At 40.2% G+C, this 72,089-nt stretch overlaps 3 protein-coding genes across 4 annotated transcripts in view; 1 reads left to right on the top strand and 2 right to left on the bottom strand.

Moving 5' to 3' along the window:
* The first annotated feature begins 6,585 nt into the window (after positions 1-6,585).
* On the top strand, positions 6,586-39,261 carry drd2a (dopamine receptor D2a). The gene is made up of 8 exons (XM_072692131.1): positions 6,586-6,819; positions 16,144-16,454; positions 22,297-22,406; positions 24,283-24,419; positions 24,680-24,879; positions 29,029-29,112; positions 35,176-35,521; positions 37,150-39,261. The coding sequence occupies exons 2-8, from the start codon at positions 16,176-16,178 to the stop codon at positions 37,335-37,337; spliced, it is 1,344 nt and encodes a 447-aa protein (XP_072548232.1). The 5' UTR covers positions 6,586-6,819; positions 16,144-16,175; the 3' UTR covers positions 37,338-39,261.
* Positions 39,262-50,436: 11,175 nt separating this feature from the next.
* On the bottom strand, positions 50,437-55,517 carry ankk1 (ankyrin repeat and kinase domain containing 1). The gene is made up of 8 exons (XM_072692130.1): positions 55,318-55,517; positions 54,842-55,121; positions 53,767-53,912; positions 53,591-53,640; positions 52,926-53,081; positions 52,086-52,207; positions 51,802-51,832; positions 50,437-51,698 (listed from the first exon to the last, which is right to left on the bottom strand). The coding sequence occupies exons 1-8, from the start codon at positions 55,515-55,517 to the stop codon at positions 50,437-50,439; spliced, it is 2,247 nt and encodes a 748-aa protein (XP_072548231.1).
* Positions 55,518-70,339: 14,822 nt separating this feature from the next.
* Positions 70,340-72,089, bottom strand: part of ttc12 (tetratricopeptide repeat domain 12) — a 21,864-nt gene continuing 20,114 nt past the window's right edge. For both annotated transcript variants that reach the window (XM_072691185.1, XM_072691184.1), the window contains exon 21: positions 70,340-70,766. In XM_072691185.1, the coding sequence (XP_072547286.1) occupies positions 70,697-70,766 (70 nt within the window). In that variant the 3' untranslated portion in view covers positions 70,340-70,696. The remainder of the gene's footprint in view (positions 70,767-72,089) is intronic.

Consider the following 72,089-nt stretch of genomic DNA (forward strand, 5'->3'; position numbering starts at 1 on the left):
TAACAATGGTATAATCATATATGTTCACTCGGGTGTAAGTAGCAATGTGTGCTGTTTACACTCTTGTGAAAGTAACAAAACTACTTGCACTCCTGTGTAAGTAGCAGAAGCAGTTTCTTTTCCATATAAAGGGTGCAAATAGCCTCACGGTGTGGCCTATACTACTTGTACTTGGGTGCAAATAGGATGAAAATAGTAATAGTAATAGTAAAAATAATTAAAAAAAAAAAAAAAAAAGTTGAGCTGGAGTTGTTTACCACAATCAATAACACTCATGTGTGCCTGTTCAGACTGACCTGTGTGGATTGTTTACCTCCAAACTTGCTTTGGTACTGGGTCACTGAGGGATTTCACACTGAGCGACTCAAAATCCGCAGCATGGATAAAGTGGGCAGAAAGTTCGTCTGCAGGGATGCAGAAGCACCAACTGGCTTTTGCACCACTTGTTTTCATAGAGCACTTCAGATTTCTCCTGGAGAGGCCGGCCTTGGAAACTTGTCATGTTGTCTTTGCTACCAGTCTGCTCCAGTGTACTGGAGGTCCCTATTATCCTTTGCTCATCCTCCACTGGGTCTGAAAACACAGACCTCCCCCAAACAACTGTTCTCCTGAGAGATTCTTGACTTCTCAGCCTCGCTCCTCTCTTCCTTTAACAATTTTGCTATGTCAGTCTATCCTGTCCATTAGTAACTTTGATAGCGTTCTTGAGTTCTTGAGCACTAAAAACAATGAAATGCTAGTTCGGAAATCATGTTCAGTTATGGCTTTTATTAGGACTTCTGCAATTGGCTTTGCGTTCAATACAAGCTTGCTCATCAGTGGGACTTAACAGACACCATCATTGCAGGGGTTTGATATAGGAGTGTATCAATAGGTCTTTAATATGATTTATGCTGAGGCCTGGGGCCAGAGGGGAGTTAAACAGGGGGAATTTCACTGCTGTACGGAGCACCGAACCACATAGTGCTTTAAATTTACTTGATTCAGATCTGTATGGGTATGGTGTTCCCACATGAATTCATCACATACAGACCAGACATTTTAGCTATGTGGACTCACTACATTTAAATCAAGTGTAGACATAAAAAAAGAAGTGTTTGTGATTTTCTGGAATTCGGCCGCTGAGATGTTCTGTAGAACAGATCCTTTTTTTGTGTCTGAAGGACAGTAAATCTTAATAATAATATGTCATGATAATAATCTCTGGAGTTACAATACATCATAACACAACACTTCATTTCAAGGACACTACACAGTCCTACCAACATTCATATTGTACACACAACCAATGGTGAGGGCCCAATATGGGTTGCACATTGTCTCTGTTTTACATTCTATGACTGTACATTACCATAAAATGGCCTGGTGTGGTTTTTTTTGTATATTTCAGTACTCATACTGGAGTAGCCACAACCAGGTGACCTTTATATTTGACTCCTAAGGAAATAGTTTTAAAGGACTTTTAAAGGAAGACCAGAGGATCAGAAGTAGTGCTAGTCAAGAACGTAACTGTGGCTCTGTGAATTCCAGATGACTCTCAGAAACAGTGGACAGTAGAAGGATGTCCTCAAGGAACTTTCTTCCAGATTCCAAGTGACTGACAACTATGCTGGCCATCAGGAATGCATAGAATCCACAACTAGCATTATGTTTCATTCCCTCTGACTGCACAATGTGTTATAAAGCACAGTGTGTCATGAATAACATAATCACAACAAACGGAAGTAACCGAGAGTGAACCAGAGCAGAAGGCCACATTAATGTAAAAGTAAAGTAGCAGCAGTAATATACCCACCAGGTAACCTTTTTCAGCTCTGAACAGGTTATAAATATACTCAAGACAGAGTGACAAGTGACACGCAGTATTGGCTGTTGGATTGGCTTGTGGCCTTTAGAGATGGCTGTTGCCCTTGTTTCTGTTACTGAACTAGACATAAAAACAGCAGCTTATCCCTCAAAATGCCTCGAAACCTGGACTAGGCTTAACACAAGCAGGAACGTATTGTGCTCATCAGTAAAGAAGACAACACTGATTACCCAAGGAAAAAAAACTTAGTCTGTAACACCAGATTGGTGATAATACGCAGGTCAGATCCAATCCAGATTCCAAGACAAGTATAGACGCTCCCAGACTGTCAAATCTGAATGTAAAATGAGAGCATGTTAATTCCACCATTAATTTCATTCCTGGAGTATCTGTATGTGTACACTCAAGCTAATGTCCGATTGGAATGTAAAATAATCACAATTATTAACACATTTCTGTAGTTTGTACCACTGTATAATCAACATAGTCTAACTGCATCATGGTCAAAATTCAGTGACAGGTAAATTCAACAGGAAAAATATATCTCTTGTGAATCACAATGCATTCATTTTGTACAGCAACTTATAGCCAATTGCTGCCAGCAAGTTACTGTACAGTGTTCTTTTTACAGTGTAGGACTTTAACAAGGAGTGGCTCAGTCTAATGCACTACCACTATGTGAGTCTGAGAGAGCACAATTGGTCATGCTCTTCCCCCTCATCACTCTTAAGCAATGTTGAGTGGTACAGATTGCTGTTGTGGTAAGCAGTTTGGTTAGCAGTTTGACCAATGGTTGATGCAAGTGCAGGTACATGGAGACCAATAGTGGCATTGAGAAGACAGGACTTAAGCAGTTTGAGCAATGGCTGATGTAGATGCAAGTACTAAAGTGAAATCTCAGACCTTTTACAGAATTTAGAAATCCCAACCGGATGCATTTTTCACATCCTAAAAAGAACACATAGGAAATCTGGTCACCCTCAGGAAATATTTTTATGTATATATATTTTTAAACCAGTTTATTGGTATCTGAATCCATATCTGAATATTGGAGAGGATGTGTCCCTCCAAATATATGTTGTGACCTTGGAACACTGTGTACTAAAAAAACAAAGTGAAAAACAAGTGTCTATTACAATGTAAGTCACTGCTTTGGAACAGCTGCAGAAACCTGGTCCTGCATTACATTCATAAACCTTCAACGTTTTTCAGTACTTCATACTTTCTTGGTACCTTCCTTGGAGATGCCCCTGGCCTTGTCTGGGTCAGCATCTCAGTGCTGTGCTGCTTTGACTTTAGTACAAGTGTTGGGGCACCCGGGAACAGTGGATGTATTACAGCCGCAATGAGGCTGTTGCTGAGGCTAGGGAGAAAAGAATTGGCATGGATGCTGCTAAGTATTGGGCCCCTGATCAGCACTGGCTGTGTGAAGCCTGTCTTGTTCCATTCTAATGAATCTTTGTTCTGCAATGAACAGCAGCCCTGGCCCCCTGAGTAGCTACCTCAGAAAGGTTCCACAGGTCTTAGAGATGAAGGACTGAGCCAGCCAGACTTAGCATCAGCTACAAGCCACAGTCTTGGATAAAGTAGCCCAATGCCTCAAGATATGAGTTAAAGAGTTCCTAATCAGCTAACTCTCTGCTCGCGGATTTGAGCAAAATGCGCAATGGCACAATACAACTACAGAAAGTGAGATAGTGAGTTCCCTCTGCACTAGTGACTCATTTGTATGTCCTTACTCCATTCTTGAGCAGTGTATGTTGGAGCATGGTCCCCAGGCCATAACAACCTATTGTGCCAACCTGATTCGCATTCACAAAAAGAAAGCCTCATGTAATACTAGGTTCCTTGATATAACCTTTGCATGCTGGAATTGCATCCATGAAATTGTTGTCCTTTTGTTTCAGCAAAGACTGTATTTATTTATTTTTTAATCAAATTACAATTACACCTTTAGAGAACATTTTGTTGAAAAAAAAATATTTTATTAACACAGTTATTGTGTCGTTCCTTGACTTTTTTTTTTTTTACTTTTGTTGAATGCTGTTGACAGATCAGTCCCACTGAGCACAAAGACATTTAAAATGTGCTACTTGGGCAGAGTGAATGTTTTTAAAGGTGCCTTATAATGGATAACTGTATGTATCTTGGCATAGTGAAATAATGAGGGTACATGGAAGAGACAATAACCTCAAAAACTGACAAATCTGGCATAACCGAAACCATACAGAGCCATAAAACGAGTCCCCAAACTCCCAAACTGTACAGTCTTAACTCATTGTATTTACACCCACAAAATGTGTATACACCCATCCCCAAGCTAGCAAAACCATTCAATGCTAAATGTAGTTGCTACCCCTGTTTCTTGGGAGGAAAGAAATTAAACCCAGTCAGAGCATGGCTGTGGTGTGCCATGCAGTGTAGCGAACACAGCTAAAAGCTAATACTTTGGCAAATAGAGAAAAAAGAAGTGTCGACTGGAGAAAGTGCAAGTATTTGTGCAAGGACGCTGCAATTTTCTTGGAAGCATGGGGACTGCAAACAGGTGCTAGGCTGAAAGCTAACCCAGCCAACCAGCTACAATCTCTTCAGCTAGCTAACAGCACTTTATATTGCGAGGACAGCAACTTTATCTGGTAACAGTTACAAAAATAATATGAATGTTTTAGTACAAAGATAGGCTAGGCTAAGTAAGATAGGCTGTGATGTTAATCAGGAAATGAAAACAAAGCTTAGCATTTTCTTTTAGTGAGCCCTCAAACAAATCACTCACCTTTATTTTCTTTTTATTTATAGCATAGCAATTTCACTCCAGATGAAGTCAGTTTGAAACAACTGTGAAATGGTCAAACATGGACCTTAGCTTCAGAGCCAAATCATGGTCAGTCTCTTTTTATAGTCAGGTCAGGTTGCCCCCAAACAGTTTGCACCATTTTTCTTCACAGCATGATAAGTAGTTGATTCACTGTGCAGTTTGCATGATTAGCTAAAGCCTTAATAAATTGAACATTAATTTCAGAAACTGTGCCAGCACGTGTTGCGGCTGTACAAGTGATGTTTGAACTGCACCTCACGTATGTACATTTGCCCCTGAGACTATGGGGGAAGGGATATACAGTTCTAAAGGAGTCAAGGTCAGTTTAACAGCCCCCAGTGTGGTAGCCCCCTATCAAGCTATAAAAGAAGCCAGATAGGTGATAGCATCCACCACAAGCATGAAGCCATACAGCACAGGGTGGGTCAGAGGCAGGTAGTTTCTACAGGGCTGTAGCACCTGTAGATAGGACATCAGTGTCAGGAATGAAAATGCACTATACTGGGTTAGTCTGATAGGACGATAAGATCTCATTCCTGTCATAGTGGCCTGTGCATCACTGACCAAGAAGCATGTCTTGGTTCAAGGCTTATGTAATATGATCTGTCTGACCTCACTTCTAAGCCACCAAAATGTTCCTGCCCCTGGAGATGGACAAGATTACAATCCAAGCACGGGTCAGCCATGGCCTGAACTGAACATGGCATGATCTCTACCAGACTAAACCAGATATAACAGCTTGCTTCTTTTGGCTAGAAGCCACATTTAGCTTCCAAGTAGGCTCCTAAAGCTTGAGGGGAAACCACCAATAGCTCCACAGGTTAAAGCTAGATGTCGCAAACACCACAACCAGGAAGGTAAGATTAGCTTAGTTTCTACTAAGGTGTTAGTCAAGGGTTTGGAGAGAGTGGCTTGCAGCTTATAGCCTCAACAGGGCCGAGTTCTTAATACTTGCCTCAATTGGTTGGCATCAGCTAAATAAACCCTAAAACCAAACCCTGTGGGATGCCACAAAATCTGAGAAACTGTGAGAAAATTGTTACCCAGTCATTCATATTGGTTTCTGCATTGGGGCTGAGAACTGAACTGAATAACACAATCTGGGGTTCAGTGTTCTTCATTGCTTTAAAGGTTCTTCACACTCACATCACATCTCCATTACAAACATATTCTCAAAGGTTCAAAGTCCCATTTGTAGCATCTTTATTTTAAAGGTTATATGCTGGGTAAGGGTGGCGGAGTGGTACTTAACTGGTCCACAGTTTGGTCCTCAAATGTTCGCTTATGTGTTGTGAGTTGGGTTGGAGCCAGTGGAGCACTTGGCAAGATCTTAAAGCTCAGGCCGTGTTACTTGACTGTATATGCAAACAACTTAAATCTTGTGAGAAGATTTAAGATGAAGAAGGAGGTTTTGCATGTGAGCTAGGATTTTACATTACGGTCTCCATCAACACACAGAGGACGGGGAGCATCCACCTCTGTTTCCCAGGAGGAATAAAAAGGAAACCCAGTCAGAGTGTGGCTCTGGTGCGCCATGCGGCGTGTTTGTAGAAATCCAGTAACATGACACTAATGTCAGCTGGCAAAATCTGGTAACACGATACAGCATTTATCTAATAATAGAACTTCAGTTTGTTGGGATGCTGATGCTGATGGATGAGTAATGGTGATGATAGGTGTTTATCATTTTTACATTACCCAAGACGCATGAGTCTTTCTCTTACATCCACAGTCATGTTTATTCAGTAGCCCCGCCTTGTCTCCCCCCACCTCTTCAATCTCCTGGGTAGCCTGTGAAGGTTACCGGGTGCGTAAACGCGCACTCAACGGCTCCGGCGCGGGACGTGGCTACTGGCGCACGTTGCGCAGATGTAGGCTTCGCTCCGGAGCGACCATGAGTGCTTCAGCAGTCAGCGATGCGAACCCGCGGCTGCCACGGGAAGAGCTCGTTTACGCACGGGTTATCTGTGGACCAGAATGATTTGCCTTTTTTGGAAGGGGTCGTTTTCGTTGGAGTGCAGCCTCGCCGCTAGTGGATCAGCGCGGCACGCAGCGAGGAGCGAGTGAGAGAAGGAGCGAGAAGCGAGAGTTCCAGCTGTTCCAGACACATGGACAGGCGCAACGACGGAAGAGCGCTGGATGTAAACGGCTCACCACTGACTGCTTCTTCTCCTTTAATGAAACTTAAGCGGTAAAGGTGCGTAAACGCGCTGCTCGGTCCTCTGATGATCAGAAATGATATGGATCTGAATGTAAACTTACTGAAAATGTTTACTCGGTCGCCCCAGTGTTTGCTTTATGTGTGTTTGTGCGCACAGGGACAGTGTTTGTGGGGTTATTGCTGTGCGTTCTGGTCATTGGGCAAAGTTACAAGAAAGCAGTTGGTCACTTTCCTGTTTCACGAAAGATGAAAGATGTGTGTGTGTGCATATGATGAGAATGCGTGCGCGCGTGATGTCTGTGTGTGCATATGTGAGGGTGTTTTGAGAGAGAGAGAGAGAGAGAGAGAGAGAGAGAGAGAGAGAGAGAGAGAGAGAGCGCAGGGGAAGGACAGTGCTGGTGTCCTGTATCCTGTTTCATTTGTAGTTTGTCCTCAGCACTGGCTATTTTCAGGCAGCATGAATGAGCTATTATAATGCAATAACCAAACCAATTTTAACTTCCAGACCCCGTCTCCTGTTCTCCCGAAGAAGCACTGCTGTTTCCTAAAGAGCTTGTTTTTAAGACTCCTTCTAAATAGGACAGATGAGCATCATATTCCGTACTGCATGTAGGGCTCTGGATGGGCTTTCTTCCAAGCAGCTACTTCTCACACATCTATGCAGTTACTAAGAGTGTTGCACACAGTGCTCCATTTAGAAACCGTGAGGCGAATCATCTACATGAAAAGATATGAGAGCAATGGTCAAGGATGTTTAATGTCCAGAACACATAGCATCCGTTCTGTGGGATACAGGAGTCAACTTTCCTGCTGACTATAAAAATGATGTACTGGTAAAATAGGGCTGTTATGGTGCTGGTGCTATATATATATATATATATATATATATATATATATATATATATATATATATATATATATATATATACACACACACACACACACACACACACACACACACACATATACAGAGATACATTAGCAGTATATATAATAGTTGTACTATTACAGCTATATAGGGCATTTTTAAGTTATATAAATACACATGCATTCATACATGCATGCATATAAGAAAGCAGCTGAGAATATTAATACACAATATATATGTATATTTGTGTATTCATGTATTGATATTGATATTCTCAGCTGCTTAAAGATATGCATATATAAATTATATATATACACACACATTATATAGTCATTATATATTACATTAATATCTTATTGATACAACTATTATATATACACACTACCTTTTTTCTTCATTTTTTATGTTTTACACTTTTTGACATAATTTGAATATGGCAGTTGTGTCAAAATATCATGTAGATTTGCCATTGATCATGAAATATTTACAGAAGTCACACAAAAATCCCAGAGAAAAATACAAATAGAATACACTGCTCACACTGATAAGTTATTATTTCTACATAATGTTTAGATTGGATTTTAACTAGTGTTTTTTGTTAAAAAGATCCTTGATAGATTCTATTTTAGCACATCAATAGTGGCATAAATCAATAACTTAAAACTGGTAAATGTGTGAATTGTGTTAAAAAGAAATATGCCTACATGTATGTATATATGTATTGCCATCAATTCATGTGAGAGTATTTTATTAACTAAATAATGGATAATATTCTACAGACACAGTATTTAGCCTGATTATTATCTTGGGCTCCACTGGAGTGGGTTCCCATAATTAATTCATAAGTTTACAGCGTTGAAGCAACACTACAGCCTGCCCTCCTTAACCCCAGGTCGATTCAGTGACAAGCTCGTTTGGCCACTGAACATGCCCTGCTGCTGTTCAGCAAACACACAGGGCTTGTATCTCATCTTGGCAATCTCGATTTTGCTTCCTCCCTCGCAGTAAGAAGCTAATGCAAGTACACATTACCAACTAGTCTGTAAAGCATGGTGTCAAGGTCACCTGCTGCATTGAGGAAAAAGGCTTTAAATGACACTGGCCTGTTTTATCACTGCCGCCCCCCTCTCTGTTTCTCTATCTTCTGGAAAAAGCATCTACATTTACTCCTACCTAACAGAAAAAGAGAATCTACTGATGTGTTTCCATTTAAGTAGAGGTGAGATAGACTGACAAGACTTCGATCTGTAAGATTGTCTGTATGATTTTCATGCTCATGAGTACAGTGATTCATTTCAGTGTCCCCAAAATAATGAAGTGTGAAATATGTAAATCAATGCAGCTAAAGGTTTCTTTTTTTTATTTGACTCTTTGTCATCTATTTTGAACAGACAGTCACAGTGTGTTCCATCTAGTGTTGTATAGTCCCCCTAAGGTAACTGCTACAGCTTGTAGTGTGATAAGCAATCACTCATATTTTTCTATACAACTGATACAAAAAAACAACAACAAAAAAAAAACATTGCTAGCCTTCCGATCATAATTGGCTAGAAAACTGTCTAAAATAAATACAATAATAACAAATAAAAAGCATGAATTAGGGAGAATGTTTCAATTTGTCCCACTTGGGCTATATTATATACACTCAAAGTTGAAGCCCAACCCAAGACAGAGGAAAACACTTTAGCTCTTTCTTCCAGGTTTTCTAACTCCTGTGTGTGATGACCACTCGCCATAGTCAGACGCCAATCAGCTTGAGTTAAGCTCAGGGGTGGTTCTGGGTGAGGCCAGAGACAGTTCTAGGGGAGGGGGAGCCCAGTGCCCCTGTGACAACAAGCCTGCTGCCATGGAGCCCCCAAATAAGGTGTGAGTCACCAGTGTAAAGACACATTTTCCAGTGTGACCAGGGTCCGACTTTTCCTCATTGTGATTTGTTGAGCTGTTTAAATGAAAGATGAGAATCTATAGAAGTGTTCAATTCTGTTTGAACACTGGTGTTCGTCTCTTATTGTCTATAATGCATGATAAAATAAAACGTAATTGGCCTCAGCCTGGTCCCCCAGTTTAAATGGTCTGGAACCTCCAATGAACATGGCAACAGTTTAAAGTTTCTGCGTGGACACTTGCACTTGTGAAATTTGGAGCTGCATTACATTCATTATCTTTGTAAAAGTGCTAACTAGAGTATGCTAGCAGATAGCAAGTGCTTTAAAAAAAGTAGAATCAGACAAATGTCTACAGTTGACTGATATTTCACATTGATTTTAATGAGATATTCACAGCACTAATGCAGCAGTTCATTTAGCTGCATTCATAACTCTACAGAAGGCCTCAAATTCAGGTTAAATTATCATGCTAATGCTAACTTGGTCATATTGGTGTGTTTTACACATTGGTGTTTTTCATAAGGCCCATCTCATTCTTATAAATGTAAAAAGACTTTCACAATGTCTGCAGAAATGCTATGAGAGGTACTGGAGGATGACATTGTTCTTGGGCTTACAAAACACATCTCAAAGCCTAACATTGGTTTAGTTTTCTTTGATAATGATATTCTTTCTGAAGATGACCCCAGAACTACTGGAAGTGATAAGGAGGGAAAGTCGCCTCTTCATGAATTGCTAAAGGGGTTTATCTAGATGGCGTCTGCAAAGCTGTCAGTGGGCTAAACTCAGTAAGAGGAGTTGGAAACACCACACAGATCATTGTCTGCAAGTTTAAATGCATTGAAGACATATAGATAGCATTGCCCAGGGACTAGACTTTTCACATTAACATGAAAAGATCATCTTAGCAAGAGCATCTTAGTCTTCCATTTGCATCTTTGTGGCAATCATTGTGGTTCAGTCATTGCCCAGGGTGCTGTATGGGTGAAAAGCATCCATAAACTGACAAATCAATTTATTATGTGAATGGATGCATGTGGCCCATTCACATAATTGTGTCTACCGAGCGTAAAGATGTCTTTCACGTAAGACAGAGAGTGAAGATAAGTGCTTTTTGCCTGCAGGCCGAGCCTTTGGATCTTTTTTTTCGGTCTGGTTGAAAAAACTTGACTCTAATGTGGGACTGCGTTTCTTACCTTGGGCTAAATGTCCAGAGTGGATTACACGAGTCAGTTGCTTCCCTGTTGGAGGTCTTGTTTTACCTAAACAAATGCACTGTTCTGTGTGTGTATCCTAGAACACAGATGGGGAAAGCCAAGTGTTTCCATGCATAAAATTGGACAATATGTCTTTCGATAGAAGCCAACTGGAAAATACTACAGTATACAGCCTAATGTGGCATAACAAATCTTGTGCAGCCTCATGATCTTTGGTATTCTTTAGTAATCATTCTGATCTACAGTTAGTTACAGTAAAATCTGTAGAGCCTGTAAAATTGCTTTGGTTTTATTACTAAAGCAAAGGAAATGCGTGAAAGTTTCTCTAATGTCCAGAAAGATTGCATCAGTTTAAGCATTTGGGCATGATTTCTGATGACAGACTTAAGTGTGATAAGAAGGCACTATGAGGCAGTTCTTTTTAAGGAAGCTAAACTCTTTGGGGGTAAAGAAGGACATTCTCTATACCTTCTATTGTGCTCTTGTTGAGAGTGCCCATTAATTTTCTTGAAGATAAAACAGCTGCAGCAAATTGTAACTCCTTACTCAAAGATTGTTGGGGTTCAGTGCCGTTTCTTGTCCATTGTTCTGTGATCAATGGACTCTACAAAATAGGAAAAAGGAATATTTAGCATGAGGCCTTTTAGTGGCTTCTTTTCTGGCTAAGGACTTTAAAGCTGTTGGAGCTCATTTTCCCCCAAATTCCCACTTGAAGAGGTGGAGTCGGGCCCAGTACGCGTCTAAGTCAAATAGCGAATAATTTAATCACTGATTCTCGTGCTAACTGGGAACGGTTCAGGGCGTAAGATACTTTCAATCAAAAGCTTAAATAAGTGTCTCACATGTCTCCTCTTTAATTCTAGTACATATTATAATTATATTATTTTATTAGATATTTATTGTTGATATAAAAAACATAAGGAAAAAATGTCTCCATTGTTCATTAGCAATTGCACAAAACAACCTCAAGCTAAATCCAAGTTATTTAGTAATGCAGCAATTCATAATAATTTAATAATCAACTATTAGACCATCAAGATAGCCGTTAGTTGCAGCACTTAGGTTGAATATAATGTCAGTGATGCGACTGTTCCATTAAACAAACATGGTGTTATGGTGGCAAATGGTTCACTATAGTCTGTGGCAGAGGTCAAGTGTTTGCAGTGCAGTTGTACTGTGTGAGAGCGCTTTTCTTAAACACGTAAAAAAGTCACATTGTGATTACACAAGTGTGCTAAGTCCCAACATTTTTGAGTGCAATGGGAGTGCAGACCAAGATAGGGGGTGGGGTACAAAACAATCAGGCATAGTGTACACCTGGTGCTCACATAATGCCGTGCACCTCTGGAAATTAGCATCAGCAGACTCCATATTGGGTGACAACAGCTGTATGGCATCATGTTGATGGTGTGTTTTTTGAATATACTTTTAATATTCATGTATGAATGTTTGACAGCGAGCAGTTGCTTTTCAGGGATAATTAAAGTTTTATTGGAGTGTTCAATAATGAGCAGTAATAGTAGAAACTAGCTCTGTTGGTTATTATATTACCATGAGAAAAAATTAAGGCTTTAGTGAGGTGCTTCATAACTGAATTTGGATCAAGAGAATATTGTTTTTTCCCCAGACAGTTATCATTGTTCTAAATACTGTCCAGGCTCATCTTAGAAATAGTACAATGAAATAAATGCAGTTATTTAAGACTGAAACTGGCATGGATTTGGCCTGTTGTGGGCCACCCTTCATTTTCCACCCTCCTGTGATTTTCCACCTTCCATTTCTTAATTATGAAGATAATACTTGCTGAGCTAACACATGTAGCAATTTTGCTTGACTGCACATGATCCATAAGTGTGTACTGTATATTAATTATCCCCCGCTATTTAATAAAACTGTCTTCAGACACACTGTGCAATGTACTTGCTTTGTTGAGACAGTTATGAAACAGCCAGGCTCTCATTGCACAGTCCTATTATTTAGCATATGGCGCATATGGGGGAGCCTTGTTTTTGCCTGCGTTTCTTGGACATGGTACAGGGAGTGCAGTAGGCAGGGAGGAGACTTCTGTCCCAGTTAGTCAAGGTACATGCACAGCTCAAACAAGCTTTAAAAGAACAATGAGAACAACATGTGAGAGCCAGTCTTCCATAAACAGAGAAGCGAACCGAAACAGAACAAAGACTGGGAGCAAAGGCTGTAGATATTTAAGCCAAATGGAGATTGAATGCTTGGTCAGAGTGCTCCATCCTACACACTTTAAAAAAAGCCACCAAGAGGGTTTTTTATATAGAAGAAAGACTTTTCATTCCTTGAAGAACTTTTCAATAGATCATTCTTTAAAGAAGCTCTTTCCCAAATCAGATATCTGAAGAATGAATTTATATTTAACGTTTTTTTCCCTCACTTTATTTGGACAGCACACTTTATCCCCCCATAGATTTCCAGCAAACTATCTAGTGAAACTCAGTTGATTCTCAAACGGTATTTGAAATAGGATAAGAAATAGGTTTAGAACCAGGGCAAGGGTTAGGTTTTGAATTAAGGTTAAAGTTAAGGATTGGGTTAGGACCAGTTTAGGGTTAGGGGGAATTAAAGTGAATTTAACAGTTTACATTTTAGTTGAATAAAAAATACAAACATAAGTCAAGTATCTGCGAAGCATCTTAAGTGTACTAGTTAAATATTTTTTTCCTACCCTTACAGACAAATCTTTTCACATGATGTATTTTTTATTTTTCATTTATGATTTTCTCACATCATTATTTATTCATTGACTTTGTTCACATTTTTAATGTCAATTTCATCTCACCCAGAATTACATTGTCGACTATAACATAATCCAAATAATTACTATATTAAAGTAACATAACACAACATGTTAATATAAATGTTACATAACATAATGTAACATACGTAACATAATCTAAAATACAGTAATGTAACATACTGTAATAAAACATAATGTAACATACCATAACAGTGTAACATACCATAATGTAACATAACATACCATATTATAAGGTAATATACCATACCATAATGTAAAAATGTAATGTAACGTCATAACACAATGTAACATAACATACCTTAATGTATGGTAAGGTAACATACAACACCATAACATACTGTTACATAATGTAACATAACAACCTAACATAACACACCATAACACATTGTAAGATACTGTGATGTAACTTAACATAATTTCACATATTAGTAGGGAGTTCCCTTCTCACGAAAGGGGGTAAGATTGCGGTATTAGGGTTAGGTGTAGGGTTAGATTTAAGGGGAAAGGTTAGGGTTAGGGTTAGGTGTAGGGTTACATTCAATAGGCAATCATTTACATTCAACTTTCTTCAGTTGAATGTTAGACAAATAGCAGGTTACCATCTACGAGACATCTGTAATAGACCATCCAAGTGAAGTGTTGCCAAATCGTGGAAACCAGGTTTATGCTGGTCTGGGGCTGGTCTGGTTCACTGGTGTATGCTGATTTTTGCAGCAGGGCAGTGTAACGGGCAGCTTAGATTATGTAAGGAACTAAAAATGTATTTTAGGGTTGTTTTTTTTTTGTGTCTGTGAGGATATATGTGATTAATGCGACTAGTCCAAAAATATTACACAGAATCACATGTACATTTGTTTAGGAACAAAGAGAAAGGTTTAGGTAACACAACAAGTCAGCTAATCATACAGCAGTGCTAGCTCATCTACATGGATCCAAAGGTGATTTTCTTACCTTCTTACCTTCTTACCTTCTTTCTTTCTTTAAATTCGAGTGGAGCCTTTGTAAGCTGAGATAATATTTACTGCTTAAAGGCATCATTTGCATTAGACAGTGATATTCTTTTCCAAGTTAGCTTTTCCAAGTTATTTTGACATTTTTAATTCAGTGATTGGATTTTAAACCTGTTACTGGTTACAGATTGCTATCTCTGACATGGTCTCAAGCTTTAAAAAATTGTTATATAATAATAAATGGTGATACATGTATTTGTTCCGAACTGTGATGATATGGACATTACCATTCGGGGAATGAAATAGTGTGGAGAATATATGGTAGACTATGTGTCCTACATAAAAATAAGACCTATGTGAGAGTGTGTGTTCACTGTTTACATGTTGCTGCCTAATACGCTACAGATTGCATCAAATACCTAAGTGACATAAAAAAAAGTGGAAAAAACTACCTTAGATTTATGGCTCTTTTGGTGATTCCACCCTGTGTGTCTGATTTGTAAAATAGGTAAAAAGGTATCTTGGTCATAGTTATAGTTTGTAAATAACAAAAGGGGAACTAAATCGGTAAAGTGGCACCCTGAGGCGTATCAGCGCTGCAACTAGTTTTTAAAGTTTATATTGAATTGTCTATTTCTCCATAATGGACACTAAAATGTCTTTATATCGTTGCTGTCCAGTGAAAAACATGTATCTCCAAAATGGTGACTTTACAGGAGGAAAAACGTGATCAAACTTTGAATGGACATCAATGTAAAATAATAGTTTAAGTAATTTAGAGCATTTCTATTGGTCTGTTCATCCAGAATAAAGAGCAGCTACAGGGTTCAGACTATGGAGAAAATGTTCTGCCAGAATTGAAAAGCATGTGCTTTTTCTGAGTCACATGAAGTCACCCACCCCATCTTTTTGTTGGAGTCTTGCCCAAGGATTCTTATTGGAGTAGCATGTTATGTTGGCCATTGCACTAGCAGGTTTGTTGGCCTGACTGAACCCCAGTCTGCCACACCAAGTGATAGAGGCATGATAATGGCAGAGGGAAGGCTGTTCTATCAACCCTGAGAAAGCAAGGCCAGTTGTGCTGTTTGGGACACCTGGTCACAGATGGTTGAGGCATCACCGGGGATCAAACCTGAGAATTTTGATTAGTAGGTCTCAATAGGTTAATTAGAAGGTCTCAGAACTCCTCGGGACCCCCTGTACTTTGAACCTTGAATATCATTCACACTGTGTCCCCATTTGATCACATATTATTCACAATATGTCACGTGACCACATATGAACTGAAACCACCATAGATAAGAACCAATTAGGAACCTTTCTTTTTGAGGAAAAAATAAATAAAAATTATTTAAAAAATAGACATTGAACCTTTACAGTATGTGGAGATCTGTAACATTTATCTGTTACACCTGTTACTATAAACATCTTGTTTACAAATTATTTAGGAATTATCCAATGATCAATTCTGATTAAAGCTTTTAGTTTTTCTTTTGACATTGCAAAAAAGGCCAGGACTATTGGTGCCATTAGTTTGAGAGTATAGTATTTTCCTAGTTCACATTTAGCAAACCCAGTAGCACCAAACACTAAGAAACATGAACATACTTTTAGTGGTCCCACTATAAACACCTTCTTTCTGTGCTTTTAGGGCCTCTTTTGGGCCTTGGTCCCTCACAGCTGATGGAAACCTTCAGAGAAAATGCCTATAACGAGAGCTTCTTGGAAGATGGCTTGCACGGCTTCAATGCTACAGATGGTGGCAGGAGGCACCAGTACAATTACTACGCCATGCTCCTCACCCTGCTCATCTTCGTCATCGTCTTTGGCAACGTGCTTGTCTGCATGGCTGTGTCCAGAGAGAAAGCCCTGCAGACCACCACTAACTACCTGATCGTCAGCTTGGCTGTGGCTGACCTGTTAGTGGCTACGCTGGTTATGCCATGGGTGGTATACCTTGAGGTAGGTTTTAATGCAGACACTGAGCACACAAATGAAAACAGGTGGCAATTCCAGGTATGTTTGTCAAGTAATGTACAATAGTAAGTATTCAATAAACTATAATTTTTTTTAAAAAAAGGGAAAAATTAGGTTGCATCAACTTGGGATTTTTTTGTTGGTTTCTATATAGTCACAATTACAAATTAGTTTTTTCAACTTTTTAGTGCTTGATAAAAAAAGCTTTATACAAAAGTCCCACTGATTCTCTTTGACATATCTACCAGAGGCAGATCATATCTGCCGAATATCATTTATTTTACTCCAAACTTGGATACACAGGGTGCATTATTTACATCATGCCATCTTAAACCACTGATTTCTGGTAATATCTGAAGAAAATCCCTGTATTTTTTAATATCACAAAAAATTATAAAAAAATATTGCAGTATCAGTTTTTTTTCCTATACTATGCAGCCATGGTCTTTACAGATCAATTACTGATGCTCACACACTCAAATCTATTACATTTAACACATGCAATTTAAAGAGTTCAACTGCATTTATTAGATATTTGAATTTTAAGTAATTTGCGATGTTGATCATCATCTACAAAGCATCTACCATCAAAAAAATATCCTGTTATACATTTTCTATGTAAATATCTAATACATAAACATTTGTAAAATATGTGAGCAGCAGCATCAGTACTCATTGTCGTTCATTAAAATCAATTGTAATGGATTGTTTTTTAATAAATAAATTATTATTCTGATCACGCATTCCCAAAAGAATATTGTAAAAAGTCCATGATGTATTCCCTAAAGAAACGCAATCAAATGGAACTGCTGCATAAGCAGAGATTACACTCACATACTCAATGCACAACAATACATACCTTAATGCTCAAAAACATACATTTTACTGACGTCTTTTGTAGCTGTATGAAAGGCCAGACACATCGACAGCCCCGAGACACGGACGGTTCTCACAGGTAGACAATTAGGGCTTTTCAAATAGTTCCTTTTTTTATGAGATGAGACATTTCTTCATTTTGTGTGGTGCTGTTTTGTAAATGACAGCAGATTGTCAACAAAGCCTCCGTCAATATTCCATTAAAAGCAAGCAGAACCTTGCTGCACAACATTCTCAGTCACATGTCTGGTAGCAGAGCTTGTCCAACCATCAGAATAGAAGGAAAACAAATAAAAACGTGATGACACCGAACACTGAATACACTGTCCTGCATGTATACTGGATTGCTATTCAGTAGTATTTTTTAAAAACAATTTCTTTTCATTTTTATCCCCAATTTCTACCCAATTTGAAATGCCAATTGCCCATTCCCCGTTCATAAGAAGACTAGCGCGTCTTCTCCTACACATGTTGAGCCAGCCACCGTCTCGGTTTTTTTTATAATGCCACTAATGCAGCATTGCTAGGCAGCCAGCATGCTCAAAAGAAAGATCACTAGAAGTGATGTGTTGAGGAAGTGCCCTCAACCAATTGCCAATTGTGCTCCCTTAGACTCTGGTTGCTGATGGCACAAGCAGCATGACCTAGGATTCGAACCAGCTGGGATATCCGATATCCCAGAAATTTTCCAGACCCGGAGGAACTGTATTTTGGCACATAATTGTCCAATATTACGAATTGTGCCAGATATTACCTGGATTTGTCCTGTCTGCCCCCTAGTACAAAATCCGGCTAATCTCTGAGCGAGCCCATGTGGGAATAGAGCAGGTAATTTGGCAGAGAATTCAGCTCCTCTACCATTTTCGATGTGCTGTAAACAAATACAACAGTTTTGTCATCATCTTTAATTTTATAATTTAGTACTATTGTTCTACTAATGTCCAAAAATGAAATAAATAACTGTATAAAGTGTAACTTGGTCTAAATACAGGTATTTCATCTGCTCTCGGATTCTATATTTCCAATGCTTGTATTTCGTTACATCCCAATCCTGATTATACTGAGACTTGATGTCAGTCTGCCATGCTCTATATGGACTTCCAGTAACAAACCTTGCAACGTTTCATTGTTACTTATTATGTCCAAAACCTGAATAGCTTTCAGTGGGCAGTAGAGTAGCTGTGTGGTTGAGAGGGCTTCTGTGAGATATCCATTCTTAGCCATTCTGCGGTTCACAATGTTTTTTTGGACCACAAACTGCAGAAGAGAAGCCTCTCTTGCGTGTGACACTGAGCCATTCTGATTTGTGATCAAATTACCCACCAAATCCATAAGCTAGGTGCCGTCACGTTAGGGTCTCTGCCACGAATGCTGCAGTGACTGAAATCCCCAGACAGCGAAATGCACAGTGGGAAATGCTCTAGAAAAATGATGTGTTGCGTGAAATTTAAGATAAAGTCTCTATAAAGCCTTCTGCATGCAGAGGCTACAGTAAAGAGTTTCCTGGTACATACTAAGTGATTTTATTTTCAGTAAGCAGTTCATAGTCATAATACAAATTAGATTTTCTGCTTCGTTCTGCTCACCAATAGGCACAATAGAGACACTGCGGAGAAAGGCTGAAAAACGGCTCAGATTAAATTGTGCTCTTCCACGTTTATTAGTGCAGCAGGAAGATATGGCTTTCCATAGTGATGATGGCAGTGACCCGTGGGTGACTTGTAGTGGCTGTACATTTATCACATAATACACAGTTCAGTTCAAAAGAGGCCTCCTTTGCCAATGTATGTCCAGTTTTCATTTTCTGTGCTTTATCGGCAATGCATAGGCAGCAAAATGCAATGAAAACTGTTTTTCATTTCATGTGTGTGTGTGTGTGTGTGTGGAAGCAGAGCTAAGGAGAAAAGAAGCACTTAAGCACATTCTGCTTGATGGTCGTGAAATGGTTTTAAATACTCCTCAAGTGCGGTTCGGACATGTCCTAGCAACACATGGCTTTTTAATTCAGTTCTGTGCAAATGTATTTCAGCAGTTATACCAGGAATTTTGGAAAATAACCCTATTACACTGGACTGAGGACGATTACTGAAATTGCTCAAATCGGTCATCATATTTCAGATTTCCCATTTTTTCCCCTTGTATAGTGCTTCTACATTACCCCAGAGAAAAGATGTTTAAAAGAAGTGAATAAGACAACTTTGCAAGACCTTCAAGGGATGTTTCGATGTAGGCATACGTCTTAATCCGTCAATCAGGGTGCAGAGAGGGGACTCATTTGGTGAAAGTCTTTCTTTTGAAGCCTGAAATGTGACAAAGAATGCATTTACTGAGTATTTTCGGTCATTTTGGATGCATGTATGTGCTTTTGCTTGAGTTAACTTTTTTTCAAGCCTGTTTACAACTACGGGTGTCCCGAACAGATCCAGTAGATTGAGATCAGGGCCAATTCACCCATATTTTAAAGGATCAGGGATCAGTATTTTAATCACAATCACAAACCGAGGTGTTCAGAACAGCATCTGGTGTCCTCTTGTAGCACCATTAATGAACATTACCTGAAGTGATGTTCTCAGAGGGTAAATAAAAGAGATAAGAGTGTGTGGTGTTGAGATATTTTACAGTGGAACATACAAAAATAAAAAAATATTTATATATATATATATATATAGAACCACACACACACACACACCTTTCGTTTGTTTTTTTAATCAGCTGAAGAGCCCATTAAGAATGGAGCAGAGGCTAACACTTATGCTAAAACACACACATGCTACAGAAACCCAAATCATAGCACAATTACCCAAGATAAACCAGTTAACCAACAACAACAGAAATCAGTCCAGACTGTATATAACTACACACACACAGACAAGTGATTTGACAGCAGTGTTTTAAAGGAACTGGGAGGGCTGAATAGTACTTAGGACTTGCTAGCTTCGTCGGGTTCATCGCTACATACGTCTTGCTCTGAACAGCTAGCCCTAGAGCTTCTCAGGCAGCTGTGGAGAGCGAGCTGTGTGTTGCTTTTAAGCTGATGAAGCTAGCTGGGTGCTATGGTCAGGCAGATACCCACAGTGGCACTAGCTCCAGTCTGCCCTTTATCCGGTCGGCTAGCATTCGCTTTTAGCCTTTTTAGGGTATATGTAGCCACTTTACAACTTTGTTGCACCCACCTGAATAATCTACATTTTGGTCAGGCTGGCCCAAAACTGAATGTCCTTGTACATGTCACATTAGTCCATTTTTTCAGGCCTCTTAGTTGGCTCTGTTGTGAAAGGCTCACCGCAATAATTACACAATAATTACACAATCTCAATCCGATCTTTTTACTAATTGGCAAAAGGACATTTTTTCTTAGATTCAACCTTTTAGCATGGTGCTCTTTTAGCTGAGGCTCATTACAGCTGAGTTAAAAAAAAAAAAACTGTTGATGAACTGATCCAGACAACCCACAGCCGCTTTCATTAGAGGTGTCAAATAATTCTTTAATCAATGGAAGAGATGCAAACTCCAGAGGCGAGAACGCAGGCCCATCAAGCAGGGATCTGAGCCCCTCAGCCTGCCTGAGGACACACATTAATCAGAAGCTGCTGCCGACAGCACTGGCAGGCCGCTCAGGAGACGGGAAGTGAGGATGAGATTGACCTGAGCTAGATTAGTTCCCTGCCAAGTTTATGGCACATAACAGCATTGAAGCCAAACAGTCTCAGAGTTATTGGGTCCAAATACGACTGCGTTCAGTGCCTCGGCAGAAACCGTTCGCATTAGATTCAGCAGTTCCTGTGGGGAGAAATAACATAACTGGCAGTTTTCATTCACATGGTAATGGGAGTATAATTTGCACAATATGTACACTGTGCAGTTTAACAGACAGGCTGATATTTACCTGCTCAAAGCAGTGTGACTTAGCAAAGGTGAGGTTTTAGAATATTAAAAGCTGTAGCTCCCGCATGTAGACACACATACACTTTTAAAAACAAAGGTCCTGAAACTCTGAGCATTGTTGTAGAAGAAGATTTTGTGGTTCCCTAAAGAACCTTTCAAAGGATAGTTCTTTGAACAATCACTGTTGAGTTTTTGAGGTGTGTGTGTGTGAAAAATCATATTTACATACTTTAAGAACCTCAGTATAAAAGTCAATATTCTACAGCAGTTTTGGTCTTCTTTATTTAGATGCTACAGATTGTTAACAAATGGGTGGAACTCAACAGTGTTAAATGTGAAGGAACAGGTTTAGGATCAGAGTGGTGGTGAAGTTTAGGTTTTTGGTTGCTGTTAAGATTAGAGTTATTCTTAGGGCCAGAATGGTGATATGGTTTAGATTTGGGATTGGGGTCCAGGTTATGTTTAGGACCACATTTAGATTAAGGACCAGGATGATAGGTTTAGATTTTGGATTGAGATTAGAGTTAGGTTTAGGGCCAGGATGGTGGTTCGATTAGGATTTTGGGTTGAGGTTAAGTTTATTGGCAGGACCAGGGTGATGGTTAGAGTTTGGACATAGAGTGGGGTTAGGTATAGGTTCAGGAACAGGGTGATGGTTAGATTTAGATTGTAAGTTGAGGTAAAAGTTAGAGTTCGATTTAGGTCAGAGTGGTTTGTTTTGGATTAAAGTTACAATTAGGACTAGGTTTAGGACCAGGGTTATGGTCAGGTTTAGGTTTTGGGTTAAGGTTTGGTATATGTTTCAGTCCAGGGCGATGGGTAGGTTTATGTTTTAGGGAAGAGGTTAGGTTTTGGGTTAAAGTTTGGTATATGTTTCAGTCCAGGGTGATACGTAGGTTTATGTTTTAGGGTCGAGGTTAGGTTAAAGGTCGGGTTTAGGACAAAGTAAACAATTCATTTACAATATGAATTAATGTAAAAGTAGAATCTCAGTGCACTACCTAAGGAAACTAAGGTCCTTATTGGTAATTATATATGTGTATGTTGTCTTTCTGTTTCCCCACAGGTGGTGGGAGAATGGAGGTTCAGCACAATCCACTGTGACATCTTTGTCACCCTTGATGTGATGATGTGCACAGCCAGCATCCTTAATCTTTGTGCCATTAGTATTGATAGGTAAGTATCTATGATAATCACCCTCATTATCACTAGTGGCTCTGCATTAATGCAGGGTAACGAGCAGCAGGTCCTAGTGCTTTGGAGAGAGCTTCATAAATACGCTTCAGGAGAAATGTGTCTTTTGCATTTCTTTTAAGTGGATTAGATTAAGGCACAAAATGTCACATGCAGTCAATTTCAAAGTATATTGCTTTTCTGGCTGCCGCACATTAGGCTTTAACCTCTATTGAGTTCCTGAATGGCCTCCAAAGTTCCATAAAGACTTTAACATTAAACATAATTGAGTAAACAATATAAATGCTAATCGAGGTAAACTCCATGTGAAAAGCTTAGTGAATCAAATTTACAGTACATCCACCTAATCATCCTGCCAATAACAGAGAGCTGTAGGAGGCATGTACCATTTGCGTTGGGGTCAGGACTGTTGATAAGAATGAACAAAAATGCCATACATTATCTTTCATATTTAGTGTTGCAGTCAAAAGGATTATTATGCAAAATCGACTGCCATAGAAAGTCCAGAACAGAACAGTCTAGAACAGTGAACAGCATTCCTGTAGACATTTTCATGTAAGATCGAGGATCAATATACATATACAATACCAAAGCTTATACAATTAAAACAATCAATAAAAATGAAACTGATAAACCATATACAAAGACAAACAGCAATTAGGAAGCACTTGGCTTCATTTATGACTTTAAAGCGTTGGCCACTGACCGTACTGCCAATGTTTTGGGGTGAAAGGACTGGGCATATCCCACCGCTAAGGACATACTAATGAGATTCAACTAGTAATTATTTCAGCCTGCTTAAACTGACCTTGTCCAGGCTATCTCGACAAATATGAATATTTAAATAGGTATTATGAAGGATGATGCCGTGCAGTTTAAAGTTCAGCAGGATTAACAGCTTCTACCATGATATAAATCTTCTTGCTGATTCAAATTGAGGCCTTGGAAACACTGATGAGTTTCAGGTTTCAGTAGGTTGTATTTTTTGTTGTTGCTCAAATGAAGGGGCATCAGTGTAACAGGATGCTTAGTTTTTGTTTTTTAAATTTTTCTTGAATATTTAAAAGTATATCTTCTCATTACTCTCATTGGGGGTTTAACAATCAATAAAAAAAAAACCTGATAAATAAATGAAATGAATAGAAAAGCAGAAAAACACATTGAACCTTTAACAGCAGGGATATTATGACTATTTTAATGTTAAGATAAATGGAGATTAAAAACATACAACAGAAGATCTAGTAAACTATAGAGAAACAAAGACAAATAGCAAATTCAGGGGCAAAACACTGTATTGTGTATCGGCAGTACTGAAAGCAGGCAAACCACACCTACTGTATCCACATATGACTGCATATGTTTGTGTGTGTGTGTGGGGGGGGGGGAGTTCTGTCTGATTTTGGTCTTACGTGGGAAATATGTTAGACCTGATAAATGAAAAGACATTAGCTAGGCAGGTTTGAAATGATGACAAATTTACCACCATGCTAACATTAGCTTAGATTACATGCCAGAAAAAAAACCTTACATCCAATCTATCATTCTTTGAATAAGGTTTTTTGCCAGTGCTCTGGAAAGCTAGTCCATCTTCACAGAATTGCTACGAAAGAACGCCTTTGCGGTTGTTGGATAGATCAGTTGGGGAAAGTAAGAAGACATATTTCACTTAACAATTTACAGAGCTTACATTTCTGGGGAATTGTTAACCTGACAGATATCTGAGGTTTTCTCTTTTCTTTTCTGAGGTGGTGAAGGTTTGGTTCTGTTGATGCAGTGGTGCAGTAGGTATTTTGGCCTTCAGAAGTTGACGTTAATAGCGCCCCACTCTGCTGATATAATCCACTCCATCTCCCTCCAGGTACACAGCGGTTGCTATGCCAATGCTCTATAACACACGCTACAGCTCCAAGAGGAGAGTCACAGTGATGATCTCGGTGGTGTGGATCTTGTCCTTTGCCATATCATGCCCCCTGCTGTTTGGACTCAATAACACAGGTATTGTCTACCAAAGGAGCCTGAAGGTCTGGCTTTGTATCAGCTCGATTAATTAGTTCAGTGGTGAGGAAATAAGGGCTGGTGTCCAGCGCTGTATGGCGATTTCTCTGCTTTCCCTGCTCTGGAACAGAAATGCAGCCCTCCAGGGCTGGAGCTCCCCACCCCTGATGAAGTAGTTCAGAGTATGCAGAGTACTTTTCTTAACTTTACTGGTGTGCAATAACTTTTTTGATGATTCTTCTTTTGTCCTGAATTTGCAGAGAGCCGGGATGATGCCCTGTGTGTAATCGCCAACCCTGCCTTTGTTGTGTACTCCTCCATCGTGTCCTTTTACGTGCCCTTCATCATTACCCTGCTTGTGTACGTGCAGATCTACGTAGTGCTGCGCAAACGGCGGAAACGTGTGAGCACAAAGCGCACGTATCCAAGCTCCAATGTCCAAACAGGCACGACTTTGAAGGTACTCATTTTTTTTAAACTGAACACTGAGCTTTGTCTTCTGCTTTGTGCTTTAAAGGCCTGTCTGCCAGGCCCCGCATAAATACTTAACCCCATAACACTGCAAGTCTTTTTACACACTAAGGTGTATTACTCAGTAACTACAGGGACTTCCGTACAAACTGATGGTACTATTCTCTGGTTATAGAAGTTTGTAATAACACGTTCGTCCGGCTGGCAAACAAAGGCTGTTTAAAGGGGTTATTCTGTTCTAATCTTGGTGGTTTAGACACCAGATCAGCTCAGAACAAAGACCCAATATGTTTTCATATATATATAAAATGCACTCTGTTCTGATTTGATTCCATGTATTGTACCTCCATCAAAAGGCATTCTAGGCTTTTCTTCAATATGAAAATATGGGGTTAACCTGCTGTTACATATAAAGTCCTGTGAAGCTTATGAAAACTAATTTTGTAATTGGATTCATGCTCATATTGGGAAGTCTGGACCTAAGCAGTTGTTCTCTGTGACATTTTTGTAACAATTTCTAGCTGTCACACCCTGTGGTCATCAAAAATGTTCCAAAGCCAATACGGTTTGTATTGTGCAGATTTTAACAGTGTTTAAGTTGTTATTTAATGTTTAAATAGTACGTAAGTGACTTGTTTGGGTTGAAAATGCCTATTTCACCTCAGAATAAAACTGTTGCTGTTTTTCCATTTACAAAGGAAAAAGCAATCAGCTCTATTAATGACAAAGCTCTCTGACCCCCTTATATTTTAGCATAATTTTAACACTGTAACAAAAGCACTATAATTAGTCTCTAGTCTTACCAGATATTGTTGTCGTCCTTTCATTGTGTCCGTTCAGCACAATGTGCTGTTAGCAAACTGAAGAGATTGTAGCGGTTAGTTTTTAGGCCTGGCCCCACTCATTTTCTGGGATTTTCAGGTTGGTTAAGCTGAAGTAGTTAAGTTTTTAAAGAGGGTAAAAAGGTAACTGATGGCTTGTAGCTAAGCTGTGTTTTCACTGTCTCAGTGAAAAGTCACAAGACCTGGGTCACATAGTAGCCTGTATTCCCATAAGTAGCAGAGTCTGGTGGTGATGAGCTGCTCTTTAGTATTAACAACACCATATTTTGACTATGCCATATTTTCTTTTGAGGTTTATTTTTGATGTGTCACTTTCATGTGCTAAACTAAAGCTATGCCAAAGAAAATCCATTAATGCACTGACATTTAATCTAACCTGTCACAGAGCTTGCAGGTTTGTGTGGAACATTCTGGTGAGGTTGTCAGTTTGAATAAAGATAATATCCTGCACCAACTTTCATATTTTGACTTCTTGCATATGTGAGGGAGCATGTCTGTGCACCAAATGCATTGTTTTTTTACCACAGGGCACAATTTCATTGAGAAAATATACTTATATGGACATGATGGCAACTACAAAATTACAAAGTAGAAGTAACAGTATTGTTTTGTGACATGACAAGAAGTACTACATTTAAAACAGCTTTTTTGAAGCTTTGGTTCTATAAATGAACTGTCGAGTGAACAGTGAGTTATGAAACGTGCTCAAGTATTTCAGAAAAGCAAGGCATAATTATTTTCTATATTGTGGACCCTTTAATGAGCACATTTTAAAACATATTTGCCCTCTGTGTAGTGCTTGAGAAATGTCTTGGAACTTTCTGACTATTAATAGCAGCTTATCCAGGGCGATACATGACCTGTGATGACCGCAGCATGTCTAAAACGAGTGTTTCGTTCATTGATCCTAGGGGCATAAAACGAATCAATACATGCACTACAGGAAATGAAAGCTGACCCATATAGTTTTTCTGTTATCCACACATGTTTAATCTGTTTAAGGGAACAGCTAACAGGCATCCTTCTATGAAGCACATGTGGCCATGCATAACATTCAATTTACTATTTTTATGAAAAAAAAAGTAATAGCTTGTTCTTTCCACCTTTAGCTTCAATTATGCCATCAATGCTGTAAGGTAGAGCCACTAGCGCCAAACCTTCTCCTTTTTACAGCATTAGTTAATTTCTCTTATCAATCATTTCTACCTTCTCCCAGCCTCCCCCTCAGACGTCCAAAATCACGTTTGAACCTCATTTGCATGGAGAAAGTACAGAAGCTCACAGTTTCAGGATCATTGCATGGTGTGTTTTATCACAGGACTAGGTTTAATGAAAAATTTAATGCTCACAATTCTCCCCTTGCTCCAAATGAAGCCAATCAGCCAGGACATGTTTGGTGCCCGAAGTTAGCTTTTTCAGTTTTGCACTGGAGCTATGAGTCCAAAGTAGCAATAATGAGAATCTAAGTAACGTACCATATGGAAACAAATATATGGAAACTTGTAAACATATACATAAATAACATTTCAATTACTTTGAAATTCATGTCAAAACAGAATGATCAGCCATAACATTAGTACCTAGTACTGAGTAGGTGTCCTGTAGTATCTGGCACCAAGATATTAGCAGTAGATACTTTGAGTCCTGTTAGTTGAGGAGTGGAGCCTCCATGCATCACACCAATGAGCCTTAGGTGCCCAAGAGCCTGTTGCCTTTTCGCCGGTTGTCCTTTCTTGGACTACTACTAATATGGGAAAAATGGTACTTTAAGTTTAGGTATTGATAAACAGTGAAACAAACAAACAAACAAAAATAGTACTAAAACTACTATCCATACCTACACATATGGACACACTACCTAGCTACTTTAAGGGTGTGTATAGGGTTATTCATGTATTAATGCCTGCCTAAATTAGTCTTTATTTTGACAGAGATACCAAGACAACATTTCGATATAGTGAGGATACAAGGTTAATGTAGCTCAGAGTAAAGTCACTTTTTAGAATTATGTAAGCCACATGCCTAAATATTCACACACCAGTCAGGTTCATTCATCTCAAGTAAGCTTGTTTTAGACACGGCATGTCATTTCATGACGGGGGAGATTGAGAATGGAATCAGCCTCAAACGACAATCATGTTTTGGCCAAAAAAAAATAAAAAAATAAATAAAAAATATACACTTGTACACTGATGTTAGCTTAGATGTAACATGCTGCTGGAATTTCCTAGGGGGGGGCTAAAGGAAATTTGTTTTTTCTCCTAATGTTTTGTAATGAGAAGTTTTCATAGTTAGTCTAAAACCACTTGCTTAAGTCTACTTGAGACTACCTAACAGCTTGACTCAGTATTAAGTTAGTATGTGATAAATAAAGCATGCAGTTTGCAAACTGTTATCAGGTGGCTATAAGCATCCATTATGCTAGCCTTGTTGTTCTGGTGTTGAATGGAGAAAAAAAAAATGTGCTGTTAGGCCAAATCCCTAGCTCCCTTGCTTAGGTTGTTTACACCTTGCATCAACATGCACTGGTGATTCCATCATGTTCGGCTGTCACTTGACCGCATGATAATTCATGTGCAAACACCTCCCACAGCCAGGACCCATTGTGATCAGATTCTGAACGAATTACTCAAACCAGAGATAGATCTTGACCACATTCAGCAAAAGAGTAAAAGGAATGTGTTTTCAGAATGTTGGCTAGAAGCTGAGGGGATCATTTTCCTCAGATGCGAATGATTTCCTGCTCGTTTTTACCACAGGTTCGTCCAATATTTGATAGCTTTTAATAAATATGCTGTAGTGGCAGGTGAAAAATCATGTTTTCATTAGGTCACATGGAGAAAAATGGAAATTACTTATATGTTGATGTGTTTTTAAAGTGCGAAATCAAAATTGGACCTCATTTGGGCACACCAGGGACACTTTCCATCGAGACGTGTAAATGAAATTTGGACATGCAATACATGCTAATGCATGATGTAAACAAGCTGGCTGATTGGATGGATTGGACTGATTGGATTTTATTTGCAGGCTTTGGGCCAAACCAGGCCTTGTTACATTTCAATTCAGCACATAACTTTGGGGCAGGATTAAGGGCCGGCATCTCCCGATCGTCTGCAAAACACTAAAATGTCACTTTGACTGCAGAAGCTAACGGCTAACAGCGGCCTGTTTTTCCATCAAAGTTCTCGAAATTAGCAAAGCAGTTGTACAAGAAAATGTCATTTGTCTGCCCACTCCTCTGAACAGATCAGTCAGGCTAGTGACCGTGCGCTCCTCTCTCTCTTCTGTTTCAGAAATGCACTCACCCTGATGATGTGAAGCTGTGCACCGTCATTGTCAAGTCCAATGGGAATTTCCCTGTTAATAACAAAAATGTGGTATGTCAGGGGTTTTTTCCTCTCTTTCAAAAAAATTACTCTCCACAGGGAACCTTTTTCTTTCTCAGGAAGCTGTCAACCCGGTCTCATCTAATTTGACTTTTGAAACGACTCATGAGGGTTGATATTACAATGTCAGGTGTTTTTTTTTTTGTTTTTTGTTTTTTTCCATGTTCATTTAGAAGAGTCTGTGTGCTTACCTTAAAAATTCAGTGTGGGGGTAGAAGCTGTTCTCTGCTGGAAGTACAGTGCAGCCAGTGAGCAATTTGTTGCCGTTTTGCCTCTGTACTCTGTCACACTGAATTTCATATGAAGCAATAACTATGAGGTTATGGGAGCAGAATGTGATTAGTTTTACTCCGTGGTGCAAAATAAAGGAAGGAGCAGACATGCCTCCACATGTCCCCCCACCCCACACACTTTTTCAAAGTGCACCAGATATCTTTGAGGTGCGAGTGGGATGGCTGTTAGAAAAGTACACATTTCTGAGTACAAAATCTCCCACTCCAGTGATATTGGGTTGTCATTGATTTGTCTTTTAGTTGCAACAGCGTTACATGATTCTTGTCTATCTTCTCTAACAGAGCTTCTCTGAAAAGACACGTCGGTTCTGAAAGAGCTGAGGGATTTCTAGGGCAGATAATTGCTTGTTTAAAAAAGCTTCGGATTGATGACCAATATTTTGAACACCATGTTTGATGACTAGACTCTGAAAGAGAAGAACGCTTAGGTGATGCTGAGCGACTACACTAAATTACCTGCATTTATTCTTTTTACTGCTTTAGTCACTGTATAGGGATCGATGTCTCTGTAGTGGTAATATGTGTGGTCCTAACTCCTACCTGACTGGCATCGGTAGATCTGTACATGAAAAATATCAGAAATTGTGGACTTTTAAAAACATGTATTCTGTAATGTATTCTACTAATGTATCACCACATCTGTTCACATCTATCACCACCTTATTATTGGGATACTTTGCTAAAATGTTTATAGAACTTTCAAAAGTTACAAAAAATTAGAACATTCTGAAAATTCAGTGACCACGTAAATAAAAAAATAAAAATACTACTAGAATAAGCATTGAGATCAAATCAAATCAGGTTTATGGTCACATCACATTAATACAGGTGTAAAGGTGAGTAGAATATGTAGGTGCATAGTCCTTCATGGTAGTAAAAACACAAATATAACTTACACTATACATATTCTATACACACACACACACACACACACACACACACACACACTGCAGTGTTTAAAATGCACAGGTTTAATATGTATAATGTGGAGGTGTGATGGGATTTCTTCTCATCTTATATAAAAAAAAGTAATCTTCATAACATAAAATTTTCCAGAAAATACATACTTTATTATCTTTTTCTATTTACACAAAGCTTTGGTCTACTAGCTGAACAATAAAGAAACTTTTCAATAAAGAATGTTTTCTATTTTGAGAGGGCTGTAACTAACCGCTAGTTATGCGGTTAGGGTCATGCTGCCTGCCATCAGCAGCTGGAGCCTGAGAGAGCATAATTGGCATTGCTTTCTCCAGGTGGGTAGACATCACTTTAGTGTGATCTTGGCTGGTTTAGGTATCCGCTAGTGTTACGGTGTGGTGTGGGGTTTGGACTCAAGTGCAGTTTAAACTTTTAAACTTTACTGCAAGGAGCTCCCTGTCCCCAATGGGATAGTTGCATTCTGCCGGGGTAAGTCTGTGGGAGTAGAACACACAGGGATGGAGCTTTTTACCTGGTCCCTGTTGGGACAGGACCGCACCTACACCTACTTCAGAGGCATCTACCTCGACGACCTTAACGGCCTGCATCTTGGTTGGATCCATTTGAAGGGTGCCTTCGGAGATTATGAACGACACAGTCTCTGTGTGGTAGTCCCCGGTAGGAGATCTATGGCGCAGTCGTAACGCCTGTGAGGGGGCAGGATTTGCGATTCATCCTTACGGAACACAGCACAGAGATCCCAGTACACCTCAGGAACCCTGTCCAGATGAGGAATGACTGACTCTGGCTTAGGGTCTCTCTGAGGTGGTCCTTCCTTGTGACCCAGACAGGCCCCCTGACAATGTGGCCCCCAAGCATAGACTGGGCGGGTTGTCCAATCTATTCGTGGTCTGTGGAGTTCCAACCAGGGGTAGCCCAGCACCAACTGCAGATAAGGTGCCTGAGTCAGGTACAATTCCACCTGCTCAGTGTGCGCCCCAATCCGCAGTGTTATTGGTTGGGTGCGATGGGTTACGGGACCAGATCCCACAAGCCTCCCATCTATGGCATGGACGGGTAGTGGGCGTTCCAGGGGGTCCATGGGAAGGCCAAGACTAGCAGCCAGTGAGCTGTCCACAAAATTGCCCGCAGCCCCAGAATCCACAAAGGCTGTCAGCGATTTATGTTGGGAGGTCCAGGATAGAGTAACAGGGAGGTGAAGTCCCGAGATGGGGGATATCACATGGTCTAAGGCAGAGTCCCCCGCTCGGGTTAGACCCACTCATTTCCCGACTTACGAAGGACTGTCTTAGACCTTTCCCCTGGGACGGGTCTGGGTGGTAGATGGTCAGGTAACCGGGCACCTCCCAGTTGCATGGGCCCAGGAGCCTCCCATGGTGGGGGTTCCCAAGTGGGATTGACTGGTTGCTGGTGCCCAAAACCTGTAGCACAAGGGTTACGTGCTCTTTCTCTGGCCTTCTGACGTATGCAGTTGTCCAGGCAGATGCACACGTCATAGAGGTCGCAGAGTGTAGGTCACGAGTGGCCAGTTCGTCCTTCACCTTGCCAATGAGACCTCACAGAAAGATCGGCCTCAAGGCCTCTTCACCCCAAGCACTCTCCGCTGCCAGAGCACGAAAGCGTGCACAGAGTGTGCATCCTGGGTGAGGTCTAGCAGCCATGGGCCAGCGTCTCTGCCCTCTAATGGCTGGTAAAACGTCTGATGCAACGCCTTAGTGAACACCTGAGCAGTGAGGCAGTCAGGGGAGTTCTGCTCCCACAGGGCCGTAGCCCACGCTAGAGCTCGGCCCGTGAGCAGTGACACCATGTAGGCCACTTTGGAGCACTCTGTGGGGAACCGGGAAGGTTGCTGCTCGAATGAGAGACTGCATTGCAGCAGGAATCCTCTGCATTTGTCTGATTCCCCAGTGTAATGCTCAGGTGTAACCAAGTGGGCCTCATGTCCAACCGTGGCTACCTCAGGAGGAGGGAGTGGGACCGGCTGTGCGGCAGTCTCAGGGCAGGCCTGTACGGCCTCAGCCTGAACTGTAACCAGCTGGTTCAACCGCTCTGTGATCGCCAATAGCAGCTGCTCATGGCGGCCAATGGCAGTGCCTTGATGTTGTAAGGCTTCCTTAATCGGCACCAACTCTGCTGAGTCCATTGTTGGTCGCACCTTTCTGTTACGGTGTGGTGTTTGTACTCAAGTGCAGTTTAAACTTTGATTTATTATTATTAAATGAAACTGCCCCTGTTAAGGTGTGTGCTTGGTGACTGTTGGGTTTGAACTCCCAACCCTAATGGGAGCGCAGAGTCATTCCACTGCGCCCCCACAGCTGTGAGAGGTGGCAGTATAAACACTGATCATAAGCAACATAGAAAACGGCGGGAAAACAAACAAAGGAAAAACCAGGAGCGATGTTTACTCAAACAAAAGACAACTCAAACGCTTTTCTCTTTTCACATTCAGCTTTTCTTGGCTGTTCACAACTTAAACTGTTTCCTCTTTTCACATTCAGCTTCTCTTGGCTGTTCACAACTTAAATGTTTCCTCTTTTCACTTCTGCTTTTTCGCTGTTCACAAATTAAACTGTTTCCTCTTTTCACTTCAGCTTCTCTTGGCTGTTCACAACTTAAATGTTTCCTCTTTTCCCTTTAGCTTCTCTTGGCTGTTCACAACTTAAAACCACTGTTACCGTTCGCCCCTCTACAAAGGTGCGACAGGGAATTGTGTTTGGCTGGGTGTATTTATACCATGCCACACAGGTGGGTCTGGTCAATGTTGATTACCGCTGGGGATTCTGGGGCTTGGAGTTCTTTGCTCCTACCCCACCAGCTTGCATACTTTGCTGACCGGGCCCCCTGCTGGTGGCTGACGGTACATGCTGCCTGCTCACAGCTAGCCTTTGCATCGGGGGCAGTTTAAAAAGACGCAGTGGCTGGTTGCATATATCGGAGGAAGCATGTCAGTTCTCACCCTCCCAGAGTTGGGAGCAATTCATGTGACAGGGGGTAGAGTACTAACCAGTGGGTTGGGTAATTGGCTTTCTACAATTAGGAAGGGAAAAAATTGGGTGCAAAAAAAAAGTTCATGTTCACTGGTGTTAAATCTTAAATTAACTAAAATGTACTGAATACCTGTTTGAGGTCTGCAACAGAAACTTACACTAGAACCTGGTATTTTTAGTCATGTAGTACAGTTCAGTTCTTGCTTGGTCTGCAGGCTTTGTACATTCAGTCTTGTCATCAGTAAGAAATCTGCAAAATCGCTGGGGTTCAGGTCAGGTTTTTTGGCTGTAAATTAGTCAATAGTTGCTTCAGCAGCATGTTTTAGGTTATTGGCCTGCTGCAAGGTGCTGCAAGGTGAAGCTCCAAACAGTGAGTGAGGATATGGCAGGAACCGAATTCTTCAGATTTCATCCTGCTGTTGTAAGCACTCTCTTCATCTCTAAAGACAAGCATGCCAGTTCCACTTTTCTCTTTTTTATCATTCTGATAGAAGGGAAATGCCATTGTGTACATTTTATACCCACTTTGTCCTGGAACTCTATAAGCATTTGTGTGCTATTTAGCAAACCAAATCTGATTTCCGTCAGGTCTTATGGATGGCTTATGGAAGGTTTGTTAATTTATGGCTTTCTCTAATTTAGCAATATCCCCACTAGCCAGGCTAGAACTTCTCCTATCACACAGTGTTACAAATGTCAGGAGGGTAAAGGATAGACTGTACTTCCTCAGGAAGTCAAATAAAGCCAGCCAACTGCTTTTTTAATAAAAATTGCCATTATCGTGCTGAATGACGGGGGGAGAGGGAGGGCCATCCTACCCACCCAGAAAGAGAGAGCAAGCCCCATTATGCCCTCTGGGCCTCCCCGCCATTGATGGCTGTGGCATCACCGGAGATCAAACTGGAAATCTCTATGCATACATCCTGGACAGTGTTGTTGATCAGGGGCATGGTATGGTATGGCTTCCCAAAAGTATGGTAGAATTAAGATGATCGTTCATGGCAGAGAAATCAAATCAAATCAAATCAAATCAAATTTTATTTATATACATAGTAATACACAGTATAACTTGCAGTGAAATGCTTTTTTGACAGTCTGCCCACATCAAAGCTATACAATAAAGATCTAAATGAGTTATATATATATACCTTATTTCAAAGTTGCTATTTTGATGTTAACAGATTCCAGATGCAAATGCAAATCTAGACTCATCTCTAAACTTTTTGTAAGCTTTTTTTTTTTTTGCATGACTTAATGATGCAACAACACAGCTGGGAATGAAACAACTGAGCAGAAAATGTGCCAAATTACTTCTGGTCAGCTGAAATGGGGGGACTATGTATAAAAAAGGCTGTAATTGCTAAATGGTTCATCCAACACATGTGCAGACATCCTTGAATTAAAGCAGACATTTCATTTGAAAGTCACAGTCATTTTCTTTTATTTCACATAAATTGTTTGGAGCCCAAACTACAAAAAAGTGTCTCTATTTGATTTCTACTTAGAGACTGCACAGCAGTTAAACTCAAGCATACTACTACAGAGAGAAAAGTAGTTGGTGTATCAGTTGGTGAACTACTTCATGATGTTCAGGGCTTTAGGCTCCAGGTACTGGGTGTGTTATTATGTAGCGTGGCTTTCATAATATCATCATTTTATCCAAAATAAGTTTCAATAAAGTAAGTTGCAGTAAATAAGAATAGTTAAACCTTTCAGATAATTCACTGAATTACTGCTGCATTTAATGCTGCCATCCTCAGTACTCACAGTGTTAAAGCATTTCACCTTCAGCGCAAATCCGATCATCTCTTCCAATCCAATCATCTGCTTCACAGATTTTCATAAAGGAGGTGGTCAACAATGGAGACGACGTCCAGACTGATGAAGTTACAAACCCAGAGCCTCTGAACCAGAGGACGCTTGAGCAGACTGGTGCCAGCCAGCATGGCCTGCTGCTCGTCTCCAACCACAGCGAGACCGATGTGCTGCCCACGGCTCCCGAAGCCTCGCTCAAACCCACCAGGAATGGAAACTCCAGCGAGGCTCCCAGAATGACGAAAGCATTCGAGACTCAGGTCTCCCCCAGTGGCAAAACACAGTCGTCCGTCAAGTCCTTCAACAAGCGCAAAATCTCTCAGCAGAAAGAGAAGAAAGCTACTCAGATGTTGGCGATCGTCCTTGGTAAGCAGAAACAAGGCTTTAGGTCAGATATACAATTCTAAGCAAAAGTTTGGACACCCCTCAAATTGCAGATTTGGTTAATTTTCTATGTGAAACTTTTCCAAGTTATTTATTTTTTATTTTAACTTTATTTTTGCAACTTTTAACTTAAAGTTAAGGTGTTTTCCTCCTCTATAAAGTTGCCATCCTAGAGTTGCCTGAGAGTGACACAATTTTAGTTCAAATCTACTGTATATTTACTCTGTATTTACTGTATATGACCAAAATTAGACAAAATGATATAAATGATTACATAATTCAAATATAGATTTGTATTATTATTAATGTATATTATTCATGCTTTGCTTTGCCATATTTAGATTTCTGGTATAGCATATTTAAAAACTATAGTGTATATACAAATCATTAGAACGGGGTGGCCAGACTTTTACAATGATAAGATGTGAACAAGTGAATTTCTTTACAAAACATCCTTTAAGTGCATCATTCTACTCTGTTTCAAAAAAAGCAATTTTGTACATTTAAACATTTAAAACATACATTTATACATTTATAGATTTAGTGTGACGTTATGAGGAAAAAAATGTTGCTGCAACACATTAGCTTATTTGCAAGGATTACCAGCGTATTTTAGCGTATTTCTTACTTTTTTGCATGAGAAGTGCCACAACTGTGATTTTCTCTTGTTGGCATGTTCTGTTAGTGATGCATATATCGGCATATATCAGACTAATATTTATAGTAAATGTCCCAGAAAGAGGCCAACTAAAACCTAGCATGTTTGGTGTCATAGGCAGGTCTTAGCCAGCAGATTAGCCAGTATATTTAAAAGTTCATGTTTATCTGTTTGGACTGAACAAACGACAAATGTGACTTTCAGGGAGGGATTTCAAAGCACATTTGTACAGAATGGCTTTGAATGAGGCTCAGCCAGTCAGTTAACACATAGATTTATGGGAGATTATTTGTGGTGTTTGTGTTAAAACTGCCTGTATTTCTGATATCTGCGCTTTTACTTTCACTTTTTGTTTTACCTCTATATCTTGCCATTGCTTTAAGAACAATTCAATTCTATATATATATATATATATGCCACATTGATAGTTTGTTTACCCCAACATTTCCTTTTTTCAGTTCTTTATGTTGTGCTTTAATTGAACCAAACTACTGCTGCTTTTATTGAATTTTATTGGAATCCTCTGACCGAGATTTTAGCTCCCGAACAGGTGGAGCGTTTTTATGAACAGAACTTCATTACCATGTAATGATGTAGCGCTACTGCTGCTGTTTTATGATTGTGGCACAATAACAGAGAACGTTAAATGCACAAGAGGAACTTAAATGTTGTGTCTGTTAGCAAATATTATTTTAGCACATGTGCTTCCGATTAGCCATTATATCTGCTGCTGTTGTTAAAGGAAGCCTCCCAGCAACACCCATTGCATCCTCTGTGTCTCTTATATCTATAATCAGTATATAACATAATTACTTACAACATAACCTATTCAGCTGCTAGTTTTACAAATCTGAAAGGCAGGTAAGACTCCAAGCACCTTGATAAGCTTCAGATTGCCCTGCATTGTTCAGTCAGACTGTAGAGGTTCTCTCATCTTTGTTGTCTCTTTAAGGTGTCTTCATCATATGCTGGCTGCCATTCTTCATCACGCACATAGTGAACACTTACTGCCACGTGCCAGCAGAACTCTACACAGCTTTCACCTGGCTGGGTTACGTCAACAGTGCTGTGAACCCCATCATTTACACCACTTTCAACATTGAGTTCCGCAAGGCTTTTATTAAGATCCTGCACTGCTGAGAGGAGCGGACATTTCTTCAAAGCTTCTGGAAAGCCCTTCTCTGAGGACTCTATGTAAGAGATGTCGGACTAAAGCTGTGGTGCACAGAAAGGGCGGCACGAATGTACATAAAGCGATGTATGTATTATAAAATCAAGCAATTTTCCTGAGTCATGTCGGGCAACAAATAAGACACATGTGCTTCACAGCAAAGCAATGAACCCATGCTGTGTTTGACTTTTTTAAGCAGTATCTTAAAGTGGAATTCCAGTGAGTTCTCAGACCTTCTGCATAAACACTGTAAACACTGATGTAAACATTCAGAGTGGTTTGAGGGGAAACGCTGAATTCCAGAGAAACAGTGGTGGTGATAGGAACCAGGAAGTCTACACCGCAAATATAGCCATTATATTGACTTTCTAAATCCACTAGTGAACCAACACATGTCTTCTGAGTTTTATATGGAATGCTGATTATGCTAAAACTATTTTCTCTGGTGGCTACTTTACCTTTACAAAACCCCTTACATAACCTCTACCCCCAAATTCCACAAGCACCACTTCTGTTCCTTAGGTCTGCTGAAGCAGAAAGCCATCTGATATCCTCTAGGGACCATTTATAGACACAATCCTCACCTGCTGCAGCTTCTTAATTTTTTCAAATGCTACCCTAGACATTATAAATAGTTGATTTGTGACATTATTTCGGTGAGCAAAAAAATACAGAGCTTTATTTTAACTAAAAAGTGTAGCGACGATACAATTTAGAAACCAAAACAAAAGCTAAAGTTGGCTTCTAATTCTGACTCTCCATTCCACCTTAAATAGTGCCGCAGCTACAATGTGTACGTTTCAACAGCAGAGTGTAATAGCTGTATTATTTAAGGTGGAACAGAAAGTTTGGGGAAGTGGAAAACTTAATCTATATATTTTGTAACCCGCATTTAGAGGCATTAAACACTTAAGACATCTGTTCCCTATCACCTCCACTATAAACAATTCTGACTTTGTAAGTTTGAGGGGAATAAAGCATTTCACAGCAAACCACTCTGTCCGACTTTGTTTACATCTCACCGTTTAATTATGCAGACATTGAAATATCAGTGGAATTCCCTTTTTAACCTCACAGATACATTACTGGATGATTGCTAAGCTTAACAGTATTACTTTTCTTTCTTACTCAAGCAATCAGACAGCAGTCAATGTCATTTCAATTCTAATGCAGCTTTCATGGTGGTGGTAACATACAGCAGTGTAATATACAACAGCGGTGTGAATAAATGACAGCCATGCAAAATAAGAATGAATGTTTTCCAGCTGCAAAGCAAATCTGCTGAAGTTTGAAAAGTTAGATTATCATTGTGTCCCTGTTTGGTTTCAGTGTTAGTGATTATGCTCAGTCAAAAACGAATTACAGGCATCCTCTACTAATGTTTTCATGAAGTGAATCGCAGCACTATTTAAAAGCAATATGCACAAGCAGGAAAAGTGCATTTTTAATAGCAAAAATTATGCCGCAGCAACTTGCTGACCGTCGCCTCTGTGGTACAGCTGCTCATTCCGTCTCGACCATCACTGATGGAGATGCGTTTCATGCTCGGAAGTCCCAATCACCCACTGGAAAGTCGAACCCCAGAGCAGCAGAAGGTGTATAATGGTGATGCGGCCTGTGGCGTCCGAGAGAAAGGAGATAAAAGACCACTGGAGCAGTTCATCAACTCAACCCAGTTAGCAAAAACAATGTGTGAGCAAAAGCAACTGTGCAGTTATAACCCAGCCCTTGCTTTCATGAGCTGTTCCATTTTTTCTTTTTTGGTCTTTTAAAATATGGCATCTGTTGAATGTGATAAGCCTGCTGTGATGACGTAGCGCATGTTATGTTCTCATGAAGCTGTATGTTGCACTTTGACAAAAGCTGATTAAAACAAGAATAATAGAAATCTGTAAAAGAAAACCAAAATTATGTAATCATGATTTAATAATCAAATAAATGATAATGTGGCGGAAATGGCGGTGGATGTTCATTTGCTTCAGCGATGAAATGTTCGTTACGCTGGGCTGGGCTAGTCATGCAGGTTTCTGCTTTGATGACGGCTTGATGGAAAAAGGCACGCCGGCCTTGAAGGAGGGAGGCTTCAGAGGCCATTTTATCCCGGAGCCCAAGGGCAGTCTCTAACTAATGTGGAAAGATGTGGCTTGATTTGCATGCTGGCGCTCTGGACGGCACAATGTCATTAGCCTCATGGCAACCATCTGCAGAAAGAGACGCTGGGGACTCTTAGGTGCCGCGCCCAACTCACTGTGTCCTACCGCACACACTGACACACTGCTTCGCAGCACGAAGAATATGCATCGGTCCAAAAGCCTTACTCTAAACAAGGGAGATGCTCTCCTTGCTGACAGGGAGGGAAATTGAAAGAAATAACATATTGTAATAGGTTTTCCTCAAGACTTTCCCAGAAATCTCATGCTGCAACTCCAAAGTGCCCTGCTTTTAATGTTAGGACGCCTTGAGTTGCTGCCAGTACTATCACTGTAGTAATGATAGGCTACTTGAGAAACGAAAGGAAAATTGCAGTCGTTTCATGTTCCCAATCCTGCCTTCCTTCCCTCTTTCCTTTTGCAAGTGTGTGTGTGGGTGAGTTTATAAGCATAGACTCTCAGGCTCTTGTCAGGATGATGTGACAGGCAGGATTTTGCGCATGTACCTCAGACAGGAATGAGAAAGGGCTTTCTCCCGAGCGGGATAAAGGCCTACGTCTGACTTCGGATCAGAAACAAGATCTTGTTGTAGCCAAACAAATAAAGGAGCAGTTGAGAGATCCTGGTTTATCACTACTCCAGATTGCAATACAGAAGAGTGGAGATGACTTGGGGAAAGAGTGGCAGTGCTATGTCATTCTTCATTGTGATGGTTGCATTGTTGCTGGAAAGGTACTTCCAGTAGAAGTTGCTCAATGAAGCACGCATTGTTTTATTGCTTCACTACACTAGATTCAGAGAGTCCTGCAGGACTAAAGCTAGAGATGTACTGATATAGCATATGCTCTTGGTCAATGGCGATATCTGATATTGAGATGTTCATATCAACTGTTGAATATTATCATTTTTTTATTAAACATTTGTTAGCATGTGTGAATAGGTGTAGTTTCTAGCAAACGTCCAGTGACCAGGAATGCAGATTTTCTGGAGATGTAGATAGCCAAGGTCAGCAGGTACATTCTGTTGCAACTGCCTAGATCATCAAAGTCAAAGAATAATCCATCTGTTTTAAGATTGTGCACATTGCCACTCCCTGAGGCTTTAGACCATCTATAAGGGTGAGACACAATACTTGGGATTTGGGGGAAGTTGAGGTTGAGCTGCCTGCTGTGAACTGAGAGCTCCCGCACAGACAAATTAAACAGCTGCATTTCTGCACCCCTAAATCTTCAGCTTACCTTCTTCTTCTCTGCATGAAAATACAGCTATAGACGTATAAAACACAGCTGATGTATCAACTGATGCTGGTACCCATAGTGATAGAGTACATCTATAGAACTGTGGCTTTGTGTAACAGGATTAGCAAAATTATTGGGTGACCTATATCATTTAGTTAATTTATCATTGTTTCACAGCAGTCCAAACTTAGGTGAACGTACTGCTTTTGATATATGTACACAAACTATGTCAGTTATTATCAATATTAATAATATTAATATATAATAAAATATCGGTCCAATGTAAATGCGCATCCAAATCTAGATATCTAAAAACTCAATAAATAAATAATAAAAAAACAGGTTCTCATCTCCAGCTGGCATGATATGTAGGGTAGTGGGATGGGGAAGAAAAACATGAAAAAAGAAAAACAATTTTCCCTAGCCCTTATGTAGTACACAACTACATAGACAAACATCAGAAGCCATCCAGAGACAGGTAAAAGTCACTACACTTTGACCAAAGATCTGAGAGGTCATGACCTAATGCATTGTCCTTAACCTCTTGTTGCAACGCCCCCTGACTTTTATTACACCCTGAGGAGTTTAAGAGGTCAATATGACCAAGGAAAGGGAATAACTCTAAACTTTAATAGAAAATCCTGTTCAATTACAGTACATATTCTGTGTATAAACAGGGTTTTATATGTAGAAATCATGTATGATTCCAAATCAAAACAGTGAAATCCTCTCCATCCGTAAACAGAGCCCCAACAGTATATCAGTCCGCTGATAATGTCCCATAAAAGTCCATCAACCAACAGTAATTACTGATTTTTTGGGCTTGCTCTGACATAATCAGAATTCCAATTTTGGTATCTTGAGGTCAAGCCAAAGCCTTAAGTGCCAAACCAAGCCACCGTCTGTTTACTTTTATCACAATTTTTCATATTTTTATTTTTATAATGAATTGGGCAAGTGTTCTAAAAGCCTCCTCCTCAAAAATGTCAAATGTAACTATACTCTGACTTAATTTCTGAATTCTAAATGCGCATTCCCAGTACTTGTTTTCAGTCACATCCCACCTGAAGATGAGGATGAACATCAGATAGTCTAAGGGCCTCCTTCCTCTGGAAATTATGCACCACAAACTGTAGCTCGGTGATTTAGTAAAGATGGCAACAAGGCCACAAAGCTGCCACCTGAGACATGGGCGTATGTGACCTGAGTGATAAACTGATGTCTTGGAAGCCGCAGACTAAATTGCGTCTTCCTCCCACACAATTGAGGCGCTCCTCAGTGTAGTGCCTCAATTGAAGGGCAGGATGTAAAAGTGGTTTTCACTATTTGTCATAACAGCTAGAACTTCCTTTTTCAATGAATCTGAAGGAAGTCAGTCAAGCAGGAAATTGTAGTAATTCAGGTGGAGCTAAGGCAGGTAATGCAGCATGGCATGGGACGGGATAAAATCTCAGGTAATATTACTGTTAATATTTTAATGAATGGCCTGGAAAATGCAAAAACAACAGGAATGAGTCATTTTATCCCAGCAGCATTAAAGCAGCATTATTAGAGAATTGGCATGTCTTGCTCCTGGACTCCCCCTACTGTCGGGAAGTAATTAGCCCTTCGAGACACCCCTTAAGGGCAAGCATTTCTGGACAATAGAGACACAGAAAAAGCACTAAAGGTAAAAGAAGCATGTGGACTAAGTAATATATACAGAATTTGACACATATATTACAGGTTACACAGCATTATGCAGTTCTTGTGAGTGCTACAGTGTGTAGTTAGCAGCGTGCCGAGCCTAGAATAGTAAAGATTGAGACAGAATTCTCTCCATTACTAGTAAGAGGAGCATCACAATGATTTTCAAGCTGTTATTTTAAGGTCAAAATGCTACATAATGCTGCTTTAAGTCCTTTTCCAAGCCTAGAAATCCACAGATATTTCTACAATTCACTTCTAATCTTCTCCCATGTAGAACCAGTCTTTTTGGGCAACAGCAGAGGCCATTTGGAAGTGATAGTTCCCCTTGGAGAACAGTATCAGTTAGCATGGTGTAACAATAGAGAACGGTGCTCCTGAGGTGGGCCACAGCTTGAAGTTGCCTGTGGAAGCAGGAAGAGCGATGGTGAGGCAGAGAGGGGAAGCCGTGAGAGCTCCCACCGCGAGCTGACTGTAATCACATGCTTGGTTAGGCTCACCCCCTCAGAGGCCAACTATATAGACAATTAGGCTGGGCCAGCTGAGCCTCCGGCAGGTGCTGTGTTTGTTTTTCTAATGTGTTAATAAGACCACTCCTGACGCCCAGCGGCCCATGCCCCGCACTCCACCCCAGCCAAACTGCACAGCGCTTATTCATTTAGCAGTTCTACGCTGCCCTGAATTACAAATAGAGGCAATTTGTCTGGCTTGTTGGACAATCATTTGAGGAAATAGCATCGATTCGTAGCATTCCTACCTCACCAGCCTGTTCTGCCAGAATTACCATCGATTGACAAGGTGCATTTTTAGTATTGGGCAAAAGGAGATTTCCATACAAAGTAGGATTTTAACCCTTAAGGCAGTGTAGGAAATAGCCCTGCAACATTTGGGGGTCATTATGGGTGCCAACACACTTGCTCAAACGATACATATTGTGCTAGCTGTTTGCTAAGTTAGCTACTTTGGATAAGTCTTACAATTTGTTCAGATGCTCGAGGGAGGACCCAAGCAAGGGTCCATATTGGCCTTTTGCAATATTGCAATTTGTGAATGATTCATTTATACAGAAAACTGCACTTGTTTTCTCAATACAGAAGGGCATTAAAGCAGCTTTATGAGATAATTGGCATTTCTTGCTCCTGGACCCCCTTCTGTCAGGGAGTGTAATTAGCCCTTTGAGCCAGCCCCTAAGTACATGCATTTCTGGAAAAGCTGAGAGATACAGAACAGTCACTGAAAGTGAAATAAATATGTGGACTGAGGTGTTACAGTAATGTTACCGGATGTTACACAAATATGATTCATGTTATGTTTCTACACTGCTGTTATATTTCTAAAAATCTAAATGCTATAGAATAAAAATTCTAGTTTGCATTGATTTTGACCCTTATTTTTGTGGATTGCAATCAGAAAGGCAAACATTAGCATTAGTTTATTAAGACTAATGCTGCGATGACACATAACCAGTGATATTAGCATGCTGTGTCAGCAGCAGCATCGGTGGGTTTCTTAACACTGGCAGCTACTTGTACCAAGAAGTGCTGAGCTCTGGTCAAATGACCGCTCTGACTTCCTACTAGAAGCCCTGTAGTTCATTAATCAAAGGTCAGTAATTAAATGCAACTTATTTTCATTATAAAATGATTTTCTTTCAGTTGTAATCAGAAAACTGATTTATCAAGAAAGACCCTCTTTTATTATTATTCTTACATTGAATCACACAAAGTCAAGCATTTGACTTTGAATGACTTGAAAAACAGTGTTTACAAATCATGCACCTTAATGCATGTTGCACTTTGGCTCCAGCATTACATAAGGTTGGTATATCAGACTGGAAACATGCATTGATCTACACACACATTTTAGAAATCAACGACAGCAGAGAGGTCCACTGTTCCAATTCCCTATTTAAGCAAAACAGATTCGATAGAGGTAAGGAAAAACACCCCAACTTGCTTTTCAGGCAGAAACCTTAGCAGTACCTGACCCATCCTCACCATGGTGAAAAACATACAGTCATATCTTACAAATGAGAAATCATGTGTGCCTGTATCAATTATTAAGATGGTTCCACATTAGAAATATAAATCTGCATTAGAATCAATGAGAGAAAAAAGTTTGTATGTGGAGGGGTTGTATCTGATCTGACTACCTTCAGGTGAAAGTTTAGAATTTTTCAAGAGCATTTCTCTGCTTGTTTTAATAAGACATGAGTGAGAAATAATTTATCAAAGAAGGGGTTTCTCATGTTTGTGCTCTCGGGAACCTGGGAAGGTTAAAGGAAAAGTCAAAGAAGAAGCAGAACGTCTGAGATGTTTCACCACATGTGCTGGAAAGTTTTGTGTGGAAGTCTGGAGTACGCAGACTTCGGCCTCCTGCTCTGTACTCTTTGTCTAAGAACAGATGATTGGTGAGAGTAATATCTTCATGCAAGAAATCAATGAGAACTGAAAGATCATAATCCTCTAAAAGCTATTGCACCATCTGACTTTCTTTAAAAAAAACTCCCCAAATGTTGTGAGATCCGTAACTGTATCTGCCCATTCAAGATGGTCCACACACAAGCCACAATTTATCATAATTTAAAACGTATAATAGATCATTTTATAATGCCCTTGAAATCCCATTTAAAATACAATACCCATTTCTAAAGAAGAGAAAGACCTTTTCGAGGGGATATTAAATAATTCAGACTGAAAAGTCAACCATTTGGCTGAAATAAGCTCCAACTATCCCATGCAGCAAGAAGTCAGTGCAAAATTCTGGCACAGGCTGGGTGCAGACGTTCTCCACATAAACTGTCCACTATTAGCCGCAAGCTTTTACCTACCTGAACAGTTTCCACTGTGCAAAGAAAGTTCCCATTAGTCCAGATGACCTGCTGTCAGGACATAAAGAGCATACATCAGCTGGCCTACCTGTGGTGTATTCACATGCTTAGGCAGCAGGTACAAAACCTATAGTCTCGAAGATGAAACTTGGACCTATTCCAAAAAAAACACTTGAGCAGTACTAGCATAACAAGGTGGACAGGAATGGATTTGAGATCGGTGTGACTTAGAGGGCATCCAGTTAGCATTTGACAAAAATAATCAAACCGTCTGGGCTCAACTTTGTGCTCCCAGTGGAAAGGAAGACAATCAATATCTGTGGCGCTCTTTTGTGGCCTATTGCCAACGGGCTGCGGGGAGTACCTTGGGAAATCATATACCGAAATATTTCAGTGCAACTCTTACAGTACATGTGCAACACTTTCGAAAAGGATAAATAGTAGTTGGGTCTACATAACCTAAACATGCCGTAGAATGAATATATGGAGTGTGTAAAGTTGTTAACGTTGTTCTGTAGTATTAATAGTAGAAATATGACTGTTTGGGGCTGCAGTTGAACAAGTCTGTTTACAACCCTGTTATTATCCACAACCCTGTTATATTTTCCACAATGAAATTATGATTTTTCTTTTATGGTGGGCTTCTTAAAAAATGAGCTCTGCTTGTATTGGCTGGTGTATGTCTTACGAGCTGCACAGCGTTGCACAGCATAGCGTAGCTTTGTTTTTAGCACTGTAACAGAAACACTATTTTATGCCGCATAGTGGCAGTGTCCTCTTGTTGCGGTGAGAGATGACGGGATGGTTGGCTAGCGTAAACCTTTAGCCTTATCCCTAAGGGGTGCTTTCCTGGCTGTCAGCTGTACTTCCTCAGCTTTCCATGGCTGGGCTTCCCAGGGTGAAGCTTCACCAAGGGGTTCTCTCAACAACAGGAGCACTTTTCCCCAAACAGTGCTTTCCCTGACCTGGTTCACATAGCAAAGCACTTTAGAATAACTGATAACTTCAGGATAACTGGCAGTGATGTGCATCCTGTCTTAGAAAACAATCTGCAACATATATATTAAAAAAAAAAAAATAAATAAAAAAAAAAAAATATATATATATATATATATATATATATATATATATATATATATATATATATTATAATAATATACATAATATAATGATAATAACAATAATTAAATCAGTTGAAATATTTGAATGAAATATAAAACAATGGTGTATTTTACCACATTGTGTATTGTGCTCACCTATTTAACTCTGCTTTGCACCCCTTAGCTGTGGCAAATCACTGCAGCACTCAGCCTCTCGTGTCGTATTGCTTTCTCTCACCTTTCACACAGTAAACTCACCATATCGCCCTATGTCTCTCTCCCTGAAAACTCAGAGCAGTTGTGAAGCTTTTATGGAGCATATAGCAGTAATCTGTACCAAAGTCTTTTTTTCTCGTCTCCCAGCCAAATCCCATCTGACAGACCCTTTCAAGTGAGCCAAAGTGCTCAATGCTCTGAATTGACTGAAGTTTGGGACCGAAGTGGAGGCACGTGGTACCTTTGTGTTTAACCTCCTCCACTTGGCCCCTCAGTCCAGCTGCAAATGGAGAATTCATGTTTTATTAAAAACACAATAGTTCCTGAGGATGAAAGTGAGAGCTAAGCATATGAAGAAAAAAAAAACCCACCTAGTTCTGATGAAACATTACTAACCCGCAGTGCAATAATGTCCTTTAGATACTGTAAAACAGCTTCAAAAATACATAATTTAATGATTGTCCGCCATTCTCACCAGGTTCGGCTTAAGGGGAATGAAGTTCCTTTTTATTTTCTCTAGGAATGTTGCAAGCAAAGCTCGTCATTTTACTTTTTTATGCATTATAATCTCTACTAAATAACCCCCTTTCAAGTGTAATTGTAATGTTTAATGCCATAGAAGAACCACGTTTGGTTCCATAAAGAACCACGTTTGTAATGGAGATGGAGTGTGTGAGTGTAAAGGCAGTTTTAAAGGTCTAAAGAACCTTAACTTGAACCGTTACATCTTTTCATTTGGACTTGGTCTTGGGAAGATATTGCTGTATTAAGCCCCATGTTCTTTATGGAAACAGAACCTAGTTATGTAATGGCATCGCTCAAAGAACCATTTAATGCACCTTTATTTTAAAGGGTGTACAATAAACAACTGTCAAACTTGTGTATGCAAAACCTTCATTAGCAGCAGCCTTAGGTAATGTACAGCCAAGGTATGCAATGTTGTAAGTACTGGTCTATCCCCTAGCAACCTAACCCCACCCTCACACTCTCTTTCTCATGAACAATGATCCTGTACAACAGCTTTCTCTCTCCTCTAGTACCCTTGACCCCTTCTCAATCTCTCTGTACACCACAGGAGCAGGCTGTATTTCATGCACGGTACAAGCCTGATCTTCCATTAATGAACATGGAAGTCACTACCTTATCGATCACTGCTGCTCATGAAGCTTCTCTTCTAGGTTGCAAGAAGCCAAATCTACAGTATAGAAATCAGACAGTGGCTCTACCTATTCATAAGAGCTATTTTCAGAACTGTACTGCTTTTCAGACCTAAAAAACTACAAGGCTGTGGAAAAGGTGTGGGGGAAAAAATCTGTTTGCTTCTGGTTTTGCATATTTGTCACCATAAATAGTTTCAGATCTTCATACAAAATACAAGAAAATACAAGAAAACAGTGAAGCATAAACACAGCTTGTAAAAGATTTCATTTAAATGCATATTAAATATTTAAAAATTGGCCTTCAGCCAAACACTTCATATAGCTGCAAGGACATCTTTCACATTGCTATGGAGCTTTTTGCCTACTCATATTTGCAGATTGGTTTAAATTCATTCACACTGGTAAGCTTGCAAGCATCAACTGCCCATTTAAGAACTTCGACTAGACCTTCTGAGCCATTCAGATGTAGACCTGATCTCATGTTTCCCACTGGAGTTTTCCTGCAAAACACAAGTGCACTTAAGCTATAGATCACATAGATAGTCTGATCATATAGATTAGATATAGATAGCCAAACATTTTCTGGAGAAGAGGAGAGCAGAATTCATGGCTCTGTCAATTATTTTGGAAAGTCGTTTAAAGGCCCTGACGCAGTAAATCATGCCCAAGCCACTGCACTACCTCCGCCATGTTTGAGTGTTGGTATAATTTGCTGTGGAAGCTGTGGAAGCAGATGTAAAGGGACACCTGTCTTATAAGAAGCTGCACTTTTGATGCATCAATCCACAGAACATTGTTCTAAACAATTCAGGGATGAAATCAATGGTAGTTCAGCAGTGTTTTTTAATCTTGCAACTCCCCCATACATGGCATTTTTGCCACATGCTCTTTGTAATGGTACAATCATGAACGCTGACCTACATCTATGTTCTTTTGTGACTTCCTGGAGGAGACATTGATGCGCTAATGGAGGAATGTTGGTAGGCCAGTCACTTCTGGCAAGATTCAGCACATGTGTGTTTTTTTTACCTTCACAGATAATAACTTATGTATATAGAGCCTTAGAAATGGCTTGTAACCCTTTCCCAACTGACAGATTTCAATGACCTCACCTCAACAGAGTGTCTATTCTAGCTGATCCCAATTCCCAGCTAAATTTGTTTCCTGTTACAAATAAAACAATCATTTTAAACCTGTATTTTGTTGTTTTTGTTGTTTATCTATAATAAGTAGGTGTTATATGCAAAACTAGAGAAAAGCAGTACAACAATTACATACATTGATGAGCCATAACATTAAAACCTAAAAGTTTATAAAATGAATAATATGACTAATATGCAGTATTAGTCAGCAAATGAACAGTGATTCCTGATCTTGATGTGTTGGAAGCAGAAAAAGGAGCAAGCATGAAGATCTGATCCAGTTTAACAAGGGTCAAATTGTGATTTGTCTAGATGACCGGGTCATAACATTCCCAAAACGACAGGGTTTTGACAAAACTAAAAACAGCAGCAGCAATTTGTTCAAAATCTGCAACAATTGAATAGATATGTAAATAAAACATTCCTAACATAAATAATACATTCTGTATCTGTTTAAGCTACTATAAACACACATTGTAATTTTTCTTATTATTGTTTTGGAGCAGAGAAGCTTCAAAGTCTGGGTTGGGGACAAGGCCAAAGTAGCAAAATATTGATGTTTGGATTTTGGTGGTGCAATAAAAAACTAAGTATTTCTAACATGATTTATTACCCAGGGACATAAAAGTTTCTCTAAGAAAAGCTGCAGGGAAGGACAACCAGCATCCGAGGCTCAAGGACTGATGTGATCCATGGAGGCCCCATCTTGAAATTTATAGAATTTACAGAAACTTACAGAAACAGAAGGATCTGCTGCCTCAGGTCTCAAGGGATTATGGCTGTTGAGATATTAGATCACACTTTATGTACACACTCTCTGTGTGTCTACAGGACAGCTAAGACAAACTATGCATGGCAACAGATGGGCTAACTGGGGTCTAACTGTACACTAGCAAGGTGGACCTACAAAGTAAGTGAGTCACTCACACACTGTATGATACTTGATACTTAGTCAATACTCAAACAATTAGCATGTTAATAATTATGCATGCTGGGGAGTATACACATGATTGTTAGATTAGTAAAGCAGTGGAGCACTGCTGAGAAACAGGAAGAATGCTGCCACACCGGTTCTGAGCTCTCGGCTCTGGAAGTGGTTTAAGGGATTGGAATACCATGAATAGATTGCATTCCTTCATGATGAGATTATCTCTGTAGACGTACAGTATTAAGACATGTTAGTTCCTGTCAGTGGTGGCTAGCACAATTATGAAGCTCCAAACACAAATCCGCTTGGCAACCAATGTAGTCAAAGTGAAAGTGCCATTCACTCTCTGTAGAGGAGCGCATTCCCAACAGGCTACCTGTGTCTGCGGGTGGCTTTTTTGTTTTGTTCAGTGAGTCATCACATTATGAAAATGTCCCTTTGCAAAATCAATGGAAATATATTAACAAAACGAGAAAAATAAATCACAATAGAGGCTGGAGGAGCAGGATGCAGAGGCATGGGATCAATACGAGAGAAATCAATGCACTCCTCCCCTTCCATCCTAATGTACTTATCTGTCATCACGCTCAGCTTGTTTTGAATGTCTCGCCTAGTCCTTTAGCTGTCCAGTAACTGCACAATCTCTTTGTTGTGTTGCTGCTGAGCCAAAGCTAAGGCCGTACATCCTCTGGAGTTAACTATGTGCCTTTGTGCACCATTCATCAGCAGAGCTTTGACGATTGGGGTGCTGCCGGCCTGCACGGCCAGGTGCAGTGGGGTGTCCTGGCTGATGTTCTGGGCATTGATGTCGGCCTGCTTGGCAATGAGCTGCAACGTGCTGGGGAAGGCACCTTTATGGCAAGCCATGTGAAGGGGTGTCCAGCTGCTGTCCTCGCTCAGGTTGGGGTTGGCTCCAGCGGTCAGCAACACAGCCACTACCTCCTCCTGCATGTGGTGACAAGCCAGGTGCAGGGGCGTCCAACCTCCTTCGCCCCGTGCGTCCATTGATCCCTTGTTCTCCTCCAGCACAAGCACCGTTTCTGGGTGGCCCTTCAGCGCAGCCAGATGCATGGGTGTCCACTTCTGATTGGTTCTGACATTGGGGTTTGCCCCATGATTCAGCAAGAGTCTGCAGATGCCAGTGCAGCCTCTAAGAGCAGCGTAGTGCAAGGCGCTGTAATTGGAACCATTGACAGCATTCACTTCTGCCTCTTTCGTCAAGAGCAGCCGAGCCACCCTGAAGTGTCCCTCCTCAGCGGCCAGGTGCAAAGCAGTGGCTTGGTCAGCGTCCGTCTTATTTGGGTCGGCTCCTTTCGCAAGCAGGAGTTTGCCGATGTTCAGGTAGCCATACATGCAGGCCATATGCAGCGCAGTCCTTCCAGTCATTTCCTCCTGTTCGTCCACGCTGGCCAAGCGTGGGAGCAAAAGGCGCACCACACCCTCATGGCCATTCTGAGCCGCCAGGTGCAGAGGCGTCCACCCGTCCTTGTCCTTGGAGTCAGCCGCGGCCTTGTTGTCCAGTAGCATGCGAACGGCGCGGTCGTCCCCGCCCTGCACCGCAAAATGCAGTGGGGTCCAGAGGTCTTGGTCACCAAGGTTGACATCAGCCCCGTGGTCAGTGAGCAGGGTGCAGATATCATAGAACTTCCGCAAGAGTGCAACAATGAGCGCCGTGTAACCTCTGACACTCTGGCAGTTTACCGAAGCCCCCAGGTTCAACACCATCTGCACACTCTCAACATCCCCACTGGAAGCAGCGTGGTGAAGGAGAGAGTTGTTGTCCCTGAAGAACATTGAGACGTGCTCTTTCCTCAAGACATTCTTGAAGGATTCAAAATCCTTTTGCTCCAGGTAAGTGTGAATGCTTTGACCTGAACTGTCTGTTATGCAAGACGGAACACAAAAGACAGAAAACCTGGGTTGAAAATCCTTAGACATTTGGAGAGATTTCATCAATAATGGGATTTACACTTCAAAACTGACCTGAACGTCCATCAGTGGAATCATTTGAGCCCTGGAACAGCCAAATAACAAGAGTGAACTTTTAGAACAGAGGTAAGTATAAGCACAGAAAAAAAGTTCAAAAAGTAGTTGCAACAGATAAAAAAAAAGTTTCAGTTGATAAAATATCCTCAAAAAATTTCACCCACATGCTGTCCTGTCCAAACTGAAAAGCCAAAGGGTACACATGGTACGCTGGCTTTGATGGATTTCAGATCAGCAGAGATTTCATGTGTCAATGTGCTGGATTACCAAACCTCACTTACTCTACTGTGCCAGATGGGCTTGGAAGTTCTGAGTCTAAACGACTGCTTAGTTTTCTCACTGCCTGGAATCAAGTCTGGGATTTTCAGCACATCACTTAAAGCTTCAGTCATCCACACTGTCTCTGCAGAGTGAGAGAGAGAAAGAGATAGAGAGAGAAGTAACCACAGCTGGAGAGAACCTCCATCAGCGTTCAGTTCTCTCTGTGACAGAGGTTAATTTGTCTCAGTTTAGCTCTCCTGCAGTACTGATTTTACTGTGCATGCACTTTTGATCACTCTCTTGGCTCTCTACCCACAGTCATAACCGCGCAAAATATGCAGCTGGCAAGCAAACGACTTGTAGCCTTGAGTGTCTTAATCAAATGGTGCTTAACCTGGGGTATAAAAGTGTAGTACAGAAGACATAGCCATGCTAATTACTGTGCCTTTTTTTCTTTTTAGTAATCTGAGTAATCTGATGCTCAGGTTTAATCACATTCTGCTCATTATACAACGCTGCATAGAAATTAGCCAAATTATTCAACTGTTTTAATGCATGAATGCAAATAGCAATGATTGGTATGCACTGACACAGCTGCTAAATCAAATAACTTTAATGAGATCTTTTACTAAAACATAATTAGATGCTTTAGTAAAGGTGCCCTGTTCAAGATATAAACAAACCAGGATGCTGATAAAATTCAGCAGCACAGCTTTTCTTTGTGGAATTTGAGGTCAAAAAGGACAAGTGAATGTCAAAAATGGATGTGCAAAAGTGCTGAGAAAGCTTAATCCTTGGTTTCACTCATGGTTTGTCTAATCTAAACCTGAGCCATGTGTGTGCATCAGGTGTGCTATTACCAGAGAAAGCAGGTCTGTGGCTGCAGTCTTGGTCCCAGCATTGCTGCATTAAGTCAATCATGTCCTCACACTCTTGAGGCTTATCATCAGGGATCTTCTCCACGCTGGGCCTTTTGCCAGATGACACCCTGATCAATATTTCGGTCATATTCATCCCTATGTTAAAGAGCAGAACGTAGATGGTCTGAATGTTTAGAGAAATGCTGCTTACAAACATTGGCTATACTTAATAAGAGAGCACTATATGGCCAAATGTTTGTGGGCACCAGCTCATCCCATGTGTAATCTCATAGGGGAATGAAAAAAGAAGTTTCTGCATCATTTTCTGCTGCAGTAGCTATCTCCACTCCTTGGGGAACGCTTTCTAGTAGATTTCAGAACCTTGGTGTGAGGATTTAAAAGCATTGAGGTCAGGTACTGATGTTGGATGATTTGCTCTGGATCACAAATGCTATTCCAGTTTATCCCAAAGGTACTGGATGAAGCTCAAATAAAAAATGATCTACATTCCCCCTTTCTAGTGTCAGGGTGGGTCAGCCATTGATGCATTTTAAAGAAGCCTAGCTAAATTTGCCAATGATAAGGGTTGTCCACAAACATTTGGATATATAGTGCATGTTTATCTGTAACAATTCAAATTTGTGAAATGAAGAAAGCAGATGTACCAGAGTATGGCCTCTTTTGAGTTAAAATCTCCCACATCACAATGGAGAAGCTGTTGTTAAGGAAGAGGCAGAGAAATGTAATTACTGAGGCACAGCAGTTACACAGTTGGATGTCCTGGAAGTTCATGTAATTAAGAAGCTATGAAGCTTGTAGACAAACTTTATGACAAACTCACCTGTAAACATCATACTTGGTTGTAGGAGGTTCAGGATTCTGCGTAAACGCTTCTGGGGGAACATAACTAATGTTTCCTCGAGCTGACAAATCTTCCACGAACGCCTTCTTGCTTTCTTCCCATCCAATTAGCCCAAAATCTGAAATCTTAACAGAAGTAGAAGTGAAGAAAAGTACATTTATGAGCTTATCTGACTTTTCTCAATAAAAGAACTTCTACATTTTAGCTAGTAGGAATATAGTAAACTACTATATTAGCCACTACTGGGGATCTTTCCCAGTTTTCTTCCCAATTTCAACCCACTAGTGTGCACTAGGACTCTCCCGTCACATGATGCCACCAACCACATCTTTTCAACTTGCCCTGCCTGTTAGGCAGTTAGCTCAACATGCCTTGAAGAGACGCTAAGGCGCCTGCTCTCGTGAGCACTGCACTGAGTGATGGGGGAGAGGGAGGGCCACACCACCCACTGACCCAGAGAGAGAGCGAGGCCAATTACGCTTTCTTATGGCATCATCTGGGATTGTGGCTTCAACAGGTGGTTGCTCAATGATAGACAGTTTAGCTTAGTCAGGTCCGCCATTCAGGACTGCCAAAAGCTACTTACTGTAAGCATCATGTCCATCATCACAAGCCTAAAGCAGCACACATTCTTCGCCTCTGTGTCAAGTTAGGTAGCCATAAAGAGACTGGTCAAGGGTCAAGGGGTCAAATGTGATTATTTAGGGATGCAAGTAGCAAGATGCTAATTAGTGTGATTTTTTAAAAAGTGACCATATAATGAATAGGATTATTTTTGTTTAATTCATTGTTTCTGTTTACATATATCCATCTATTCAGGCTACAGCAGTTTAGCCCTGCTATCAGTTGTCAGTCTGTCATCAGTAACAACAATGTTGTTTAATTCTAAGACAGAAATGGAAGCTGGAAAGTTGTCATGTAAAAAAAAAAGATTTTTGACTTTTTGGTACAAGCCCACACAGAAAGTTCTACATAGACCTCATGAGAAACAGGGTTCTTTATAAAACAGGAATATAGAGTATGGTCATTTTATTTAAAAAAGTGACTGCAGCACCTTAACATGAAGATGATCATCAAGCATGATGTTGGACAACTTCAAGTTCAGATGAAGGACAGGGGGTTTCATGCTGTGAAGGAAGTTCATGCCCATGGTCACCTCATGAATCATCTGGAACTTCTTTGGCCACATTAGGACATGACTTGCGAGGAGATTGTCCAGGGACCCTTTGTTCATATACTCCATCACTATGGCAGTTGGATTTCTACACAGCCCGTAATTGGAAATCAAGTATTTAAATTTCGTCTTCCCTATTTTGAAGGCCTGCGCCATGTTCCTAGAAAGAGAAAGACAGTATAGGCCATGTCTACTCGTGTCTCTACTCACACATACAACCAGTAAGCGTTATAGAGTTATTATAACTTTCAACTGCATCTAAACATTCGAAATCTACAATACTAGGTTTTCAAATGGACAGTGCAACATAACATTAGCCAGTTCTCCTTGTTTCACATGTGACTGGATAGCCATACCTGTAATCATCGGTGCTAGAGAAGGTCTTGATGGCACAGTTCTCTCTCCATAGCTTTAGCTTCACTTTGTAAACCTGGCATAAACTGCGGTCAGATATTTTCTCCCAGTCCACTTCGAATTCTTCTTTTTTAAAATGGGTGTATTTCTCCAGACTGCTGTTGCCGGAGCGGTCGCTTTGTGAGGAGCTTGTTTCAGTCATTCTTCAGTTTTCTTAAATTCTAACACTCTAAAACCCTGATCTTGGACAGTGCTCTGCCTTCAGCTTCTGCACCTTGAACAAAAACTAGTCCTGTTGTTGGGAGGAGTTTAGATCACTGATTATTTGAATAAAAATGTGACACAGCCAGTTCTTTTTGTTGTACAGGTGAGGTTGCATAGATTTCAGTTTCCTGGTTACCTGACCAACATTGTTTATAAAGGTCCTGTGCACAAAAAAAAAAAAAAAAAAAAAAAAAAAAAAATCAGTAGCACTTTACTAAAGGGCAGCATTGGTTCTCATGGAAACTTTCATAAAGCTACATGCATAAGCATTTATTTAGGCTTATTTCAAGGTTTTTACTTCTGCATCTAAATTTGGGCAACAGCACGAACAGAGTTGAGAAAGATTAGTAAAAAAGGTGCAGCTGATTGTTTATTTATTGTCTACATTTAGTTTGTGAACCTATTTTTTCAGTTGTTTACTGTTTATTCCTATCTGCGGGTTAGAACTGCCCCTTTCACATGACGTCCCCAAACGGCAAGTCTTTTGACAATAGACTGTTGAGGCCTTGCTGGGATAAGAACTTCCGATCCCCTCACCACTGATGTGAAGCAGTTAGACTGTAGGGCCGGTGTACATAAAAACACAGTTACACAGAGTAACTTTACCATACCGTTTTTTTCTTGGACACACATATGTGCTTTGGGCTTCACAGCTCAACTGTCTAACCGCCAGCTTTTCAGAGTCAGGAGATCTAAAATCCCATCAGTGCCAAAACCCTCCATGCTCAGGAGATGGAAATTAGAAGTAAGCAAACTTAGAGGGAGAAACACGGACTAGCTCATTTAGCTCATCTAAGCTGTAGAACTGAAACGTGAGTTAGGAGAAGTAGATTAAACTTAGTTAACTCAAAAACACTGTAATCAGTTACTTTTTAAACATTTTAGCATAAAAGCTGGCATTTTAAAATGTCATGTCATTTTACCTCAAAGTGTTAAGCTTACATTTGCTGGAACCTTAAGTTTGCTGGAAAAGGACTTTATAAATGTTTCTGAAGGTTTACATCAGTCATGAAAGACTTAATCAACACTGCACTTTAGTGAAATCTGTAAAAGCATATAAATATAGTTTGTAGACTGTTTACTATTCGGTCAACTCGTACTCATTATGTTTTCTCTAGATTACTCTATTCCGCTATTTGCCTACATGATTAGAATTTTGAGCTTAAATACAGAGGAACAAAATACATCACAGGTTCCTGCCACTGCCATAAATAGCTCTAGTGTAAATCATAATTTCTCTGTGACAAAAATGTATCTTAAGGCAGACTATCTAAAGTCTTTATTTTACTCCAACTCTAGTAAATGTTGCTTACTATAATATAATATTGCATATTATGTTGCATTTTCCTCAGTATGATGAAACAATGTATTAATTTAGTGTAAAAACAATAAATAAAAATAAGCTGCACAGTGCCACCTTTCAGCCTATCACAGCGGCTGCCACGGCCTGGCCTTCGATGGGCCACCCATAGGGACTATTCATATTGTTAAAAAATTCATTTCTTTTAAAAATCAAAACAGCAGCCTCTGGTCATTTCTGTTGTTGCAAGGACCAGAACTGCAGAAGGTATTTTCAAGACCCAGGATCATGTTCTGTTTAGTATGGGCACCGTGTAGCTAACTGTAGTGCTATGTTGTTTTTTTCTTTTTCCGCTTGAAAACCTTTATGTGCGCTCCCCGTGCTGTACATTTGTGTTTAGTGAAGAGCCATGAAGGTTACTAAAGAAGGTTTTTACCATGTGAGATAAGAAAATCAATAAATAAACAGTTATTGCTGCAGAGTAGAGCGATGGCTGTGGCTTTTGTAATGCTAAATTACAAACATTATTACCTTTAAACACATTCAATAACTCAAGCTCTGAAATGATTTTAGTTGGGCCAGGACTGTTTACTGCTATACATGAGGCTCTATTATGTTTTTGTCACCATAAAGAAGGAACTGCAATCCCATCGCGTTGTATATTATGAGAATGTAATCGTAAATGTACACTCACAGAGTACTCTTTTGTGAGCACTATACTAATACTAGGTAGGACCTCCCTTTGCTCTCAAAACAGTCTCAATTCTTTATGGAATGAATTTCACAAGATGTTGGAATTCCTCCTTTGAAATTCTGGTCTTTGTTGACATGGTTGCATCGCACAAAAGTCCTGCAGATTTTTCCAGAGCACTTTCATGTTCAAGTCTCCCAATCTACCACATCCCAAAGGTGCTCTACTGGATTCAGAGAAGGCCACCCAGGATCACGAAGTTGCCATGTTCATGAAATCAGTTGTCATTCGAAGATGGTAAATTGTGCTCAAGAAGGGATGCATATGGTCAGCTACAGTACTGAAATAGGCTGTGGCATTCCAGTGGTGGCTGACTGATTGATATTAATTGGGCCAAAGTTTGATAAGAAAACATTCTCCACACCTTTACCCCACCTCCTCCAGCCTGGACTGTTGGCAGCAATGTCGGACTCAATATTCAGACTGCTTTTTTTTTCTATCTTCAACTGTCCAGTTTTGGAGAGCCCGTGTCCACTGCAGCCTCACGTTTCTGTTCTTGGTGGAACTTGACGTGGTCTTTGTACAATTGTGGGACAACATGCAGTAAAAGTAGCTATGTGAGCTACTGTAGCCTTTCAGTCAGCTCCAACCAGCCGCTCGCTGGATGTTTTTTCTTTATTACACCATTCTGAGCAAACTCTAGAGACTGTTGTACTGAAAATTCCAAGAGCTCAGCCATTAAAGAAATACTTAAACCAAACTGTATGGCCCCAACAATCATGCCTTTTTGAAATCAGTGAGATCGCTGCTTCCTTGCTTGTACTGAACACTTTCTTCAACATTTCATGGACTCTTTATTCATTACATTCCTCTTCTGTCTCTCTTTGACCTTCCCCTTTGCTGCTCTGTTTAGAATTGCATTTGTCAGCATTTCTGTATTTCAGTTCTGTCCCTGTGGTGCCCGGGCTTTCCAGCTGGGCATGCTTTGCTTACTCTTTCAATTGCACATTACTATTTAAGGTTTTATTAAGTGGTCCTTTACAACACCATTTCTGGCCTGCCTGTACCTAGATCCACCTAGCCTCTGACTTGTCACAACTATGCTGGTGACTAACACAGGACAGAATCTTGAGGGTAATGTCTGCCTGATACCTTTTTCCATCAAAATGCAAGAGCTGGAAAATGAATAACGACAAATCTCATAAGTTACAGTAGAGTTGCATCCATGCATGTATACTCTATGCATGTGTGTGCCGTGGGATCGAGCAGGGTGGTCTGTTTTAACAGCTCTGTTTTGGTTATGCAGTATATTATATTAGCTCATATGCTGAAGTGTCATGAGAATATGAACTAACAAAGCTGAAGATCTGTCCATTTTTTGCTTTGTTCGCACACAATCTACTATTTAAGAAATCAAACATTTTAAGCGAAATGTAATTCAGTCATTGTTAAGATCAATAATAAGACCTAATGCTGCATTTACATTACAGCTAACTGCTGACCACTTAGGTATTGCTAAAACGCAGACACGTTTAGCTGTGCAGGCAGAGGTCTGATATTATTTTTTTAAGATGTGGATTTGTGTAAAAAAACTCATTTCTCTTCTCTTCCATCTTCTCAGCACTGTTATTAATGCACAGTTTGAATGTAGATGTGATGCATGATGTCATCGCAGCACACTTCACTGATCTGATTGGCTGCCGCCTGGTGAAATTTGCTTCTCATTTTAATAAAGTTGAAAAAAGCTCTTCTCACATCTTTTGCTCCACTGCAGCTTCCACAATCCTCTACCCTCAATCACTGCCTCTCACCACAGAAACAAAAAACATGTCGCTTTGCTGCAATGAAAATAAAGCGTTAGCAATCTGAAAAAGGCAGTTTTGCTGCTTATAGTGATAAAAAATATGCAAGCATGCAGAAAGCTCCAATTCCACATGATGATCCATTTTTACTATGCTTAGCGTGGCCCCGCAATTCACTGGCAGCAATTTTTTGAAGCTAAAGGGCACATTTAAGATCTTTGACTGGATCAGCAGCAATACTTCAGGAAGGATATGACACAACAAGCCAAAATTGCTGTACATGATTATTATGAGGCAGTTGTGTTCCTCTATTATATTTCCATAATTCCGAAATAAACAAGCCCATGATTTAATGAAAGCATCTTAACAAAACGCCTGCCAAGAAGGCTGTCTACACCAGCTTACATCATAGCAAAGTCCCTGCACGACATCACACTGTGAGCTGGAAAAAGCACAGCTAGCCAGCCAGTCAGGCAGGCACAGGCTCAGTGTGGATCTGCGAAGAGCAGAGTGTCAAAACAGATGTCTTGCCAGCTTGCTTGTACTAAAAATATCATTTAAGGCACTTTGACTATTACATTTGTCTGCAGATTTGCTACCAAGCCCAAGTAAACCTATTTATAACCTGCCCATTATGGCAGCAGAAGTGTAATTAATGCATTATCATGGACAGATTGGGTACACTTTCAAGGTAAGAAGTGTTCTCCATTGCGTGAGCAGCCATAAGGAATCCAGCAGTGTCCAGACCTTTGCAAGCGATGTCTGTAAACCGTCCAAAGAAGCAGCAGAGCTACACAAACAAGAAAACAGCCAGACACCGAAACCAGAATCGCTGCTGCCTCTGCACTGTCCACTCCTAGAGAACAAACAGAGTAATACAAGTATGTTAGGAACTATACAGTAACCTTGGAAAACCTTCAAGACAAAGAGTCCATCAGATGCAAACAAAGTTCTAATTACCTGTTTTTTGAATGAATGGAGAAACATCTGTTTCTTTCAAAACAGGCCCAAAAGAAATGCGGTTTCCTGTATGGCTGAAGATAATCTCACCATCATTAGTAAAATGGGCATTCCTCTTCTGCTGACACTGAGGGAAACAATGAAAGAACCAATCACGCTATTTGTATTTTGGGCTAAAAGCAAATTACAGCCATACAGCAAAGCTTTTACAGAGATAGGCTACAGCCTTTCTAAATGGAAAGAGTTCAAAGACAGAAATAGATAAAAATATAAATAATAAACTAAAAACTAAAATGATCATTTAGTTAATGGGAAATCAAAGGTACACAAATTGCAATGCACATAAAATTGGAACTGGAATGACGTCAAAATACAAATGCATTTATTCATTGAAATTATGTCATTACATTCATATTTTTTGCACATAAAGTCCTATGAAACCAAGCTGTTGGTCAGCAAAAGTTGCTATTGCATTTTGTCCCTTGCAAATTGTGCAGTAAGTCAATAGAAATGCATCTAATACATCTTTTGCGTTCCAGGTCTGCCTCACACTGTAGGTAAAAGACTAGTGGGTGCCTTTAGCCTCATAATTTTTACATTTGATGGAGTAGAAGGCCAGAAAAAAGGCCATTCTGATAAAAAGCAAGGGAAAAAGGTTTCCATCAAGAGAAGCAGAGTAATGATGGGTGGAAAATCTTGTGCCAGACCTGGTCGGGAGTGATGAATGCTCTCCAGGGTCTTATCGCTCTCAGGGAGAGTGAGGCAGCTGAAACTTACCCGCTCACACTCAGAGTTGTTCCTCAGGCACACACTCAGATCACAGTGTAGGTAGGCAGTGGAGTAGTTAATCATCTGGAAAAGACTGATGGTGAAGCTGGCTCTTTTTGACAGAACACTGGGAAGCAAGCGGATGCCTTGTGGATCTATAGGTAACCTGGAGGATTGCACGCAAGACAAACATGTTATTGGAAGAAATGTGCGACTTCATACATAGTGAAAGTAATGAAATGGATCACGTTATGCACACACAGTGACTGGAGACACGGCCAACATCTGCTCGTCTTTGCGCTTACATATCAATTTGGTAGCTTTTCTGTAGTGAGAATACTTTAGAGACACGTCGGAGCTACACAGATGAATAGGAAAACATCTCCTTGGTTCTTATGTTATATTTTAAGGTTTATCAAGACTTATAATTTCAATAACAATTATTCAACCCCTGAATATGATCTTACCATCAAGCAGAGCCTCCAAAGTCACAGCAAAAGTCACTAAAAGTTCCTAGAGATACAGTTCGAAGCATAAATCACAAGTTCAAGCAACACTGGCTACACTACCTGGATGTGGCAGAAAGGGGAAGCTATCATCCACTCCCACCAGCTCCCTAGGGAGGCAGGTGGTCAGAAACCCTTGAGTGACTGCAAAAGATCTGTAGCAAGATTTGGTGGCAGCAGACACTGAGGTTTGAGTTTTGCCCTGAAGGTTTTAATGCCTGTACATCTCTACTGACCCAAAAGCACAAGAAAGGTGATATGAATAAGCCACAGAAGTTTTGGGATTCTGTTCTATGGCGCTAACTGAATCCTAAAGGATAGGATCCAAAAACAGTGAAGCATGGCAGTGATGTTCTGGGGCTGCTTTGCTTCCTCTGGCACTGGAAATCTGCAGCATGTGCAGGGCAAGATGGATTCAATCAAGAATCAGGAAATCCTAGAAGAAAATGTAATGCCTTCTGCGAGGAAGCTGAAGCTTGGGCGTCATTGGACCTGCTAACAGGACAATGACCTTAAGCATATCTCAAAGTCCACCAAGTCCTGGAAGATTCTGGGGTGGTTGTTACAGTCGCCCGACTTGAACCCCATAGAAATATTAGCGACCTGGAAGTCATTATCCATGAGCAATGGGCTAAGATTCCTTAAGAACACTGCCAGAAGCTAGTGTCTAGCTATGCATCACATTCGTAGCAGGTCATACAGGTGCTCTACTAATACTAAAGGTGCTTGTCATGAAGGGGTTGTGTAATTCTAAGACAGCAGTAGTAATACACTGGTAAAACAGTGGCATTTTACGCTAAATTTGGAGAAAGCACATGCTATATTAGTTGTGTTGAGTTGTTTAAATTGTTCATTTGATTGGTTTATTAAGTTTGTAAATTTAGCTAATAAACCTAATTTGCAAGGGGGTTAAATAACTAAAATAAGTTTGCAACTGCATACAATCACTGTTTGTGGACTTAATAGAAAAATAACAGAAGTTCCTCTAGAGTTCCTCTAGACAGCAAAGGGCTTCGGTTAAAAAAACAAAGCTTAGCTTAGCTTAGCAAGATTAGCTGCTTGTCTATAGGGTTCTGGTTTACAAACAGACAGGTTTGGGACTATATCTATAATGAGGATGCGTTTTGTGCTGACTGCTTGTTTAATTCTAGCACATCATTACCACTGTCTAAACGCCAGTGTGGGGAGTAGATGTGTGTATCGGCAGAGGTGAATGCCAAGGACACAGACATGAGCGGTTTATTACGCAGCTCACGACAAACAAGACTTGCCTTAGATCTAACAAGATTGTTAGACTGAGGGTATTTATAGCTTTCTAAAGTCAGACTCTTTGAGGGGAACTTTTGCTCTGCCAATGCTGCTTCACTGTGATAAGCCTCCGTCGGTTCAGGGGTAGCTATTTCCCACAAGCAGCAGGATAGATGATTTACACATCGTGCCCATAAACATGTGAGATATGGACTCCATATTCTAGGACCATTAAATAGATTTGGCTAAATTCGACAGCAGAGTGGGGCATAAGTCTTTTGAAGCCATGGTTTACCTGGAAAACAGGCAGCAGGTGGTGTTGAACTCATCCAGTCTTACGGAGGGTGAGAGACAGCAGGACTTTATCTCCAGGTTCACCTGGGTGTTATTTGTTTTCAGGTTGATGACGACACGCAGGTTGCCGAGAGCAGGGACGAGATCTCCCGGCATGATATCTCTCTCCAGGGTCAGACGCATCTCTGCTGTGTAGTTTCCACTGCCGCAGATATCATCAGAGATCTGGGCCAAGCTTAGACAACCAGAGAGCAAGCAGGCAAGAGTTATACAATGACACTCGGAATATATAAACATATATGTAGTATATACTAAAATGAACTACAATACAATACAAAGCAATTTATCTTGAGGACACCATCAAAGTATTACAAAGCTGTGTGCGATAATTTCCCTTAAACTAAACCTTTTTCAGTATGTATGTGGATTACAAACTTTCCTTTTATTCCTAAATAATGCAACTGGAAAGTCCTGTGGCTGTTTGTTTAAAATATCGTAAGCGTTTATAAGTATTTATAAAAAATACTTCAGGAATACATTTACCTCAGCTGAAGGGTTTACTTAAGGGCGCCGCATTTACTTATTCTCTGCTCTTTTTAATAGCTGGCCTTTTTACAGAACTGTCTCAAAACATGAATTCAGAAGGAGTAATCACTTATTACCATAGCAACTGAGATAATCCCATAACATCAACATGACACTGTGTAAGCTTTTGCTAACTACAATTCGATGTGTCCTTAAGGGTTCTTTTTCCATACTTCCATAGTCTTTTTCCACTTATCCAGCTCACATTACAGAAAGCCAGTTTTGTATTTGATTTGATTTTATCTATATTGCGTTAAAAATGTATAAATATATATGTATATGTTAAATGTTATTTCAGATTGGCAGTACTGGGGCATGGGCTTATTTTTGTGTCTCTTTAACATATTAATGTCAAATACATTTGTGGTTGGAAGTTTACAATAGAGGAAAAAGCAATCATTGGGTGCACAAGTTTTAATATTATCTAAAACCAACACAGATCCATAATTATACAAGGTCATAAATATACATTTACCCACTTTTTATTGATTTACTGTTTCTGAAAGTTCCAAAATGGCTTTAAATTAGCCAAAGCTAATTAGGCATGACTGACTATAGCTGGTAGCTTTGCTGTGCCAACATAAAAAGGTTTGTTTGACAGCAAATCTATGAACTGACCAACATGAAGTACAATGGGAAAGTCCAAGAAGCTCAGTGCAGATCTATGGATGATAATTGTAGATCTTCAAGTAATTTCTAAACAAATGCAAGTTGTTAGGAGGGGGGGGGGTCCAATGACCCAAACGGTCACCCTCATCTGAGAGAAATGGTTCAAATGGTCAGAAAAACCCAAGAACCACCAATGCACAGGCCTGCCATCATTTGAAAGCTGCTGGAAAACCAATGTCTGCAGCCAAGCATGTTTTACATTGCAATAGAATAAGAGGATCAATACATTTTGCTTGACAATAGGAGGAAGGTTTTATGGTCAGATGAGATGAAGATTGAGGTGTTTGGTCACAATGAGGCATGCATGATGCATATAAACTTCTGAACAACTGGATTGTGATATTTTTGCTATATTGCCCAAGCTGTATTTGGCACTACCGATATTTAATCCTTATTGCGATAAATTACAAGAATTTTCTGAGCATATTGTGAGAACTTCCAGAACACTATATATCACAATATTTCATTACAAAGAAAGGATAATTCGTCCTGTTTAATTAGATTTTAATTAGATTATTATATGCCAATACTGGAACATTGTGTCAAACCTCAAAAAGACAAAATAAAAAATACTATGCATTTCATAATAAGGAGTGTTTTAGCCTAGATTGCTTTTTGAACGCAGTATAAGGCAACAAATCAGAACAGCCAATCAGAGATTAAATCTGCCAACCAGCAAAACAAAAACTTAATTTGATTCTGACAATAACAAATAACAAAGTACTGAAAATAAGCTAATTTATTTTATTTTAATGTGACCTTCAAAGTAAAAAAAAAAAATTAGATTAAAATAATCAAATACAATAATAAAGCTACAAAAGGCCAGTGTATCCCTAATCTGTATATATATTACAAGACATAAGCACAAGGCATCGGTATAATCCTAAGAGAAGATAGGTTAGAAGATGGTAATTTAAAATTAATTATCAACTATATAAACCCAGACAAAATGTAATATATTAACTTCAGGCAAAAGAAAATCAATATGAAGAAACTATTATATGAGAATTTGAGAATGAGAGTTTATTGCACAAAAGATTTTGAAAGCTCAGTTAAAGGGGTCTACAAATTAAAGTACAAGACCAAAATCCACTCAAGCTGTTGTCTGCAAACTGGCACTGATCTGAAAGTGAACAGTCATACTTACCCACTGAGAAAATCTGGTGATGCAATCCTCATTCTCCTCTGCATCACTGGCAGGTCAGACATCAGCTCAGCTGGCTTTGACAGGTCTGTCTCAAAGGGGAAAACGGTGGACGGACGACCTTCGCTTGTTTCCAATAATCGTACTGAACCTGTTTGCAATGACTCTGTTGACTCTGTTCTCTCAAAATCTGCCAAGCTACCATAGTTGTGATTAATGGCAAAGAAAGTCCCTTCAGTAACAGACGGCAATATGGTCTGAGTAGACAGTTCCTTTCTAACATTTTCTTCTACATCATGTAATGGTGGCAGATAAGGTTGTAAGATACGGGAATGTGCTCTCGATGTGGTTTGGAAGTCTGTCAGGCGCTGTGATGGGGCCGAAGGCAGTAAATGTGAGGTGGACTGCATATTACGACCACCAGCACTAACAGCGGATCTCATCAAGCCTATGGTTGGATTGGGTGGTGGAGAAAGCGATGGGTTCAAGGTCAGATGGTTTACAGCAGAATTGTTTATGGTATGTCTCTTCAGTGCTCTTAAGGTGCTAGGGACTTGGCTTGAAGCTGCCCGCTGGAGGTGGTCTCTTGCAGATGCTGCGTGTTGGGTTGTTTGATACGGTAATAGCGGGCCATTAAAATCCTTCCCATTTGATGCAGCAGATATGATGGATGATAAAGTAGAGCTGAGTGAACTTGCCTGATTAATCGCCTGTTCAACCATTTTTGGAGTTTCAGCGACAGCAAGGGAAGCCAAAGGTTGAGTAGACTGAAAGCTCTCAACAGCAGCTGGTGAAACAGATGTGTTAATTTGGCCTTCAGTAGTTTTCTGTAGATCCTTGCCTCGACTTTGCGAGGATGACACAGTGTTTTCCAGCAGAACTGTTGCAGGCGTCTGATTCTCGTTTTGCATGCTAAAAGTGTTCTGACCATATTGGTCAAGTACTAATGCACCAGTGGAGCTTTCTCCTTTCGTTTTATCTGACCGATCCTGTTCTGACTGTTGTTTTAGGGGTGACTGTGAGAATAAAAACATTCCTCTTAAGTCCGTGTTTCCAGCGGTCTTCTGCTCAAGTGTTCCGTTCTCGTTTCCTACAGATGTTGAAACATTATGACTGACATGCTTTTCCGCAGTTTGCTCAGTCACTACCTTCTGATTTGCATAGAAATCTCCACCAATTACACTTCTTTCAGTGTTTTCGAAACGCTTTGAGACAACAGCTGTCCGACCTGGACGAGAAACCGAATATTGCAGTGAACTGACAGGCATTGTTTTTCGAGGTGTCTTTTTATGCGAAACTGTGAAAATGTGAAACTCTGGCTTTGTATCGAAAAAAGATGGTGTGGCAAAGTTTTCAGCCAGATGGAAGTTCTTTGTTGGAACATTGGTGTTACGTGTTTGAAGAGCAGGATTTAAGGAGGACACACTTGGAAGCAAAGTACTTCTTTTATCTGGCCCTGCTGTGCTGGTAAACTGTGCGAAAGAGGAATTTACAGAGCTTTTTCCTGACACTGGCCAGGTGTTTGTGGTTGTGATTAGCCTCTCAGAGTGCGACGTTAGCAGTTTCAGAAACACGGTGGGCTCTGTATTTTTGTTCGCCGGCTGGAAACTTGTCGAGCCTTGCGCTTTTTTTAAGTCCTGAAAAGTCACCAATTTAGGTGTAGATGCAGAATGTCCTAATGGCACAATCAATGGATGCTCTTTGAGGACATGGCCGGAATGAAATGGCGCCTGGCCGCTTGGACTTGATAGGAAAGTCAAAGGCTTTGCGTTTCCCGTCAGGGATGGAATTAGAAGCTGTCTGACAGGACTGTAAGTGACAGAGTGACCTTCAAAGATTGGTGATAAGTTCTGTATCTCCCTTGGAGGGATCTGGAAGGGAGTTGTGGGTATATTCTGCAAGTGATGCATACTGTTGGAGGCGGATATCAGTGAGTTTGGGGTCAATTTAGTTACAATGCTTTCACTGTGCTCTGCTGAATCTGAGTCACTTTTACTCTGGGCTGATATAGTCATAACTCTGGGAGCAACAGCAAATGGTGTGGTGCTGGAGGCACCTGTCATTAATGTATTGATTAATGTGTGAAAATGTTCTGTTCTGTCATCTGTTGGGATTAAAGTGTCATCATTTTCATTCCCTTGAGGATATGAAGTTCTATTTTCAACAGAAACTTTACAGCAGTGTTCAGACATGTGGAAAAAATGGCTGTCAGTGGATGGAGCGCTCTGAGGGGCTACGAGAAGACTGTTTTCAGGCTGAGTGGCATTTTTAACTTTGATTAACACTGAAGGTCTGTCTGTGAACTTGGATGGGAGGACAGTTACAAACTTGAGCCTTCCTTCATCTTTGACTGTTGTGGTACTTTGAGGTGACTGAGCCGATTGAGAAGGTGAATAGATTGTCGTTCCCACTTGTCCGTCTCTAGCTGATGTGCTAAGACTTGTCAGTTCGCGTTCGCTTTTATCTCCTGCGGACACAATTCTTTGCAACAACTTCGGTGTCAGGGGGGAGGTAACAAACGAGCTTGTTACATACAGTTTGCCAGTCTTTGGAAAGGGCATCTCCAAAGGATGGAAAAACTCGGAATCTGGGAGCTTCTCATCCACAGCATTGGTGTACACCATCATTATGCTTGTTTGCTCTTCGGTGGGGAGTAATTTAGTGCTTTGCGCAGTTCCTTTAACTACCTCCTGGCCAGATAATCCCAATGGTAATGGGGTGTCGACATCAAAGATATTGTTGCGACGGGTCACTAAGCTCAAAGCAGGCATATTTTTCTGGCCTGGCTGCCCTTTTTCAAATCCTTCTCCAGGCTCTCGGGCAACAATTCTAACTCCAGCAGCACTTCCCTCGTCGTCTAACTGCGCTTTGTTCGGCAAAGCCGTCAGACGCATTATGGTGGGGCTGCCCTTTTGTACAAAGGTCTTTTCTTCATCAGTGAACATTGACTCAGTGGCATTCAGAGGGTTAGTGGTCCCCAATGTCTTCAGAGTCCCATTTTCGTTTATGCTTTTTCTTTGTCTTTCCTCGGTCTCAGTTGCCTCCCCAAGGTTATCAATTACTGCTGGATCAGAGGCTGATAGCATAGCAATGCTCTTCGTGGGCAAAAGAGTAATAGACTCCATGGCTCTTTGATTCTTGCTATTAAGTGGAGCATGAAGCAAAGCTGCAATATTTTCCCTGCCTCTGGACAGATGAGCAGCAGCCGTCATGCTGCTGCTCATCACTAGTCCAGATCCGGCCTGTGTCGAGGTTACAACGCTCTTTTTTTCCTTCACGTCAGTGATCAACAGGCGATCTGCTCTAGGGGCAAGCTGCGTAGCTGATGCGCTATCAGCACTTAAGGTGAATGAACTTGACCCTTGGTTTGAAACAAACCTCTCTCCTTTTGAGCCAATTACCTCGTCAGCAGTTGCAGTCATGGCGTTTACAAGAGTTGAGTGGTGCCTTTCATGTGGCGCATGGAACAAATCTGTCCCTGGAGAAGCGATTAGAGCCACAGTGAGGCGAGTGAGGCTCTCAGTAGAGCCTTTCCTACTATTGTGACTGGAGTTGTTTTGGTCTTTTGAAGGCAGAGCAGCCGGGTAGGTTGTGCTCTCAGTTCGTAGCGACTGGTAGTCTTGTGAGTCTTCACTCGTAGCATTAACTGAGCAAAAACACAATCCCATGAACATGCAGCTATGTCCTACAACAGAACACTCAGTCTACTGCTTTAAAATAAATGTGAGAACTGTGAACACAGCAGATAACTAGGATTTAACCATTACAAAAATAATACATGGTCTGCTTTTTAGAGATACCATTTTGAGAAGTCTTTCTAATAAAGAACTTCACATTCTAAATATTTTAGATATGAAATTAAGACGGCAATGCTATGCATCATATTTGCATGTGAGTTTTTGCTAATATTTAGTTTCCTTGCACTTTGGAATATGAACATTTTTACAGCAAAACTTTTCATGCTAAATATAAACAACTACCATAGAAACAAATTCAAACACATACCTGTAAGTCCAAACACAAGAAATATGAGAGTCAGCTCCATTATTACCAGTCCTGTACTGCCAATACTCTTGTTTGTGAACACATTTTCCAAAGCTCTGCTCTGCTAAAATATCTGCTTTGAGAGACCACTGTACGATTGTACTGCTCATCACATCCTGAAAGGCTTGCCTTCCCCTCAGCTCATTTATACTTAGATTGGATTACTGACACGTGAACAAAACAAAATGTCGATGAAAAGAAAAAAGTAGCTCTGTGCGAACACTTTCATTCATCACTCTGATTATGTGTCTTCTGGGTATTATTTTCCATCTGTGTCTTAACTTGTGTGAGCTGCGATGATAAGCCAATACTCCCATAATCCATTATTAAACAGATTCATGGCCTGCCAGTTTTCCAGATTCACACTAATGAGCTTATTAAGTTTGCAGTTTCACTGACGCTTGGTTAAATAAGTCCTCAGGCATGGAGACCCCAACATCCAGACCTGTTTGACTTTGTAATCACCTTTATGTCATAGGCCACCACTCAGTAACCAGCACTGTTTGAGAGAACCAACATCCTACATAGGCCAAAAAAAACAATGCTCACGTCATGTTTGTTATCTAGGTTCTGACAAGTCTATTACAGATAGCAGCTAAGCAGTATGATACAGTCTTCCTTATATACCAGCATGGATTATTTGAAAGAAGGCTCATAAATTGCTAGATGTACAGTCCATAATTCACAAAGCATAATAATAATAATAATAATAATAGTTCAGCAGTTTGCAGAGAGTTCCAGGCTGTCTGTTTCCTTATAATGAACAGGTTTATTCATCATTAAATCCTTACACAAAAAGCTATTATATCTCCATTTGACAACAAACAGGAAAATGCAATCAAACCACACAGACGTGCAAAGTCAGTCATTCAGGATGAAAGGAAATTGATACATGAATTGTCCTTGTGCAGCATGTAATCTACAGCACAGACGTCAAGCCCTTTCTAATTAAAATGAACACAGGGAACGACTGCATAATACAGGCCGGCCTTGGGTAGTGAAGGCTTATCTGAGAAGATCGTCCTGGTTGCAAATCTCAGGGCAGCACCCTAGCACCTGTGATTGCATATTTGTGTCTGCGTGTCGTTGGCAGGAGGAGGGGGGGCTTACGTGATCAGTTTCATACAGGAGTGAAGGATCTCCAGGCCATGAAGCTCCCTGAGTTTTGCCATGTGCCTGAAAGTAAGACCAAAGCATAGAGTCATTAAACAACTCATTCAGACCAGCTATAAAATAAGTCTGAAAGAAGAAGAGCAATGCAGAAGTTGGTTACTGCCTAAAAGCAAACGTTTCTTTAAAAAAACAAAAAACAAAGGCAATCACATCAGCAGTTTGCTGTGGGCATAAATAAGTTTAAATGTACATCCATATTTTCTTATATGGCCTTTTCTGCTGAGGCATGACCTTCGCTATAGCCAAATCTGTCTAAAGTGCTTATTTCCCAGTATCTATTCCAGTCTCAGTTATTGAACTCTGTGCTAAATAGTCTACTCATTTATGTAGCCAAATTGTGTCAGACTCTAGGCAGACTTTCCTCAGAGAGGTGACAAGCTCTCAGCACTGCTGAAACTTGGTCTACCAAGAGTTTCTCCTGAATTACATCACTCTGTCTTGAGAATAAAATTATCGTTACATTATTTATGCTGGAACAGTCTGACAAACACAAAATTGACCTGTATGAGGAGAATACATCTTGTTTCCGAATGCAAAATAGTTGATAATTTACAAACAGAGCACTAATTCTACTTATTAGTAACAGTCATGAATGCAATACTCACTTAAGATTTATTTTACACCTAACCAAAACAGTGGATAGTTAACAACTCTCTTTATACAAGTCCTAACTGAAGTGGTAACTTCTTAACAATTCACCTAAACCTGTTGTATTTATGCACACAATATGAACCTATGTTATATTCTCAGATAAAGTCTTTTATGTGGGATGCCCTGGCATGGCAAGAATTTTTACTTTTGAATATTCAGTAAACCACTACATAAACAACAAAGAAAAGGCACTCTGATTATCTCGATTTAAGTTTTTTTAAACGTCTGTTATTTATCAAAATTGACACGGAAAGGTGAATCTATTAGGCCAGGAATGTAAGATTTGATTTATAGCTTGAAGTTAATTTGCTGCTGCTTTTTTCTCAGGCTGTAATTTCACGAGTCTTTAGTTAAGAGCACAGTTGCAAGTCAGTCAAGCTGATATTGTTTTTTTTTCCAAGTTTACCTAATTATGCTTTAAACTGCATCTTAAATCTTGATCTGCTTACAGAATGACTAAGCTGCGTATAAATTCAGCAATAAGAATAATATTTCACTTTCAATCAACTGGTTTCATATGAATAACTTCCCACAACAGGTTCATTTAATGAATGTTATATAGTTTGTCAGATATAATGCCCCAGGAAACCTGAATACAGCCCATAGGTAATTTGCACAGTTACCTGTAATCTCTGTACACCATTGTAAAGTGTGAAGTGTAGATTTTCAGCTTTA

Source organism: Salminus brasiliensis, chromosome 11 (assembly GCF_030463535.1).
Source record: "Salminus brasiliensis chromosome 11, fSalBra1.hap2, whole genome shotgun sequence".
In the NCBI taxonomy this organism is placed as follows: Eukaryota; Metazoa; Chordata; class Actinopteri; order Characiformes; family Bryconidae; genus Salminus; species Salminus brasiliensis.

What these genes read in the sequence shown, in the direction of transcription:
- drd2a (XM_072692131.1), top strand. Translation starts at nt 16,176, where the DNA reads ATGGAAACCTTCAGAGAAAATGCCTATAACGAGAGCTTCTTGGAAGAT. An exon ending in GTTTGGACTCAATAACACAG is followed by an intron (nt 24,420 to 24,679) that starts GTATTGTCTACC and finishes CTGAATTTGCAG; the next exon opens with AGAGCCGGGATGATGCCCTG. An exon ending in CTGTTAATAACAAAAATGTG is followed by an intron (nt 29,113 to 35,175) that starts GTATGTCAGGGG and finishes TCTGCTTCACAG; the next exon opens with ATTTTCATAAAGGAGGTGGT.
- ankk1 (XM_072692130.1), bottom strand. Translation starts at nt 55,517, where the DNA reads ATGACTGAAACAAGCTCCTCACAAAGCGACCGCTCCGGCAACAGCAGT. An exon ending in ACCAAGTATGATGTTTACAG is followed by an intron (nt 53,641 to 53,766) that starts GTGAGTTTGTCA and finishes CCTTAACAACAG; the next exon opens with CTTCTCCATTGTGATGTGGG. An exon ending in TCAAAAGAGGCCATACTCTG is followed by an intron (nt 53,082 to 53,590) that starts GTACATCTGCTT and finishes TCTTTAACATAG; the next exon opens with GGATGAATATGACCGAAATA.